Source organism: Lepidochelys olivacea (assembly GCF_965140295.1).
Source record: "Lepidochelys olivacea isolate rLepOli2 genome assembly, chromosome: 13".
NCBI classification, from domain to species: domain Eukaryota; kingdom Metazoa; phylum Chordata; order Testudines; family Cheloniidae; genus Lepidochelys; species Lepidochelys olivacea.
Window position 1 is genome coordinate 36,653,323 of NC_140423.1, and position 72,089 is coordinate 36,725,411.

Here is a 72,089-nt window from a genome sequence, read left to right on the forward strand (position 1 = left end):
GATCACTCTATATAAGGACATAAGAACGGCCATACTGGGTCAGACCAAAGGTCCATCAAGCCCAGTATCCTGTCCTTTGACAGTGGCCAATGGCAGGTGCCCCAAGGGAATGAACAGACAGGTTATCATCAAGTGATCCATGCCCTGTCACCCAATCCCAGCTTCTGGCAAACAGAGGCTAGGGACACCATTCCTGCCCATCCTGGCTAATAGCCATTGAAGGACCTATCTTCCATAATCTATCTAGCTCCCTTTTGAACCCCATTATAGTATTGGACTTCACAACACCCTCTGGCAAGGAGTTCCAGAGGTTGAGAGTGCGTTGCATGAAAAAATACTTTCTTGTGTTTGTTTTAAACCTGCTACCTATTAATTTCATTTGGTGGCCCCTTGTTCTTGTATTATGAGAAGGAGTAAATAACACTTCCTTATTTACTTTCTCTATACCACTCATGATTTTATAGACCTCTATCATATCCCCCCTTAGTCACCTCTTTTCCAGATGAAAAGTCCCAGTTTTATTAATCTCTCCTCATATGGAAGCCATTCTATACCCCTAATAATTTTTGTTGCCCTTTTCTGAACCTTTTCCAATTCCAATATATCTTTTTTGAGATGGGGTGACCACATCTGCATGCAGTATTCAAGGTGTGGGCGTACCATGGATTTATATAGAGGCAACATGATATTTTCTGTCTTATTATCTATCCCTTTCTTGATGATTCCCAACATTCTGTTCACTTTTTTTACTTTGGCTGCACATTGAGTGAATTATTTCAGAGAACTATCCACAATGACTCCAAGATCTCTCTCTTGAGTAGTGACAGCTAATTTAGACCCCATCATTATATGTGTATAGTTAGGATTATGTTGTCCAATGTGCATTATATGTTACTGCTCAGCCCTTGCCCTCAAAGGAATGCTGGACAACACCTTCAAAAGATGAGCATGGGAGATTAAATTCATAACTTTGCTAGACAGTAAAAATCATGGACAGAAAAGGTTACATTTTTTCCCTCTCTTCCTCCTCCCACCTCCCATGACTGGAGAAATGTTAACTGACCATTTCACTTTGAATGTCCCTGGAAATAGATGGTAACTCCTTATGCTAAACAGTGTGTTCCATCTTAGCTGCGACAATCTGAATACCTTTCCCAGACCTGAAGAAGAGTTCTGTGTGAACTCAAAACTTGTCTGTCTCACCAACAGTAGTTGTGTCAATTAGAGATATTACGTCACCCATCTCGTCTCTCTAATATCCTGGAACCAGCACAGCTACAACAATACCACATATCTAATCTATCTATCTATCTACCTATCTATCTATCTAACATTTTCCCTGCACACCTCCTTCTCTCTCAAACCAGACCTATTTTAATCTCTTATTAGTCCTCCCCTCTCTCCACTGATCTCTTTATCCCCTCTATTTCTCACTCATTCTTCCTCTTCACTGTGTACCAAACTTAAGTCTATTGGTTTATGTGACCGTTTAAACATATTTTTCCAGTAATACCTGATGACAGCACTGACCTTGTCTCTCAGCAATTTTGCTGCAGATTCAAATGAATGAGGGCTTGCTGAAGTTATTAAATTCATCCCACTATGTGAAAATTTCCACCAGACAAACATACATTTTCTCATGGGGGTATTTCATAAAGGAAGCTTCTTTGAATTCAAATAACCCTATAATTAACAGGGGAGGGAAGGTGTGTGTGGAAAATTATGGTCAATGTTAAAAATATTAGAGAGGAAGGGTGGGGGATAATTGAGAATCCAAATCCCTTTGGTGCCTAGAAATCTGAAATAGATAGATAGATAGTTTTTATACTGTGCTCATCACTGTAATACATGAGCACCTTCCAGTAGCGCATTCCAGTCTTCTTACACAGTAGCTTGAAAGCTTGTCTCTTTCGCCAACAGAATATGGTCCAATCAAAGATACTACCTCATCCACCTTGTATCTCTGAAATCCTGGGACCAACCCAGCTACAACAACACTGCAAACAACAAATACATAATGTACATGTATTGTGCCGTGGTCCTACATTTATACTGTTATATATACATACACCCATAGAATCATAGAAATGTAGGGCTAAAAGGAACCCTTGTCCCATACTTCCTGTGACATTCCCCTGGTGTTATCTGGACAGGTGAACTGCTAGGTCACTCCAGTCCTTGACTCTGGGAGTCAGCCTTACCCTGCTCTGCTGTGATAACCCCCACTCCTGGGCTGTTCACGCACAGCCTCTGGCATGTAAGCTGCTCCTTGAATTGTGCAACTAAATGGCACTAGCCAATATCTCCAGTCCCAGACACAACCCTAGGAACCTCCATCTTGCAGTGTCCAGTTATGCCTGCTGGACACTGCAAGCTTATATGAGTTCATCAATTTAACAAAGAAATTGATGCACCAGGCTTTTATCCCAAGGGTAATCTCTGACACGCTTCAAACCAAATGCACTGCTTCAGGTAGACTAAACAAACAAATTTATTAACTACAAAGATATATTTTAAGTGATATTAAGGGATAGGCGAAAAGTCAGAGTTAGTTACCAAAAGATATAAAATATAAGCACACAGTCTAAATTCTCAACCCTATTATACTGGGCAGCAACTAGACTAAGCAGTTTTTCTCACCCCACTAGATATCGCAGTCCTTAATATACAGGTTTGTTCCTTACACCTGGGCCAATTTCCTCTGTTGTCTTATCTTCTTCACAGTGTCTTAGCTGCTTGCAGTGAAGGTGGGGGCAGGGGAAGGGCCTCCTATGTGTTCACTCTGTCTGTTTTATACCCTCAATCCATGTGTTTGGGGAGCACAAGTCCAGGCATGCCTGTGGGGAATTGCTGAGTCTCTCCAAGCAAGGTTAAGCAATTCCCCTGGTGTGGCCTCATGCAGGTAAGTCATTGCATTGTAGCTCCCTGGCTGGACAATGGCTGTTGATGGGTTGGTTGACATCTGGGTACTGGTTACTTTCCTTGATGTTGCCTCTGGGGAGCTAATATCTTACTGATTCCCCAACTTACAGCATGTTTTAGTGATCACCATTCAACACAATTCTCATAACTTCATATGTATTAATAATACACATATATGGATAGAGAAATGACTTTAATCAGATCATAACCTTTCCTCTGATATCTTACAAGGCATGCTTTATATGTGAGATCACGATTATATGAAAATGAGTAATATGGGGGTTACAGTGTGACAGATTTCTGTTACCGATCTGCCTAAGGTCTCTGTTTATCAGGCTGAGGCTGCAGGGTCATTTGGGGCGGAGATACAGGAGTACACCAAGTGACCAAATTTTAATGCTTTATTAATAAAATAATAAAATAACACCAGTGAGTGCCAGCACTGCTCCCACGTCACTCAGAGGAAGAAAAAGGCATTAGTGCCCGAGCCCAAACCCACATTCATACTCACACATGCACCACCCAAGGCTGGCCAGGCCTGGGCATCACGTTAGCAGAATGTGGGGGAGGGGTTGGATGGGAGTTCTGTCCTGTACACAGGTCATCCAGGGGTCCACTGCAATTTCCAACTTGCTTCCACTCTTGGGAGGCTTTTTAAGCCCTGGGGGTCTCTTGGGGGCATCCCCTTCAGAGACCTTTGTTCCTCATGCTCGGTGTACCAGTCTAAACCGGCCTTTCATGGCTTCTTCAGCTTTCCCCAAAACACACTGTCTCCAGGGTCACAAAGGCAGACTATTGAGTCTCACTGGGTGGCCAACCTTCGCAAATGTGTAATCTCAGTCCTGCAACTTGTTTTGCTTTTGTTTTGCTTCTGCCTTTATTTCTCACAGCCAGCTGGGGCTGACATGCATTTTTTTGTGCTTGGCATGCAGAGCAAGGCAGACTGTGTCGATTCTTGACTTTGAACGCAGAGCAGCTTTCTCTTTATCTCTAGGCCAACCTGAATTTTCAAATTAACCCATTCCTTTCCCCCCTCGGCCTCCTGAGACCTGCAAATGAACCTTTCATTCCACTCTCATACCTTTAACCCTTCCCAGAACACTTTGTAATGCCTGCAACAGCGTTAGCAACATACAATACTGATCTGCTTCCCCAGGGGACTTGAGGGAGGGGGCCATTGGGGTGTGACAACAGTATGTTCCCCCAAGGTATAGTATGCAAAGCTTTTGACACGGTCTCCCACAGTATTCTTGTCAGCAAGTTAAGGAAGTATGGGCTGGATGAATGCACTATAAGGTGGGTAGAAAGCTGGCTAGATTGTCGGGCTCAACGGGTAGTGATCAATGGCTCCATGTCTAGTTGGCAGCCGGTATCAAGTGGAGTGCCCCAAGGGTCGGTCCTGGGGCTGGTTTTGTTCAATATCTTCATAAATGATCTGGAGGATGGGGTGGATTGCACTCTCAGCAAATTTGCGGAAGATACTAAACTGGGAGCAGTGGTAGATACGCTGGAGGGGAGGGATAGGATACAGAAGGACCTAGACAAATTGGAGGATTGGGCCAAAAGAAATCTGATGAGGTTCAATAAGGATAAGTGCAGGGTCCTGCACTTAGGACGGAAGAACCCAATGCACAGCTACAGACTAGGGACCGAATGGCTAGGCAGCAGTTCTGCGGAAAAGGACCTAGGGGTGACTGTAGACGAGAAGCTGGATATGAGTCAGCAGTGTGCCCTTGTTGCCAAGAAGGCCAATGGCATTTTGGGATGTATAAGTAGGGGCATAGCGAGCAGATCGAGGGACGTGATCGTTCCCCTCTATTCGACATTGGTGAGGCCTCATCTGGAGTATTGTGTCCAGTTTTGGGCCCCACACTTCAAGAAGGATGTGGATAAATTGGAGAGAGTCCAGCGGAGGGCAACAAAAATGATTAGGGGTCTAGAACACATGACTTATGAGGAGAGGCTGAGGGAGCTGGGATTGTTTAGTCTGCAGAAGAGAAGAATGAGGGGGGATTTGATAGCTGCTTTCAACTACCTGAAAGGGGGTTCCAAAGAGGATGGCTCTAGACTGTTCTCAATGGTAGCAGATGACAGAACGGGGAGTAATGGTCTCAAGTTGCAGTGGGGGAGGTTTAGATTGGCTATTAGGAAAAACTTTTTCACTAAGAGGGTGGTGAAACACTGGAATGCGTTACCTAGGGAGGTGGTAGAATCTCCTTCCTTAGAGGTTTTTAAGGTCAGGCTTGACAAAGCCCTGGCTGGGATGATTTAACTGGGAATTGGTCCTGCTTTGAGCAGGGGGTTGGACTAGATGACCTTCTGGGGTCCCTTCCAACCCTGATATTCTATGATTCTATGATTCATCTGGAGTACTGTGTCCAGTTTTGGGCCCCACACTACAAGAAGGATGTGGATAAATTGGAAAGTCCAGCGAAGGGCAACAAAAATGATTAGGAGTCTAGAACACATGACTTATGAGGAGAGGCTGAGGGAGCTGGGATTGTTTAGCCTGCAGAAGAGAAGAATGAGGGGGGATTTGATAGCTGCTTTCAACTACCTGAAAGGGGGTTCCAAAGAGGATGGCTCTAGACTGTTCTCAATGGTAGCAGATGACAGAACGAGGAGTAATGGTCTCAAGTTGCAGTGGGGGAGGTTTAGATTGGATATTAGGAAAAACTTTTTCACTAAGAGGATGGTGAAACACTGGAATGCGTTACCTAGTGAGGTGGTAGAATCTCCTTCCTTAGAGGTTTTTAAGGTCAGGCTTGACAAAGCCCTGGCTGGGATGATTTAACTGGGAATTGGTCCTGCTTCGAGCAGGGGGTTGGACTAGATGACCTTCAGGGGTCCCTTCCAACCCTGATATTCTATGATTCTATGATTCTATGTCACACTTCTCTCTCTACTGAGAATTGAATTCCTACCCAAGCTCATGTCCCAACTGAAAGGACTACTGAAATGTTTTCAGATCAGTGGAAATTGCCACGCAGTTAATATATGCACAACTGCTAAATGGCAAAACAACACTGATTGGTCATTACTACTACTACTACTATTAACATAATCATAATACCTAAATCTTATGCAGGAATTTTCATCAGCAAATCTCAAAACACTTCACAAACAAGGTCAATGTTATTATCCTCTTTCTCAGATTAATTTGTTGTAAAAGAAACTCCACTGTGGTCTTCTTGTATTCCTTCCCCTACACACCTATATAAACAGGATTTCCGCTGGATATTTGCATCAGTATAGTACACCATTACCTCTTCCATGCTGCCATCTTGTTTTCCCTTATCTCTGTGTTAAATTTAAAAATTGTCTCCATTAGTTGTGGTTAGGAAGTAAAACCATCCAGACATGAAGTAGATTCTGCCTTTCTGATTTTGCAGACAGCCTAGGGCAGGGAATCAAAGAGAAATGAAATTCAGTAGGAGTTGAGCACCGAATTTGCTTAAGCTGCTTTGAAAATTTCTGTATTGAGCAATAGCTCTTTAAGAGGTAAATTTCCCCATGCATTTCTATCAGGTTTTAGCTCAGATGCCCAGTAATGGCAATGATGATGCCAGCATCGACAATTGTTCCAAAGTATGGAAGACAAGAAAAATTGGATCCTAGTAAGAACATTTCCACAGCATTCTGTGAGCAATGTTTCATTTTGGAATCTCAAGGCTGGAAGTTGAAGCTAGACAAATTCAGACTGGAAAGAGGACATTAATTTTTAATAGTGAGAGTAATTAATAATTGGAACTATTTATTAATGGTCTTGGTAGAGTCTCCATCACAGGCAATTATAAAGCCAAGATTGGATGCTTTCCTAAAAGATCTGCTCTAGGATTTATTTTGGGTCAGTTCTCTGGCCTGTGATATACAGGAGGTCAGACTGGATGATCAGAATGGTCTCTTCTGGGCTTGGAATCTATGAATCTGTCAATTATTGTTGTTTTTATTTTGTTATGACAGTAGAACCTTAGTAACCGTAATCTTGGATCAGAGCTCCATTGTGCTAGGCACTATAATAACATAAGAAAAAGACAGTTGCTATCCTGGACAAATCTTCTTGAATGAAGTATAAGTATTTTAGCAGTTCACTGTGTTAAAAAATGCAAATGTGTGTGTACTATTGAGGGACTCTATGTAATTCCTTGGGAGAGGATGACCACAGATCCTCCAGGAACTAAGAACAATAGTGTGTGTGGGGGTTGGGGGGGCGGGGCAGAGAGGTGATTAGGCAAATTTGCTCAGGTTGTAACACCTCCAGAGAGCTACCACAGAAGCTGGTTCATACTGGATACTCCAGGGACTACCAGACCAAGAAAGGACTTTTAACTAAACAGTCTGAATTTAGGCCATCTTCCTGACCCAGCACTTGGGCAGGACCTCTGCTTCAAGTAGGACCCAATCCTTAGGGAAGAATTGGTAGGACTTTATTTCACTGAGGTCCCATAAGACTGACGGCCTGTTCAGAGCTGAAGCTGTGAGGAACATATGATGACAGGGCATAGCCCTGTATGGCCTTTGAGGGACTCGCCACCAACCGGAGCCTTGTTGGAGTTGGGGTGATTAAGCTCTGCTAAGCTGGTTAGCATGGGTGTAGGTTCTTTGGTGGTCTTTAATGTGTTTTCTCTGTAATGCTTTCACCTTAAGAATGAAAGGGCTTATTTAGAAAGAGATGTGTGGTAACTTCCGTGGGCAACTACACTGCGTACTATCTCTGAGGAGAGACGTGAAGCAGGCCTGCTTAGATGGGTTGTCTTTTGCTGGGGATATCACAGTATAGCCAGGGTCTGTGCAGCCTGGAAATACCCCAATCAGAAGGAAGAGAGACACAAACTTCCACCTTCAAGAGAGGTGATGGCTAAGGAGCCGGGAGCCTAGAATAGGTGTCCTTTCTGGGACAGGGGGAATACAGGTGCAGCTGAACTGTGACAATCGTAACCACAAAGGGTATCTTTATTTTAGGTAAAAAATGTAGGTTGTGTTAATGACCATACATAAGAGATAATACTTTCAATACCTTTATGTTCTCTCACAAACTGGGGGAAGCACACCAGTGGTCTGATGAAAGGCAATGTGAAGTGACAGCCATCATGGCTGATTTAACCACTCAGTTTGCAGGATGCAGATGGAGAAGTGAGCTCAGAAAATGGGTCCAATCTCATAACTCATTGCTTAGACTGGAAGCTCTCTGATACAGAGGCCATTATTTTGTTCTGTGCTTGTACAGCTCCTAGCGCCATGGGGGCTATTGGTCAATGACTGGGGCCCCTGCTTATCACTTAATATAGTGGTTTTCAGCCTTTTTCATTTGCAGACCCCTAAAAATTTTGAATGGGGGTGCGGACCCCTTTGGACATCTTAGACATAGACCCCTGAGGATCCACAGACCACAGGTTGAAATCTGCTGTTTTATGGTAACTACAACCTTTCATAGACCCCTCAGACATAGTCTGTGGACCTCTAGGTGTCCACGGACCAAAGGTTGAAAACCACTGCTGAAAGAAAGAAAGAAAGAAAGAAAGAAAGAAAGAAAGAAAGAAAGAAAGAAAGAAAGAAAGAAAGAAAGAAAGAAAGAAAGAAAGAAAGAAAGGTATTTTACTCATGTTGCTGAATGCATTGCCAGAAGCTGTAGATATGCCATGGTGATGGGAGTGGTATAAGTAGATAAGACCAAGATTGTCTTTCTTCCTGTGCTCCCCCGTTGATCTGTTTCTGTCCATCTCTTGTCTTAGTTTGTAAGTTCATTGGAGCAGGTGCTGTCTTTTTGTTCTGTTTCTATACAGTCCCTGGTTGGGGATCTGAGGCACAATGTGCGGGGCAATGGGAAGGGTAAAGGACTGTGAAGTCCTTGGTTACGTTATTTACAGACCATTATTTCAGTATGGCCATGTCATGAGAAGGGAAACATTATTACTCAGGAATGCCCACTAGATATTGATTAGCAGTATCTCATAAGAGGCTGCAACTTGGAGCAGCATCCCTGCGACATTTAAACTAGTGTTTCTTCATTATCTGAAGTATTTTCCCTCAGAAGATCATTAGACTTTAAAAAAAAGAGTTGAAATTTAAAAAGCCACATTGGACATTGTTAACAACAAAGCTTTGGAGACCCATAATCATTTAAATGGGAGGTAGGCTGAAATGGAAACTTATTAAAAAGTTTGAGGACATTGCAATAAAACACTTCTTTGAAAAGGGGAGGGAATAATAGAGCTTTATTTTACAGTAAAAAATACATGGGTATAATCTTGATATATGGGTATAATCTTATTATTCCGCAGAGGTTAGACCAACATTTTTATTAAGGTAATCATGGGATGGCTCTGGTCATGCTAAACATATCAGCTCCTGGACCACCAGTTTCTGGAGAAAATCCCATGATGGCCAAATGCAATGGCTATATAGAGAACATCAAAATATTTTAAATAAATGATTAGTCTGTGCATGCGTGTGCATGTGACGATCTGCCTTCAACTCGTAAAGAGAATCAGCACGACCTGTTAGCAGCATAGGATATGCCACGTAAGCAAGTCCTCTGCTGCTAAGAGCTAATGTTGATTCTCTTTGCTTGTGGAACAAAAGTAATTCAAGGATTTACAGATTGTGCTGACATCAAGGTCCTGTCCCAAGGACTCATTGAATTGAGAGGTGTCTGGTTCAAAATGGAGCCTCATGTAGCAGATGCCCATGTCTTTGAGAGCTCTGAAGCTAAGAAATGCACTGCAAATGTACTGCAAGCTAATGAGCTACCTGAATGAAGGAATAAATAAATATCAATAAGATCAAAGTTAAATTGGGGAAAATACATTTTGTCATTGTCGCCCTAAATCTTTCAGCCACTAGATGTCTCTGTCTAGAGTCTAGCAAGGCATGGGGCCTGGTAAACAACAGAGACAAAGCTGGAACTGGAGCTGATGCTGGGAAAGTCTGTTTGCAGAGTGTTCCTTGGATTAAATTGACCTTACGTTTAACTTACTATGTGTTGATTACACTGTGAAGCCCTGAGCACCTGATTTTTCAGGACTGACTCATGTTCATACAAAGCAATCGTCATGGACATCAGCAGCAGATGCCAGGTGTTCTCTGAGTGTGGGAGGCTGGCTGCATCAGGATCATTTTTGTCTTGTTTGCACGGAAAACAGAGCAGTAGCTCCCCAGACTCCAGCATTGCAAGTTCCCTTCAGACAAGGGAGACACCGCTATCTACTGTCAAAGGTACAAATACAAGCAGGCATTCTGCACTTTGTAAATAGAGCATCTTTCGCACAAGATTGCAGCACCTGCTCATCGCCTCAGGAATACACAAGTCTCTTTACTACCAGAGATAAAAACCTCAGCTGATATTGGCTTCAAGGTAATCATGATCCCTACCCTGACACTGCATTGATAAAACATGTTCTCGCTAAGAAATTTAGGGACATTAGCAATTTTAGTTCAGCGGTCTGTTATTGTTATTATCAATTTTTAAAGAGAAGTTATTGATGAAAAGTTCATGGTGGAGCCTGGAATAGAATTATAGATGTCTTCCTTTTTTAAAAAAATTGATTTGATTTGATGCCCAAGTCACACCTTATTTGGCCATTAAACAACATGCAATAGATAGCAAAAAGCTCAGTCCTCCAATACCCTCTGCTTTATTGAGCTGTTCTTACTTTTACTGAGGGAGTTCAGAAAAACCTTCCACCAGAACAAGAGCCTGAGGAATTCTGACTCCGTAGATCTGACTTCTCTGCACAGGTCTAAATAACTAAGCATTAAGAAATTGCAGCCTGAAAGAACTAACAACACCGGGCCAGATTTTTAAAGGCAATAGGCAGCCAGTGGGATTTTCAAAAGCATTTAGATGCCTATCACCCACTGATATAATTTTAAATACCTTTAAAAATCTGACTCATTAAGGTCTGTTCTACCCACAGAGTTGCATTGATTTAGTGCCAGGTGTGAATTAAAATTAATGTAGTTAAATTGGTGCAAAAACTCTGTTTGTATTGAGTAGGGAAAGTGGCTGGGTTTAACAGATATACGTTCTAGCCCTAACTCCTGAACACATGCCATGCCTGGGCTAAAATATGACAAGAGCAACTTTGAGCTAAATGTTTTAGCCTGCATCTACTCCAGGAAAAAAACAGTACATTTCAGTCAGGTTTGGCTAGCATGTGTTAGCTCAACAACAACCTAAACTCAACCAATTTTCCTTGACAAGATAGCCTGTGCACTACAGACACTCTTAACTCAATTTAAACCCTGTCTTATATCTATTTAGCTTGCGTTGGTACTTATAGATGCAAACCAAACCAATAACAGCTTTAAACAGAGAGACGTGTCCATACAGGGCTTAATTATGTCAGCTTTTAAATTAATTTCCATAAAACTTTAAGCAGGGAATCTCGAGTAGGAGTAGGGAAGTTATTTTAGCTCTGTATTTGGCATTGGTACGATGGCTCCTGGAATCCTGTGTCCAGTTCTGGTGCCCACAATTCAAGAAGGATGTTAATACATTGGAGACAGTTCAGAGAAGAACCACAAGAATGGTTAAAGGACTAGAAAACCTGCTTTATAGTGAGAGACCCAAAGAGTTTACTCTATTTAGCTTAACAAAGAGAAGGTCAAGAGGTGACTTGATTAAGGAGCAATGTGGGTAACAAATATTTGATAAAGGTCTCTATAATCTAGCAGCGAAAGGTCTAACATGATCCAATGGCTGGAAGTTAAAGATAGACAAATTTAGACTGGAAATTAAGACATATGTTTATAACTGTGAGAGTAATTAACCACTGGAAAATTTACCCAGGGTTGTGGTTGATTCTCCGTCACTGACAATTTTAAAATCAAGATTGGATGTTTTTTCTAAAAGCTCTGCTCTAGGAATTATTTGGGCAAAGTTCTCTGGCCTGTGTTATGCAGGAAGTCAGACTGGATGATCACAATGGTCACTTCTGGCCTTAAGCTCTAATGAAGAGTGTCACTAGCAAAGCATTTAAGCCCTTCACACGAAGAAAGTGCAGCCCAAACTTACATTTTTTTCTAGATCAAAGTCACAGTGTAACAAATCTGTACTATCTCTGCTGCTGTGATGTTATGGGTAGTATATCTCCTTCCCATTGTCCTCTTCATGTCTGTATCTTAGCAGCTGATGCTGATTTTGAAACAGTGGCTGACACTCCAGAGTTAAAATATTAAATGAGCCCAAATTTGCCAATGGCCTAAATCTTCTGGTGTGTGTGTGTGTGGGGGGGGGGGGAATAGCCATATTTATTCCTTCAGTGTAGAGTTGACACATCAGAAACTCTCCCTCAAATAAAGCTCAAGATGGTTGTAAGCATGTGGGGGAAACATTCTTTACTTGATTGTTTACCTAGGACATTACAAACACTTTCTCTGACTTCATTATTTAATATGTTGCAAAAAAACTAAACATCATTCTGGGATGTATTAGCAGGAGTGTTGTAAGCAAGACACAAGAAGTAATTTTTTCGCTCTACTCCATGCTGATTAGGCCTCAGCTGAAGTATTGTGTCCAGTTCTGGGAGCCACATTTCAGGAAGGATGTGAACAAACTGGAAAAAGTCCAGAGAAGAGCAGAAAAAATGATTAAAGGTCTAGAAAACATGACCAATGAGGGAAGATTGAAAAAATTGAGTTTGTTTAGCCTGGAGAAGAGAAGACTGAGAGGAGACATGATAACAGTTTTCAAGTACATAAACGGTTGTTACAAGAAGGAGGGAGAAAAATTGTTGTCCTTAACCTCTCAGGACAGGACAAGGAGCAATGGGCTTAGATTGCAGCAAGGGCAGTTTAGGTTGGACATTAGGAAAAACTTCCTAACTGTCAGGGTGGTTAAGCACTGGAATAAATTGCCCAGGGAGGTTGTGGAATCTCCATCATTGGAGATTTTTAAGAGCATGTTAGACAAATACCTGTCAGGGATGGTCTAGATTTATGGCTCTGTTTATGGCTATTAGCCTCTGTTTGCCAGAATCGGGGAATGAACGACAAGGTATGGATCACTTGATGATTACCTGTTCTGTTCATTCCCTCTGGGGCACCTGACATTGATCGCTATGGGAAGACAGGATACTGGGCTAGCTGGACCTTTGGTCTGACACAGTATGACTGTTCTTATGTATATAATACTTAATCCTGACATGAGTGTGAGGATTAGACTAGATGATCTTTCGAGGTTCCTTCCAGTCCTACCATTCTATAATTCTATGTTAAGATGATCTCTAGTGAGACTATGGATGGAATTAACTCTTTCCAGAAAGAACAGTGACATATTGACCAAGAAGTCATAGGCTGATATTAATTTCCAAGGAATGAATGGCTAAATCCCATAGATTACATAGAAAAGTTCATCCTAAATTTTTAAGATATCAAAAGTGCCTAAGTGATTTAGGAGCTCAAAAGCCATGAATAGTCATGGGAAAATTGGCACCCAACTCGCTTAGGTTCTTTTGAAAATCTTCTTATTATTGGGTATTATAGCAGAGGGGTACCTCTGCTGTACTTCAGGTTGAGAGTCACTTAGGGTCAGATTTTTAAAGGTATTTAGACACCTAATGTCTATTGATTTCAATAGGTCTTAGGAGTCTAAATACCTTTAAAAAAACCTGGTCCTTACTATTTAATATTCATTGCTTTTGTTCTTTCCCTAACCCATCATATTCCACTCACTGAGAGAAGTGGATATTCAGGCTTGAACTAGTATTGCCCTTCTCTAGTATGGCAGAATAAATGGGATATGATCAATAAATGGTCTGAGCTGCCATGTCTGTGCTTGGGCCACCAGCAAAATGGACTGCTGTTACACTGATTCATGATCTGATAAGATGGGGTGGTAATAAAGGTTTGTTTTCTTGACATGAGATAGCCAGCATTTGCCTCTGTGATTTGGATTCAAAAGATGAACTGGTAACAATGAGTGGTAGATGAGTTTTTGAACATTTATGGGATTAATTGCCGACACTTGACTCCTGTTTTAACTTTGTTCTTGTGATTATACTGCAGGGTTTTTTAAATTGTCTCTACGTTCACCCCATGGCAGACACAGGCTGGAGAAATAAAACGTCTATCACGGAGTTCGTCCTCCTGGGATTCGGGAAGGTCCCTGAACTACAGATCCTTCTCTTCCCTTTGTTCCTAATGATCTACATGGTGACAGTGGCTGGGAACATGCTCATTGTTGTGCTAGTTGTGGCTGATCAGCACCTTCACACCCCCATGTACTTCTTCCTGGGTAACTTGTCCGGCTTGGAGACTTGCTACAGCTCAGCCATCCTGCCCAGGATGCTGGCCAGTCTCTTGACTGGGGACAGGACCATTTCTGTCTCTACGTGTATTGCACAATTTTATTTCTTTGCTTCACTGGCAGCTACAGAATGTAGTCTCTTGTCTGCTATGTCTTATGACCGGTATTTAGCAGTATGCAAACCTTTGCACTATGCAGCCCTTATGAATGGCAGGCTCTGCCTCCAGCTAGCAGCCGGATCTTGGCTAAGCGGCTGTCTGGCCACTCTCATCATATCATCCTTGATGTCACAACTAACCTTCTGCGGCCCCAGTGAAATTGACCATTTCTTCTGTGACTTCACCCCAGTAATAAAACTGTCCTGCAGTGACACCAACCTGATCTTGGTGTTGGATTTGCTCCTCGCATCTCTTTGCACACTCTTCCCATTTCTTTTAACCCTGTTGTCTTATATTTACATCATCATCACCATCCTGAGAATCCCTTCCACTGGCTGCAGACAAAAGGCCTTTTCAACTTGCTCCTCACACCTCATCGTGGTGACAATGTTCTACGGGACTATCATTATTGTATACATGCTACCGAAATCCGACACATTGAGAGACCTGAACAAAATGTTCTCTGTCTTCTATTCTGTCCTGACCCCGCTGATCAACCCCCTCATCTACAGCCTGAGAAATAAGGAGGTGAAGGAGGCCCTGAGCAGATTGATCCATAAATGTGTGGCTTTCTCAAGAACTCAGGCATCCCTAGCCAGTACTTTTAGGCTGAAAACAAAACAAGATGACCTGAGCTGATTTACTGAGTTATAGGCACAAGATCTGTCAAAGTTCCTTCCCCACTCTGAACTCTAGGGTACAGATGTGGGGACCTGCATGAAAAACCCCTTAAGCTTATTTTTACCAACATAGGTTAAAACTTCCCCAAGGTACAAACTATGTTACCTTTTGCCCTTGGACTTTATTGCTGCCACCACTAATCGTCTAACAAATATATAACAGGGAAAGAGCCCTCTTGGAAACATCTTTCCCCCCAAAACCCTACACCCCCTTTCCTGGGGAAGGCTTGATAAAAATCCTCACCAATTTGCATAGGTGACCACAGACCCAAACCCTTGGATCTTAAGAACAAAGAAAAAGCAATCAGGTTCTTCAAAGAAGAATTTTAATTGAAGAAAAAGTAAAAGAATCACCTCTGTAAAATCAGGAGGTAAATACCTTACAGGGTAATCAGATTCAAAACATAGAGAATCCCTCTAGGCAAAACCTTAAGTTACAAAAAATACAAAAACAGGAATCTACATTCCATTCAGCACAGCTCATTTTATCAGCCATTTAAACAAAGCAGAATCTAACGCATATCTAGCTAGATTACTTACTAAGTTCTAAGACTCCATTCCTGTTTTGTTCCTGGCAAAAACAACACACAGACAGGGAGAGCCTTTGTTTCTCCCCCCTCCAGCTTTGAAAGTATCTTGTCTCCTCATTGGTCATTTTGGTCATGTGCCAGCGAGGTTATCCTAGCTTCTTAATGCTTTACAGGTGAGAGGGTTTTTCCTCTGGCCAGGAGGGATTTTAAAGGTGTTTACCCTTCCCTTTATATTTTTGACAAGGTCCATGAAATGAAGTCTTAGCCTTATTGACGTCAACGGTAAATACCCCTCTTGACTTCAGAGGGGCTGGATTTCACATTATTTCATCTCTATCTCAGCCAAATGAAAGATCAGTTACCAAAGTGATGATACACTGAGAATTTCTGACATGCATTCTCTTTTTGGCTGAGCAGGTTTGAATGCCTGCCCCCAGACCCCACACAAAATTTTCTTTTTGAAACAGAAATTTTATAATTTATTATTTTTCCAATATTTTCATGACACCCCAAAATTAAAGTGTGTATGTTTTCAGGTTTGGGATTTTATTTTTTTCAGCATTTGCTTTTTCTTTGCCTTCCACTTCCCCATTTTTCACCTCTTTTTCCCTAATTTCCAGTGATAACATGAAAAAAAAAAGTGGCAAAACACAAAACGTTTCAAATTCATGAAAAATCCCTTCTTTCTGAAAGCTGCAAAATGACACTTATTCCAAAACTTTCACCAGACATTCTTTACTATTTTTCAAAACAGTTTAAGTTTTAAGCCTTATATTTACAGTCTAATTGTATTTTCTTTTTCTTGGTAGTGGTGATAAATTGAGATAGTGAATCTCCTTGGTAGAAGAAGTTGTATAATTCTGAGAATGTTTCAAGCCAAGTTGATATAAAGGGATAGGTGCTAAGTCAGGGATGCTTAACAGCAAAGGATCATTTCTGTGCATTTTACCAGTCGTACTTTAATATTTCTCTATGTTAGCAGATTCTTAATAATAAATAAAAGTGATTAACACAACGGACTTTATTTTCATTAACCACGGACCTGCAAATCTTATCTTGTATGGCTAAATACATTTTGAAAATATTCCATGAAAAAATTCAAATGAAATGATGTATTTGGGATATTTTTCATGGACTTTTTTTCAATTTTTCAATTAAACAACAATGGCTTTTTCTTGTTTCCTTTCTCTTTTTTAAGTGGAAAAGGAAAAGGGAAGGATTAAAATAAACCAGAATTCCCGGATGGGAAGAAAAGCTGGCAAAAAATTGACCATGAAGAGATCTTCAAATGGCTACAGTTAAGTCTAATCAAAATTTCTACGGATTTTCCATGAAAAAATTTCAAATGAAATTATCTATTTGGGATATTTTTCATGGAATTTTTTTCAGTTTTTCAATTAAACAAAATTAGATTTTTCTTGTTTCCTTTCTTTTTTATTTTAACTGGAAAAGAAGGGAGGAATGGGGAAAGCAAGGGTAAGAAAAATCAGATTTTGTTCTAGTTTTTGAGAACAGCAGACCAAAATCAGCATTAATTTCCCTGAAAAAAAGAGAGGAAAGTAAAACATTGACCAAAATTGTCCACCAAAAATTGTTTAGGTAACACAAAAGCCATGTTTCACAGACACAAATATGTTTGGACTTTATGTAGGGACATAAGCAGGAGAAATCTCCCACACCCATGAACCTGAGCCTTTCACCATCTTTGCTGCATGCTCCCACCAAAGCATGACCCTTCATTGCATTCACCGATGGTAGATGCAAACAGCCAGTCTACACTCTTCACCAGCAGCCTTGATATCACTGTCATCTGGGCTAAGCCCAGCTGTAACCATCTCATGCAAGGCAAGAGAAGAAAGCTCACAGGGCCCAGGGTCGTGAGGAGGTTAGGCAACACAAAGATGCAGACTCAGATCACAGGTAAATTGGAGACAGTCCAGACCCAGCTGGGGTTTTGCTGGGACACTACCAGAGGTGCATACATAAAACCAAGGCCATTCCTGTGGCCAGGCATGTCAAACGGTCACCGAAAAGGGACTCAGCAGGCAATGCTGCCAGGCACAAGCTGCTTTGCTGAGTCCAGCTGCACAGAGCAATTCAAAGGGAGGGAGCTGGTACAATGAATGTCCCCAAAAATGGTTACCACAAGTGCAAAGCTGGTGAAGTTGGTTCTTAGTGCATGGTCTCCCAGTTCTTCCTGGGTGCTGTGGACAGCTCTACTGATCCATGCAGACCTCTCCTCTGGAGTGAGGCAAGGTGTGGCTAAAGGAAGTGGCGACCACCTCCCAATACGCAGAACTCTTGTGATGTCAAACACAGCAGTGCTGGCTCAGTCACTGGGGAATATCAGGGCATGGCTGGGGCAGAGAAACTGGCCACCAGTGAGAAGAATTGAAGGGCCTGAACATTGGAAATGGGATTATCCTAGGGGCCTATGAGAGTTTGGGTACCTAACTCCCTTAGACCCAATTGACTATCTCAGTCTTTCTGCCCACTGGGGGGTCACTCAGTGTAGCCTACATTTAGCCAGTACCCTTGGAAACAGACCCCACATTCATGGAAATGCACTGGATTGTGGGGAAACCCACTGCTCAAAGACCAAGAGCCTCTGCTGTTGTACCAGCTGTGATACCCACTATTGCTGTAATCGTGCTGTTGTACAATTTGCTTCCTGGTGGCTATCATTCAGAATAGAGCATACCCAGTGGAAGGAAAGACATGAGAAAGGCGCAGATGTGTTTTTTAAGACCACTGGTGGGCAGAGGCGTGTCAGGATTGGGAAAGGTGTGGCAGTGATGTACAATGGCCAGTGGAGAGCAGCCTAAATGGAAGGGCAAGAAAGAGGAAGCTACCTGCCAAATGATTATCAGAAAGGAGTTGCAAGAGACGTCTCTCTCGCACACACATATGGCATCTGCAAAGCAACATTCTACAGATGGAGGTGGAGGACCAGAAGCCATTTCAAGACCTTCTCCATGAGGTTGTGGAAATCACCCAATTCACCTAGGAATCTGTATTTGCGGCATTATGTTGTGGTATGTTCAATGGTTTGGCAGTTCTCACTGCAGTTGCACATAGGTGTGTCTTCAATTTTTCACTTGTGCATCAAGTAGCCACATCTTCTATGGTTTGTTTAGACACAGGTCAATGTGGTCCAAATTCTGCATGACAGGTTGAAACCAGGAGGGCAGCTTCTTGGGTCTGTAATTACGTGCTTCTTTGGAAGGGTAGATGAGGTCCAGACACTTTGCCATTCCCTGACCGTATACAGAAATGCGGGGTGGTCACGTGTGCTCCATAGTGGTTCTTGTGATTTCAGGCCTTGTTGGGGTATGTTATCCATTACCTGCCTGAGTTCTGGGTAGTCTTCGGCACTTTTAAGTTCTCAGGCTGTGGCTATATCTGGATGGATAGTTGAATGTTCACTGTTTGCTAATACAGGAAGAGGCAAGAAAGAGGAAGTTACAGTCAAATGGCCATCAGAGGAAAGTAAAAAGAGAAGTAAAGCTTTACAACAGAGACTAGAGGGCATCAGTGTAAGTGGCCAGGAAAGATGTGTACCTCCATGCTATGCATTGCCCTCTGGATAGTAGCATGTTAGGGGTGGGAACTGGGCTGTTATACTGTGCATTGACCAGGTGGCAGAAGGGAGCCAAGGGTAGGAAAGAGACCAATGTAGCAAAAAATAATCACTAGAGAGAGCAGAGGGTAAAGATGAATGCTGTTATGCTGCATAATCTACATTAGGTGGCAGCAGAGTGGAAGACATGAGAAAGAGTCAGCTATATTGAATATTGACCAATAGATTTCAGTAGAAGATAAAATAATAAGAAAGGGGCAATTATGTGGCAAAAGGTCCACTCGATGAGAAATGAGTAGCTATGTTCTGAAATGCCCACTAGATGGCCAAGGTTATTGAACATTAATAAAGGGATAGTGCACTGTAACAGCCCATCACCTGGGACAAGTGTCTTCCAAAAAATGTAAACTAGCATTTCATCATTATCTGAAATGTTTTCCCATTGGGATCATTATACTTAAATAAATAAATAAATAAATATAGCTTCAATAAGTCACACTGGGCATTGTTAGCAACAAAGCTTTGGAAGACCAAAATTAATCAACAGGGAGCTAGGATACAGGAGGGTCTTATTTAAAAAGCGTGAAGGCATCACCAGAGGACACAAATCTGTTCTTTGTAAATAGAGCGGGAGAAGTATATTTCCAAATATACTCCTCCCTTCAGAGATCATAGAATATCATAGACAATAGATCATAGAATATTAGGATTGGAAGAGACCTCAGAAGGTCATCTAGTCCAATCCCCTCTTCAAAGCAAGACCAACACCATCAGAGACACTAAAGAGAGATGGAGGTCTCTTTACTGAGAAAATCAAGTTCCTAAAGAAGGAGGATTGACAAGAATTTCAGCTCTGGAACCAGAGTGCGGGACACCAAACCCTAAGAAATAAGAGCTCATTGAGTCAAGCTTGAGCTATCCTGTGGTTACAGGTGAGCATCCAATCCCAGATTGCTATGACGTTTTGTTAGTATATAGGCTCGTTTGTCAACCTGAGATAGAATTTTGGGTTTAACTTTTTGATACTCTTATATCTTACACTAATATAGGTGAACAAAGGGATCCTTATTAATATGTGTAAACAATGAACACAGACTCTGTGTGTTGCATTTCCCACAACCCAATGGGGCTTTTAGTATAATGAGAAAATATAAGGGATAGAGCTAAAGTATTACAGGGTACGGGCGGAGTGTAATATATGAGCATACACCGGAAGGCTGCCTGACTCCTCTCTCAAGCCAAGGTCAAGCAACCAGTCAGGAGGGGCAAGGAGCCATTCTCCAAATCTAGAGGGGATCTGCTGGCAGGAGCTTTGTAGTGGATAAAAAGACAGCCTGTGATCAAAGGGTTGATCCGATCCTCAGTTGTATAAGCAGGAGAATCTCAAGTGGGAGAAGGAAGAATATAATCTGTATTTGACAGTGCTGCAACTGCTAATCATCCAGTTTTGGTGTCCACAATTCAAGAAGGATGCCGAGAAATTGGAGCGGGTTCGGAGGGAGCCAAGAGAATGATTAAGGATTAGAAAATTGGCCTTAGACCTACCTTACACTTAAAGTTTAGATTGACATAGATCATAGAATCATAGAATACCAGGGTTGGGAGGGACCTCAGGAGGTCATCTAGTCCAACCCCCTGCTCAAAGCAGGACCGATCCCCGACTAAATCATCCCAGCCAGGGCTTTGTCAAGCCTGACCTTAAAAACTTCTAGGGAAGGAGATTCCACCACCTCCCTAGGGAACCCATTCCAGTGTTTCACCACCCTCATAGTGAAAAAGTTTTTCCTAATATCCAACCTAAATCTCCCCCACTGCAACTTGAGACCATTACTCCTTGTTCTGTCATCTGCTACCACTGAGAACAGTCTAGAACCATCCTCTTTGGAACCCCCTTTCAGGTAGTTGAAAGCAGCTATCAAATCCCCCCTCAATCTTCTCTTCTGCAGACTAAACAATCCCAGTTCCCTCAGCCTCTCCTCATAAGTCATGTGTTCCAGTCCCCTAATAATTTTTGTTGCCCTCCCCTGGACTCTGTCCAATTTTTCCACATCCTTCTTGTAGTGTGGGGCCCGATACATTGCTCTGGGGTGCAAAACTCTTTCCCATTGCAGCAGGCTGCAGCTACAGTACAGGGTTAGCACGGCATAGCTACAGTGCCACAACTGTGCCTCTGTAGTCCCCGTTGTGTAGACAAGCTCATAGAGTGTGAGACTGCAGAAGCTCAATTGATTTAGCTTAACAGAGAAGGTGAAAGGGTCACAAGCTATAAGGACCTTGTAGCAGGGCAGTTGCCCTGCTCCTGAAAAAGGTAGGCTAATTGGGTGTCGCTGCAGCTGTGGCTGCTTCACCAATCAGACCACAGGTGGCCCTGATAAAAGGGCTGAGGGCGGAGTAGGGTCAGACTCTCGCTGTCTCTCTGGAGAGAGAAGAGCCTAGCTGTCTGAAGGAGCAAGGGTACCTGAGGCTGAGCATTGCTGGGGAAGGGCAAAGGAGCTGGGGAGCTCCAGCCTGGCAACTCCACAGGCTGAGGCCTTGGTTAAGGCCGAAGAAGGTATTGGGGCTGCAGAGGGGCAGCCCGGGGATAGGCAGAGGCAACTGGTCCAACCCCCTTGCCAATTATGAGTGGCCATTACAGCAGTTTGCACCATTGAGAGGGGACTAGATGACGACTGGCAGTAGCCACTGAGGCAAGGTAGGTTTAGAGGGTTTGGGTTCCCCTAGGAGGGGAGACCCAGCATGTGGGGAGGGTGGGCCCACAGAACCGCAGGGTAAGGGGCACTGGGGTCTGGGAGGGACATGGAGGCCTAAGGCAGGTGAGACCTGCAGAGGGCGGTTCGGGCTGCACAAGAGCTAATTCCCAAGACAACTAGCAGGAGGAGTTGCAGTGGTGAGTCCACGGCCTGCTACAGACCTCCATGGGGAACAGAAATTTAGCTGACAATCTAGCAGATCTTCTCTAGAAATTATCTAACAGACCAAGGTGTTACAAGATCCAATGACTGAAAGTGAAAGCTAGACAAATTCAGGCTGGAAAAAGGTATACATTTTTATGCAATTATGCAAAGGTAATTATCTATTGGTACAGCTGACCTAGGGCTGGGGTGGCTTCTCCATCACTGACAACTTTTAAATCAGGATTGGATGTTTCTTTAAAAGGTCTCCTCTAGTTCAAACATGAACTGATTCAGGGAAGTCCCAAGGCCTGTGTTATACAGCAGGACAGATGATCACAATGGTCCCTTTTCACCTTAGAATCTATGCATCTGTGAATAAGGGGGTAGCGAGGCATTGGCTGGCGTGTCAGACTGGCTGAGAGGCTGTGGTTGCAGGGGGCAACCTGTCTCATCTAGCCCCAGTGCTTGAAGGTGTTTCTGGGTTAAGTGAAACATGCTTAAACTGTCAAGGAAAGACTACATTTAATTAAGACAATATGCATCTTCTTCTAGCCTTAATTCCATCTAAATGGGCTGGGCTCTTTGAGTTCTTCTTCTCCATTCCAATCTCCCTTGAACCAGTTCCTTGGAAACTCATCTAATCAGATCCTTTTCTATGACATTCATCCATCTAGTTTTGGGTCTTCCAACCCATCTCTTGCCCTCCACTTGTAAGTTTGACACCCTATTTTTTCCCACATATTCTTCCAATCTTCTCTTCACACTCATTAACCATCTAAGGTGGGATTCCCTCAGCTTTTCTATAATAGGTACCACCTTCACACTTGTGATCATGGTCCACCCTTGTGACTCCAAGCATCCATCTTAATATTTTCATTTCTGCTGTATTTGAGATCTGCCCGGTCTTTTCTTCAGTCCCCATCATTCAGAGCCATACAAAAGCGTAGGACTTATTAATGTCTTGTATATCTTGTTTTTCAATTTGATAGGCATTCTCCTGTCACAGATTGCTCCACTCACTTCTCTCTATTTAGTCCATGACCATGTCTTTCCCATTCTGCTTATAAGTTCATTGTTTAGTTCATCATTATCCTGCACGATCAAAAGTAGGTACTTGAACTTCAGTACATTTGGTAATGGGTGGCTGGCTTATGTTGTGTTCTTACATGGTGGTATTGAATCTATAGCCCATATACTCTGTTTTACTTCTGCCGATTTTCACACTGTTCCTTAAAACAATATGCACCTAGGCTTTTATTGCTTGTATCGCTTTTCCCTCTTTGTCACATTTCTATGAACCAATCAGTCATAGTAGCCTGAGTCAATACAACTTCACGTTGATCGCAAGTTCCCAGAGAGGATTCCATAGCAGTGCCAAATCCAGCTAGGGCCACTGGAGGTAAACACCCGCTGGTGAAACAAGGGGTGCTGTAGCCTGGTGACCTAGTCTAAAATTGGATGGCCCACAGGGTTCCACTTTGAGAGGAGTTCCAGTGTAGGCCTGTCACTTGGAGAGAAGAGCATGGTCTGAGGCACAGAGCACCCCTGAGCCATACCATCATCCCATAGCAACACCAGGCAGTGTTTATAGCAGCCTTTAACAACGGGAGACTAGAGCTAAGCAAATAACTGATTTTCTGGTTCATTGGCAGGGCCAAAACAATCAGTAAAAATAAATCATTTTGGGTAGGATCATAGGACTGGAAGGCATCTCGAGAGGTCATCTAGTCCAGTCCCCTGCACTCATGGCAGGACTAAGTATTATCTAGACCATCCCTGACATGTTTGTCTAACCTTATCTTAAAAGTTTCCAATGATAGAGATTCCACAACCTCCCTGGGAAATTTATTCCAGTACATAACCACCCTAACAGTTAGGAAGTTTTCCCTAATGTTCAGCCTAAACCTCCCTTGCTGCAATGTAAGCCCATTGCTTCTTGTCCTATCCTCAGAGGATAAGAAGAACAATTTTTCTTCCTCCTTCTTGTAACAACCTTTTATGTACTTGAAAGTTGAAGCTGGTACATTTTGATGGGAAGTTTTGATTTCAACAACAACACATTTCACTGAAAAATTCCCAGCCATCTCTAGGACTATGGTGGCCAACTTGTTGGGTATCTAATTTGCTTAGCGTGCTATGAAAATCACAGCCTGAATATGTGATATATTTATGTTAGAGAGTGGATTGTCAGCTGTGGACTGTGTAGAATTTAATCACATTTTCAGCTTTTCCAACTCACACAATGAAAAGTGTTTTCAACCATTATTAGCATTGTCATAATACTAATACATTGTCCACTGGGAGATATTTGTATTTTAGAACTTGGTAATAATGTGAAATAACCATAGAGATAAACTGATAGATTCATAGATCTGAAGGACAGTAAGATATAGCCTCACCTAATCTGACCACCAAGCCTAGACTTGTGGTTTCAAACACTTCTCAGAAATGATCTCCCACATTTGGACAAAATTTGTCCTGGTTTAGTATGTCAGGAGATGAAATATGAGGCTACACAAACCAAATTCTGTCTGTGAGTCTAGATAGCCGTCCAGTACTCAGACCCTTGACCATCGTAATGAGTCCCTTGTCTGAGCTGAGAGAGGATGACAGGTTGTTAAACCTGCTGAGGAAAGCCTATCAATACTCTTTTTGTAAATTGAGTCAAAATGCAATCTCTATTATTGAACCATCAACTTCAGTGTCCCACCTGTATGGCACAATAGGATGGAGTAAAATGTAAATCTGTTTTGTCTGATCAAATTCAAGAGCTATTTCTGTCTTCTTTCTTTTTCCCCTAGACACATGCCATGGGTAACAGAGAATGGGGAAATGAAACAGCTGTCACACAGTTCATCTTCCTCGGGTTTGGGAATATTCCACAACTGCAGATCCTTCTCTTCCTGCTGTTCCTCATAATATACATTGTGACTATGGCAGGGAACATCCTCATCGTGGTGCTAGTTGTGGCTGATCAGCACCTTCACACCCCCATGTACTTCTTCCTGGGGAACTTGTCCTGCTTGGAAATCTGCTACGCCTCCACCATCCTGCCCAGGATGCTGGCTGGTCCCCTGACCATCTCTGTCAGTGGCTGTATTGCACAATTTTATTTTGCCAGTTTCTTTGCAGCTACCGAGTGCTACCTCCTAGCAGTGATGTCTTACGATCGGTATCTAGCGATATGCAAACCTCTGCACTATGCAACACTTATGAATGGCAGATTCTGCTGCCAGCTAGCAGCTGGGTCATGGATAAATGGATGTCTGGCTATTGCAATCATAACATGCCTTATGTTACAACTACATTTTTGTGGCCCCAATGAAATTGATCATTTCTTCTGTGAATCCACACAAATAATCAATCTCTGCTGTACTGACACCTACCTGATAGAGCTTGTCATTACAATCCTGGTTGTTCTATTCACCCTGCCTCCATTCGCATTAACAGTGGTGTCCTACGTTTGTATCATCTCCACTATCCTGACCATCCCTTCCACCACCGGCAGGCAAAAGACATTTTCCACCTGCTCCTCGCATCTCATTGTTGTGACAGTGTTCTACGGGACCCTAATGATTGTGTATCTGCTGCCCAAAACCAACACGCTGAGAGACCTCAACAAAGTGTTCTCTGTCTTCTACACAATCCTGACCCCTATGACCAATCCCTTCATATACAGCCTGAGGAACAAAAAGGTGATGGAGGCACTGAGAAAAATTGTCTGTAAATGTGCAGATTTTACAAGAATTCCCAACTGATTTTTTTTAAGACTGAAAGGTGATGAGCAGAGCTGATGCACTGTTTAATACTCAGGTTCTGGGCAGTGCTTATTTCTCGGTAGGTCTTTGGTAGTGTGAGCTTATAACATGTGAGGAGGAGCAAAGATTTTATAGTGTAATATCCTTCAATACTAGGATCTTTACATTCAGAATAAAACTGAACTGTGTTTTACTTACTGATCATGGGAAAGCATATTTTAGCTAATTCCCTGCACTCAACCAAAGTGAGAATATAAAGTAAAATAAGAGTTTAGTCTGGAATTCTCAAATGATTCTAAGGGAGTTATGAGGCATTGCTCAATAATATATGCTATGAAAATCACAGACTTATTTGCACCTCTCTGTCACCTCCTGGCTACCAACCCAACTTTCCTTAATCTAGGTCAAAAGGACGGTTGGTTACTGAGGTAGGGAAGTATTTCAAATTTACTATCCCAATTTACAGCAGAACAGTTGCCACAGAAAAACTGTGGTTGAGCCAGTAATTGTAATCAGATCCCCAGTGCTCATGACCAATGACTTATATACTAGACAGTTCTTCCACCTTCCATGATTATGCCACCCAGAACTTATTCTTTGAACTCCTATGCCTTCTACTGCACAAAATATACTGAACTTGCAAACAGAAGGTAAGGATTAAAAATAGGTTTTTATTCAGAAGTTAGGAATTGTAGAAAAGTGATAAGGGAAGCAAATGGACACGAGAAGAAATCTCTGGCCAGCAGAGATAAGAACAATAAGAAGGATTTTTTGAATATGTCAGGAACAAAAATAATTCTGACAATGATATGTGTTCATTACTGGATGGAAATGGTAGAATTATCAATAATTATGCAGAAAAGGCAGACGTTCAATAAATATTTCTGTTCTGTATTTGGGAAAAAGCTGATGATATGGTCTCATCATATGGGATTATACAGCTCTTTCCATTCCGCTAGTATCTCTGGAGGATGTTAAAGAGACACTACTAAAGTTAGACATTTGTATACCAGCAGGTCCTGATAACTTGAATCCAAAAATTTTAAAAGAGCTGGGTAATTTTCAATAAGTCTTGGAGCACTGGGGAAATTCCAAAGGTCTGGAAGAAAGCTAACATCCTGCAGATTTTTAAAAAGGGTAAATGGGACTTCAGTAATTGTAGGCCTGTTGGCCTGAGATTGATCCTGGGGAAGACAACGAAGTGACTGATATGGGACTGGATTAATAAAGAATTAACCGAGGCTATTGTAATTAATGCCAATCAACATGTCTTATGGAAAATAGATCCTGTCAAACTAACTTAATATCTCTTTTTTAATAAGATTACAAATTTGGTTGATAAAGGCAATAGTGTTGATGTAATATACATAGATTTCTGTAAGGCATTTGACTGTTGTCGCACAACATTTTGATTAAGAAACTAGAATGATATAAAATTAACATGGCATATATTGAATGGATTAAAAACTGTCAATGGATAAGTCTCAAATTGTAATTGTAAATGGGGAATTACCGTTGTGTGGGTTTGTTTCTGCAGTGGTTCTGCAGGGATAGGGTCTTGGCCTTACACTATTTAACTATCAATAACCTGGAAGAAAACTTAAAATCATCACTAATAAAGTTTGCAGATGATCCAAAAATTCGGGGAGTGGTAAATAATGAAGAGAACAGGTCACTGATTCAGATCAAACTGGATTGCTTGGTAAAGTGAACACAAGCAAACGATATATGTTTTAATGTGGCTAAAAGCAAATGTATCCATCTAGGAACAAAGAATGCAGGCCATACTTACAGGATGGGGGATTCTATCCTGAGAAGCAGTGATTCTGAAAAAGATTTTGGGGGTCATGGTGGATAATCAACTGGACTTTAGCTCCCAGTAGCATGCTGTGGCCAAAAGAGCTATAGCGATCCTGGGATGAATAAACAGGGAAATCTCGAGTAGGAGCAAAGAAGTTATTTTATCTCTAAATTTGGCACTGGTGCAACCTACTACTGGAATCCTGTGTCCAGTTCTGGTGCTCAGTATTCAAGAAATATGATGATAAACTGCACAGGGCTCAGAGACACGTCATTATAATAAAAAAATTAGAAAACATGACATAATGCTAGACTTAAGGAGCTTAATCTATTTAACTTAACAAAGAGACGATTAAGGGATGACTTGATCACATTCTATAAGTATCTACATGGGGAACAAATATGTAATAATGGGCTCTTCAGTCTAGCAGAGAAAGGTCTAACATGAACCAATGGCTGGAATATATTTTTAACAGTGAGAGAAATTAACCATTGGAACAATTTACCAACTTTGTGGTGGATTCTCCATCACTGACAACTCAAGTTTGGATGTTTTTGTAGAATATCTACTATAAGAATTATGTTGGGGAAATTCTATGGCCTGTGTGATACAGGAGACCAGACTAGATGATCACAATGGTCCCTGCTGGCCTGGAATATATGAATCTATTCACTGTAATAGCCACTGGATGGCAAAAAGGCAACTGATGACAAAATGACCATATAATGCCTACCAGATGGCAGCAGAGGAGAAAGGATGTGGAAAAGGTTGTTATGCTGTGTAATGGGCACTAGGGGATGAGGAGTGGGAAGGGGGCGGCTATACTGTATAATGGGCACTAGGAGCAGCAGAGGGTGGGGGCGGGGAAGGGGCGGCTGTACTGTATAATGGGCACTAGGGGGCAGCAGAGGGTGGGGTGGGGAAGGGGCGGCTATACTGTATAATGGGCACTAGGGGGCAGCAGAGGGTGGGGGCGGGGAAGGGGCAGCTATACTGTATAATGGGCACCAGGGGACAGCAGAGGGTGGGGGTGGGGAAAGGGCGGCTATACTGTATAATGAGCACTAGGAGCAGCAGAGGGTGAGGGTGGGGAAGGGGCGGCTATACTGTATAATGGGCACCATGGGGCAGCAGAGGGTGGGGGTGGGGAAGGGTGGCTTATTGTATCAGCTCCCTCTCTTTGAGCTGCTCAGTGCAACTGGAATCAACAGAACATCTTGTGCCCGGCAGCATCACCTCCTGAGTCCCTTCTCGATGACCATTTGGCTAATTCCATTTGGTGGTGGTACCAGGTTGAGGGGAATCAAGATGGAACCTAAATTTGATCAGCTGAATCACCAAAGTTTGGTGGTAATCTCCAAAGATACAGTAGGTGTCCCAACAAGGGAGGAGTACGTGGAATCCATTCCAAGAGGTAAAAAGAAAAGGAGTACTTGTGGCACCTTAGAGACTAACCAATTTATTTGAGCATAAGCTTTCGTGAGCTACAGCTCACTTCATCGGATGCATACCGTGGAAACTGCAGCAGACTTTATATATACACAGAGAATATGAAACAATACCTCCTCCCACCCCACTGTCCTGCTGGTAATAGCTTATCTAAAGTGATCACCAGGTGGGCCATTTCCAGCACAAATCCAGGTTTTCTCACCCTCCACCCCCCCACACACAAATTCACTCTCCTGCTGGTGATAGCCCATCCAAAGTGACAACTCTTTACACAATGTGCATGACAATCAAGTTGGGCTATTTTCTGCACAAATCCAGGTTTTCTCACATCCCCCCCACCCCCATACACACACAAACTCACTCTCCTGCTGGTAATAGCTCATCCAAACTGACCACTCTCCAAGTTTAAATCCAAGTTAAACCAGAACATCTGGGGGGGGGGGGTAGGAAAAAAACAAGAGGACACAGGCTACCTTGCATAATGACTTAGCCACTCCCAGTCTCTATTTAAGCCTAAATTAATAGTATCCAATTTGCAAATGAATTCCAATTCAGCAGTTTCTCGCTGGAGTCTGGATTTGAAGTTTTTTTGTTTTAAGATAGCGACCTTCATGTCTGTGATTGCGTGACCAGAGAGATTGAAGTGTTCTCCGACTGGTTTATGAATGTTATAATTCTTGACATCTGATTTGTGTCCATTTATTCTTTTACGTAGAGACTGTCCAGTTTGACCAATGTACATGGCAGAGGGGCATTGTTGTCACATGAAGGCATATATCACATTGGTGGATGTGCAGGTGAACGAGCCTCTGATAGTGTGGCTGATGTTATTAGGCCCTGTGATGGTGTCTCCTGAATAGATATGTGGACACAGTTGGCAACAGGCTTTGTTGCAAGGATAAGTTCCTGGGTTAGTGGTTCTGTTGTGTGGTATGTGGTTGTTGGTGAGTATTTGCTTCAGGTTGCGGGGCTGTCTGTAGGCAAGGACTGGCCTGTCTCCCAAGATTTGTGAGAGTGCTGGGTCATCCTTTAGGATAGGTTGTAGATCCTTAATAATGCGTTGGAGGGGTTTTAGTTGGGGGCTGAAGGTGACGGCTAGTGGCGTTCTGTTATTTTCTTTGTTAGGCCTGTCCTGTAGTAGGTAACTTCTGGGAACTCTTCTGGCTCTATCAATCTGTTTCTTTACTTCTGCAGGTGGGTATTGTAGTTGTAAGAAAGCTTGACAGAGATCCTGTAGGTGTTTGTCTCTGTCTGAGGGGTTGGAGCAAATGCGGTTGTATCGCAGAGCTTGGCTGTAGACGATGGATCGTGTGGTGTGGTCCGGGTGAAAGCTGGAGGCATGCAGGTAGGAATAGCGGTCAGTAGGTTTCCGGTATAGGGTGGTGTTTATGTGACCATTGTTTATTAGCACTGTAGTGTCCAGGAAGTGGATCTCTTGTGTGGACTGGACCAGGCTGAGGTTGGTGGTGGGATGGAAATTGTTGAAATCATGGTGGAATTCCTCAAGGGCTTCTTTTCCATGGGTCCAGATGATGAAGATGTCATCAATATAGCGCAAGTAGAGTAGGGGCTTTAGGGGACGAGAGCTGAGGAAGCGTTGTTCTAAATCAGACATAAAAATGTTGGCATACTGTGGGGCCATGCGGGTACCCATGCTATCACCAGCAGGAGAGTGAATTTGTGTGGGGGGTGGAGGGTGAGAAAACCTGGATTTGTGCTGGAAATGGCCCACCTGATGATCACTTTAGATAAGCTATTACCAGCAGGACAGTGGGGTGGGAGGAGGTATTGTTTCATATTCTCTGTGTATATATAAAGTCTGCTGCAGTTTCCACGGTATGCATCCGATGAAGTGAGCTGTAGCTCACGAAAGCTTATGCTCAAATAAATTGGTTAGTCTCTAAGGTGCCACAAGTACTCCTTTTCTTTTTGCGAATACAGACTAACACGGCTGTTACTCTGAAACCATTCCAAGAGGTGTTATTATTAAATACAGAACAAAATTGAAATGCTGATAGTCTCTTGTATGTATACATTGTTCACTACTCCCATAATAAACAAAACTGATGATGCTAAATTAAACTAATTTGGTGGGAATCATCTTAGGATAGTTTAAAATAATAATTAGTGCTGGTCAACAGTTTTTGGAAGGAATGTTCTTTCCTCCCGGAACATGGTGTTTAATGGAAATCTGAACTTTCCATGGGAAAATGTCGATTTCCATAAAATTTTACTTTGGAAAAAAATGTAATGAAGTATTTTGATAAACAGTATGTTCAGATATTATCAAAATGGCACATTTGAAGCTTTCATTTTGAAGTGATTTTTCTTTTTGGGACTTATTCTAATGCTGAAGTCATGAACAGGACATGTACTTTGCATTATTGGCAGCAGCAAGGACTGGCCACCTCACAGCTGAGTGCCTTACCGCCAGACTGTGAGATATACTATTATACACCTCCATCAATCTCTGCTCTTGAAGATCATAGAATCATAGAATATCAGGGTTGGAAGGGACCTCAGGAGGTCATCTAGTCCAACCCCCTGCTTAAAGCAGGACCAATCCCCCATTAAATCATCCCAGCCAGGGCTTTGTCAAGCCTGACCTTAAAAACTTCTAAGGAAGGAGATTCTACCACCTCCCTAGGTAACGCATTCCAGTATTTCACCACCCTCCTAGTGAAAAAGTTTTTCCTAATATCCAACCTAAATCTCCCCTACTGCAACTTGAGACCATTACTCCTTGTCCTGTTCTCTTCTACCACTGAGAATAGTCTAGAACCATCCTTTCTGGAACCACCTCTCAGGTAGTTGAAAGCAGCTATTAAATCCCCCCTCATTCTTCTCTTCTGCAGACTAAACAATCCCAGTTCCCTCAGCCTCTCCTCATAAGTCATGTGTTCCAGACCCCTAATCATTTTTATTGCCCTTCGCTGGACTCTCTCCAATTTATCCACATCCTTCTTGTAGTGTGGGGCCCAAAACTGGACACAGTACTCCAGATGAGGCCTCACCAACGTCAAATAGAGGGGGATGATCACGTCCCTCGATCTGCTCGCTATGCCCCTACTTATACGTCCCAAAATGCCATTGGCCTTCTTGGCAACAAGGGCACACTGCTGACTCATATCCAGCTTCTCGTCCACTGTCACCCCTAGGTCCTTTTCCGCAGAACTGCTGCCTAGCCATTCGGTCCCTAGTCTGTAGCTGTGCATTGGGTTCTTCCGTCCCAAGTGCAGACACTGAAGTCCAGGGTCCGTATCCTGCTGCTTACCGTTCTTCGCTGTGTCAGGATCCTGAACTCAACCAACTCATGGTCACTGCCTCCCAGATTCCCATCCACTTTTGCTTCCCCCACTAATTCTTCCCGGTTTGTGAGCAGCAGTTCAAGAAAAGCTCCCCCCCTAGTTGGCTCCTCTAGCACTTGCACCAGGAAATTGTTCCCTATGCTTTCCAAAAACTTCCTGGATTGTCTATGCACCGCTGTACTGCTCTCCCAGCAGATATCAGGAAAATTAAAGTCACCCATGAGAACCAGGGTGTGTGATCTAGTAGCTTCTGCGAGCTACTAGATGTTCCACTTTGAATTGAATAAGTAGAGAGAATGGACTAGAGAGAGAGAGACACACAGAGAGTGTGTAGGTCAGCATATGGGGACCCTGCGGGCGCAGCAGGGAGTGGGGTCAGCAGCCACGACCCCGTGTGCAGGCCCCGGAGTGGAACCCCTGGGGCATGGCCAGCAGCTGGGACCCCACATGCCTCGCCGACAGCCGGGACCCCACATAAAACCTGGGGGTGCTGCAGCACCCCCCACACCTGTACTTCCCACACCTATGCATAATATTCCAGCTGTGGTTTCTCCAGAACCATAGTGATATTGTCCCCTTTGTGATCTGGGACCAATGGTTCTGGGACTGAGGAACCCCTGACTGAATAGATACCTAGGGATGTGGAATAATGATAAAACAACCCTAATCTAAACTAATTTTAATGAATAGACCAAAAAAAAACACTTAATGGAAGATATGTTACATGAAATTGTGTGACACTTCTCTGAAGGCTTTCTTTAACACTTCTATGTGTATTTATTCCACACAAATAATACGGTACTCTCTAAATGCTAATGGCCCAAATGTAAGGTCAACAGGCAAAGAAACACAATAGAGTATGACTTTGACAATTTGAAAACAATGAGCCATTCATAACATGAAAATTATACTTCTCATCATTTATAATAGCATAAGGGAGCCTTTCTAGGATGGCCACATTTTGCATGTTTCAATTTAATAATGATTCGTTATTGTCAAATAGGCTCAAATTAAAGTATTTAATCAAAGATTATCAATCAGAGATTAGCACAGTGCTATACAGAAAAGAGCGTTGGGCCTGTTGGTGTCTCTCTCGCCTCTGTAACTAGTGGGATGCCATCATTTCGCACTACCCAGCCCAATTTTCAGGCCCTCTGTCTTTTATACAGCATGAGATGAAGAAACTCCTTTTTGGAGGGAAAAACCTTTTCCCGTGTTTAATTTTACCCTGTGTTCTGTTTTTCTAATTGCTGATGGAATTTCTTTTATGGTTCTCAGTTTAGCTGACCAGTGAGTGAAAAGGAATCGCTAACCCGGTCATAATTACAAACAGCTGTGACAACCCACGGTTTTCAATGAGTTAAAACATCTTTCAGTGGATCATTATTTCCTCCATGACAGAACCCACCTGCAATAATAAATATCCCTCATCAATCACCCAGTTTTCTTTATAACATACTTTTGTAAACACTTGCATTAGTTTAGAGATCTTTTCACTTGATGATTACCTGTTCTGTTCATTCCCTATGAAGCACCTGGCATTGGCCACTATCGGAAGACAGGATATTGGGCTAGATGGACCTGTGGTCTAACCCAGTATGGCTGTTCTTATGATCTGGACACCTGGTCTATATTAGCAAAATCAGGATAAAAAGCAAGGTTAAAGATTACACATATTCCATTACAGTAGTGAGTTGTTTTTCCTTCACCCATTAGTGCCAATTCAATGATGTGGTGGTTGTCCACCAGGACCAGAGCTATGCTATCCCTGGTGGTCACCTAGGCCATCTCAAATGAAGATGCAGGGTTGGGGTGCAGGTGTTGAGGACTTCTTGGTGGGGTCTATCTAATTCTGCACCAGTGACCAGTGGAGCAGAGCTGACCAGGTGCAAGGCAAGGACCAGAGAGCAGGCTACATTATAGAAAAGGGAAGCACTGCTAATCCTTCAGAAGAATTCAAGATGTGTTAGTGGGCACCTCCTGTAGAACTGTTCCTCCAATATTTTCTAACTTGGCTGGGAATTGGAAGCCACAACTACTCTCAGGCACATCCAGAAGTTCCGGGTGAACTTCTGTGTATTAATTAAGTGCTCCCTGTAATCCAGTGCATACCAAAGTCTGGAGCACATTTCAGTTTATTAATTAAGCACCTCCCTAATCTCCCATGAATCCCAAAGACTTTGAGTACATTTTAATGTATTAATTAAACCCCCTTCCAACCCTCCAGAATCATTATTTTCCCCATATGGAGCAGTCTCTATTTTTTCCAGCACAGACTGTCCTTCAAGACCTGTATGACCTGCTTGTTCATCAGCGAGTAGATGAAGGGGTTGAGCACGGGAGTGATGACCGTGTTGAGGATGGCCACCCCTTTGGTGATGTCCAGTCCATCAAGCTGCTTCGGACGGACATACATGAAGATGCAGCTGCCTTAGAAGACGCTCAGGACGATAATGTGTGAGGAGCAGGTGGAGAAGGCCTTACATCACTCTTTGGCTGAGGGGATACAGATGATGGTAGCGACAATGTAGGAATAGGGGACCGCGGTGATGGCAAGAGACCCCAGCAGGACAACAGGTGCTACCAGAAAGTCCATCGACTCCACCAGGTGTGTGTTGGTACAGGAGAGGCTGACAAGGGGCCCCAGGTCACAGAAGAAATGGTTGAGGATTTTGGAGCCACAGAAGGAGAGCCAGGAGATCATCACGATGAGGCCAATGATGAAGAAGAAGCCACCAAACCAGGAAGAAAGTACCATGAGGGTGCAGACCCTGCCGCTCATGATGGCCATGTAGTGCAGCGGGTAGTAGATGGCCACGTAGCAGTCCACAGACATGGCTGCCAAGAGGAGGAACTCAGAGACTCCCAGGGAGAGGTAGAAGAAGGCCTGGGTGATGCAGCCGGCAAAGGAGATGGTCTTGTCCTCTGAGAGAAAATTGACTAGCATCTTGGGGACGATGATGCTGGTGAAGCAGATCTCAAGGAAGGAGAAGCTCCTGGGGAAGAAGTTCATGGGGGTGCGGAGGCGGTGGTCAGCCCAGGTGATGGCGATGATCACCACATTCCCAGCAGGCACCAGGGGGTAAATCATCAGGTGCACCAGGAAGAGCAGGAAGCCCAGGTGATGCTGGTGAGGGAACCCCAGCAGGACAAATTCTCTCACGGAGCTCTGGTTGGCCAGCATCATACCTTGTTGCCTTCCAGGAAAGAAGGGAGAGAGAGCCATCAACATCAGCTGGACTAAACTTTGAGATAATACACATGGGGAGAGGGGCTGGAATATGGGCCCCGGACACTGTGAGACTTTGAAATCTCTGTGACGCAGTTTCTCCTCAATCTAAAAAAATGGGATAATGTAATTTACTTCCAGTTGTGAGGTATGGGGGGGGAGCAATATGGACCAATGAGGGGTTGTGTCACTACTTACCCTGCCACCTAGGTGCCTCACAATGCTTTGCTGCTGTAGCTCCCAGCCTGGGATGCTCACAACCAGCCGACCAGTATGCAGGTCACAACATGAGTGTCTGTGCTTAGACAGCCCTGGTTCAGCAGCTCTGATCCTGCAGCCTGTCTACAGCCCCACTCCGGCTTCCACCAGCCATGGTTACACCCAGCAAGGTGACCCCAGGCCTGAATTTTCCCAAAACCATGTGCCCTGAAGTTCCCAGCCCTCTCCTGGGCCATTTGAAGAAATAATAAGGTGTATTTGTTTCACTAAAGACACAAAAGCACATCACAGCTTATTAACATAACTGGGGTAAATGCACCCTTCTATTTAAGCATAGCACGGAATTGGCTTATAGAAACAGTGAAACAAGTTCATTAAAAAAAAAGATGGGATTTTAAGTGAATTCAAGAAGAAGAGGTAAAGTTAGAAAGGGTTACCAGGAAATAAAAGTGAAAACATGCATCCAAAAGTCTAAAACTTAATCTAGCAAGGTACAGACTGTGTTCAATATGGTTTCTCTCACCAATCATTCTTCTTCCCAGCCATGGCTGACATTCCCTCAGCCAGGACCTTCCAAAGACATACAATGAGAATGTCTGTAAGATGATGAGTTAATATTTAGATTTTTTCCTTAATTTTAAAAGAGTGGATATTTCCACAGGAATGACCAGGTCAGGTTCCATCATCTGGTATAATAATAATGTACCATTGCTGTTGGATAGATAGATAGATAGATAGATACTGGATTTTCTGAAAGTTCTGGGGACCTCACCTCTGGAAATCAAGCACTTTTAAGGTATTTGAAGTTGGGATCCCCAAATCACTAGTCCCTCATGAATATCTTAGCCCAGTTTGGTTTCTAGGACCATGGGCCAGTCTCACTGGTATATTCTGACTGCTCCACTCTAGTAATGGAAATTAAGTGTTTGAATTGATTTAAGTGTTTTCTGGCTACTTTATGTCAGCAGATCAGCCAGAACTCAACATCCTGATTTCTGGAACGTGTCAAAATATTTGCTTGGTTTTGAAACTCCCCAATTCCAGATTGAAACACCCTTGCAGCCCCTCTCTCCGTGATGGGCTGCGTGAAAACCTCAGATCTGTGTCTCTTTGGGGAGGACAGAACAAGTTTAATATTGAAACATGGCAGCTAGTTTGTCTCAACAATCCCCACTCAACTCCATGTCTCAGTGCAACCTTGGAGACACTGCTGTCCCTCCATGTTAAGGGGCTGAATTAAAATCTCCAATCTGAATTCTGGGGAAACTGGGATCTGGATTTTGCCTCCTGGGTCCATCTCTACTGAAAAGCAAAGTGAGAAGATTACATTAAAACATTCAGATCTTCTTCTTCTTCTTCCTCTCTCTCTTCCTCTTCTTCTCCTGATGGTCTGTGTTCACTCAAATCACCGGTAGAATACCTGAGCACAGAACGGAGATGTTAGAAATGGTCAGATTTTTTTTAGGTCTTACTAAATATATTAAAGAATGAAAACCCAGAGTTCAGGTTGCTTTGAATCTTTGGGGCTTATGTTATTTCTACTTTGTGATTATTCAGATAGCAGTTCAGTGTATCATCGTTGGGAAGAAAGTCTTGAAAAGGTGTAAACAATATAGTGGCCTCTGCCTGAGTTTGCAGAGAGCCTGAACTGATCGCTTCCAGATGGTGACATTTTGGTTTTTAATTTTTTAAAAAGCAGGAGGGAGCATGGGAAATCATGCTCCTTCAGTTATACCACATGCTCATTTCTCTCTTCTTACTAGCGTTCCATCATGCTGATGCATGGCTTTTGTCTTTTTCAACTTTATTTTTTAATTGAAGCACATATGTAAATATGGGTTCTCTATAGTAAGATTTCCCTCTGTGCTTTAAATAAAATGTCACTGTAAACCCCCTCAGTTGAGGATTTTTATATTCTACCCTGCCATCTAAAACTTCCTTTACAGTTCACAAGCAGAAAAATGTTTGTTTGATTGCGTTGTGTTTTTTTTTGTAGGTGTCACTTTAAAATTAAGCTAATGCTATTATTTGAAAGAATAGGGTAATGGATATTAAACATTTTTTTAGCTAAATCTTTACAAAATATTGTTTCGATTGTAAAGACTAGTCTTTTTGTTATGTTACAGGATTTTTCATCTCAGTCAAAAAAGACCAATACTGTTTTTTTAATTCATGTTCAACTTTTAAAAGTTTGTTTGTTAAAACTTGATTTGGTTTAACAGCATTTAGGTTTTTTTAAAGTTAGGGGGGGAAAAGTGGGGGGAAAGTAGCCTGCACATGTCTTGTAAAAATGTTATCAACTGTTTTATGGAAGCTGGTTTCTCTTTTAAATTAACCTGTGTGTGTTTTGCATGAAGTGTGTAATTCTAAAGCTTTCTTTAGTGTTTACAGTGAATACATTTTTAGAGCTGTTTTCCTTTAGGCAAAACTTTAAAAATCAAGCTAACACTAACTTTTTAAAGTCTGGCAAATTTCTACTTAAACTTTTGTTAGGTACCATGTTTGGCTTTCATTCCTTTGTTTCCAGAGAGGCAATTATGAAATAGGCCAGCAGTCTATAGCCACGCCTCATAGCACACTATGACTGGTTCAGGGAGGTGCAATTCTACCACATGTCTAAACAATAGCTTCTGATTGGCCCAGGCAAGAGGTGTGGTTTGTCCAAGGCTGACTGTGCTGGAATTACCGGCACCTGCCTTAACAGGTTGGGGAACTTGATAGGGCCAGCAGTGAAGGGGGACACGCTAATGGATACAAGGTAGCTCCTCCCCCTGGCAGTCTCTGGCACTCATTGTCCAGCTAGGGACAAGGGTGCAGATTGGCCAGCATTCCCCAGCTCCAAGGATTTAACCCAGTGTGTGGGCCACCTGGACCCTCTTAGTGTTGTTCCAGCAGCCCCACCCTATCCATCCTGAACTAGGAATGGGAACCTGGCTGGGCAGATGCTGTGGGTCTAGTCCATTGCCCATTTGGAGGTCAGAAAGGTATTTTTTCTTCCATTTGGTGGAGGACCAGGGAGTTTTCTGCCTTCCTCGCAGCTAGGGTGACAAGATGGCAAGTGTGAAAAATAGGGAAAGGGGGTGGGGGGTAATAGGGACCTATATACGACAAAGCCCCGAATATCAGGACTGTCCATATAAAAGTAGGACATCTGGTCACCCTACTCAGAGCCCCTTCAAACCACAGTGGGTTAAGTGGGAATGTGCTTAGTGCCCACCCGAGTTACCTGGGGAGAGTTGTTTCTTCATTGCAACTTGCCACCGGGTTCCAGCACGGTTCAGAGAATAAAATGAACGGTTCCCAGAGGTAACAGACCTGGGATTTTGGGTCTTGAGCTCATGGAATAGGGGGAGAGATTTTATAGGCTTTGCAAGCCGAGGTCCACAACCTTCTGCACCCTCTGTCCCCCTCATGCTAGGATTCAGAGAGAGGTGAATCCTGAGCAGTAGACTGTGGAGACCCCACCCAGCTTTATGGGTTTGATGGGAAGAAACCTAGTAATCCTTCCACTGGAACCAGTTCAATACCTGGCATAAGAGAACATCCATGGCTCTGTCTTCATTTTGCCACCCTGTCCACATCGATTGACTAGTAGCAGCCGAAGGGGTAAGGCGATTTTTCACTTCTTTCTGCTGCTCGGGCAGTGACACCTTCCTTCCTTTCCTGTTGTTTTCAAAAGCCCACTGCAGCCCCTCTGGCCTTATTTTCTCTTTCTGTAATAGGATGAATAGTTCTTGCTTTTCTTGGCTGTTTTACAGCCGCTTCCCTTTGAGTCTTATTTAACCCCCCACACACTTTGTTGTCTCTAAAAACGTATGTTCTGCTACTAATATTTTGTGCCTTTATTTCAAAAAACACACAGTGATTTTTTAGACTCAATTTCAAAATAATCTAAACATTTTTTGTCTCAAAATACATATTCTATTAGTAATATTTCCCTCAAAAAATGTGGATTTGTTTAAACTGAAACTTTTCACAGGAAAAGGGTTCCCTGATTTCACTTGGGGGTCTGTGCAGTACCCAGCAAAATGGGGGCCCTGAGCTAGATTGGGGTCTCCGCAGCACCCAAATGATTCCACAGTCCACAGGTCTCCTCCCAGCAAACACAAAGACATATAACTAGGGCTATCAAGCAATTAAAAAATTAATCACAATTAATTGTGTTGTTAAACAACAATAGAATACCATTTATTTTAAATATTTTGGATGCTTACTACATTTTCAAATATATTAATTTCAATTACAACAGTGCTCACTTTATATTTATTTTTTATTATAAATATTTGCACTGTAAAAAACAAAAACAAAATTATTTTTCAATTCACCTCATACAAGCACTGTAGTGCAATCTCTTTATCATGAAAGTTGAACTTACAATTGTAGAATTATGTACGAAAAACCTGTATTCAAAAATAAAACAGTGTAAAACTTTAGAGTCTACAAGACCACTCAGTCCCACTTCTTGGTCAGGCAATCACTCAGACAAACAGAGAAGAGAAACAGGTGGCCAGTGGCCTTTGTGACTGGGAAATCTACAAATCTATTAATATGTAACACACAGTTTTTCCATTTGTATGGATCCTAGCACAGGGGCCATTACAACCTGAGCTAAAAGACTCTTAATCTAGGCTGTAGCTGTCTCATCGATGTCTAGATGATCACGTCACCACCGGGGGGTGACAGAGCTCCAGACTGGGTGGGTGTGGCATACAAGTATAGGCCAGTGTACATGAAAGAGAAACTGGAGAATTTGAAAAAAGAAAAGGAGAACTTGTGGCACTCCTTTTCTTTTTGTGAATACAGACTAACACGGCTGTTACTCTGAAACCTGGAGAATTTGACATTTTCCAACAACTCAGGTTCATTTTGAAATGGAAGCTAACTGTCATAGAAAAAAGGTTAAAAAATTAAAAGGGTCAAAATTGAAACAAGACATTTTGAAATGATTGATACATTTTAATTGACCAGAAACAATAATTTCCCCCAGATTTTTGGTTGCTAAAATATTTCAAGATTTCATCTGATTCAGGATGGGAAAATTTGATGAAATCTCTAAGATATTCATGGCACAGGGAAAACCAATTCTTACCTATCTCTGCCCTTTGGGGCCATAAGAGTACTGCCTAGCTCTTGTGTAGTGCTTTCCATCCATAGATCTCAAAGCACTTTACAAAGGAGGTCAGTAGCATTATCCCCATTGTGCACATGAAGAACCAGAGGCACAGATCTTGTCCAAGGTCACCCAGCAGGCCAGTAGCAGAGCTGGGATTAGAACCCAGGTGTCTTGCAGCCGAGTGTTCTACCCATTATGCCACACTGCCTCCCACACTCCAGCAGTTAAGTTAACTCTCCCTGGCCAGTATAACTGAGACCGGGGCTGGGCTCAGAGTAGTCCAACCCACCTGCTCAAGGCATTGTAATCAGCTTCTGCTAATTCCATGAATTTGAACACTCATGTTGTTCCTTGAGTGAGATCATCTAGGTCAAAGTAAACCAGCGAGAAAGTGTTGAGTTTCAGAGTACCTTTATTTTAAATGCCTTGCACTTAAAAATATGAAAGTAAATTCTAAAGCAAATCTAGTGCACGTGAAAAACAGCTGAGACACATTTGCGGGGTAAGCCTTGTATTTAAACTATTTAGCAGTTGCAGCCATCTTGAGTGGATTATTAGCAGTCTTCCTGAACACAAATCACTGGGGTTAACTCAAACTTCTAGCTACCTTTTAAAAACTTACTCAGCCATTGGAAGACATTTTAATGATGAGTGGTCACCATATGGCCATTGTTTAACTAGATATGGACAGAATGTAACATCATCAGAGTTTTAATCATCCTTAATTTTAATTTCTTTTTGTTTTCAATATCTGCTCTTATGAGATTGAGAGAAGCAAGTTACTATGAAGTTGTGTTTTAGTATTTCCCTTATAGATTACACAACTATTAGAAATCAGTTTGACAATTGACAAAGATTCCAAGAAACCGAAGGTCAGCGTTATTTACGATTCAGTGACCAGAAGCGTTTGGTTAAAAGAAAACAACGAAAAGTACTTTTTTTCCACACAGGGAGAATTGGCAGCAATATTGGGAACGGTTCTGAATCAACTGTGTAAGATAGGACCACACCCTGCAGACATCACAGGGGGCAAAGATAACGCTTTATACATGTACATGGACATCGTGGAACATCAGTTAGTGGGGGGTTACTACATGCCACTGTTGTGCTGTGTTCCCATCCCGGGCAGCAACAATGAATTTATTACCATCACGTATGACAAACCGCATTACGTCCCTGTGAGTAAGCAGCACATTGGTACCATCACTACTGAAATAAAGACAGACCACAATGAACACATTTCATTTAGTTTCAGGAAGGGTGATGGTTAAACTGCATTTGCGCCCCAGGAAAGTTGACCATTATAACATTAATTTTGTGGCCTTATCTGTGGATGGCGAACAGAGGCCGGCTAAAGCTCTACAACCCGATTTTGAGACTGAAAACTGAGTGAGGGAGCACATGCAGCTCATGCAGGAGACTGAGAAAGGTGTAAAAGACTGAGCACTCTTGGTTGACTGTGGTAAATTTGCCTAGGGTTACATGATGCATGCCTTCGATCTGACCTCAGACCAGGAGTGCGCCAATCATTATTCTCTGATTAAAACTGGAAACATGAGAGCAGAGATTCGGTTTGTAACAGCTCTGCCCTCTGTAGTCAACATGATCGTGTATGGGGTTTTTGATAACGTGCTCGAAGTGAACCATAGAAGGAACATCCTGTTTGACTATATGTGATTATTAACACTGTGCAGTTCAAGAGTAGCAACCGTGTTAATCGGTCATTTGCAAAAAGAAAGGGAGAACTTGTAGCACCTTAGAGACTAACAAATTTATCTGAGCATAAACTTTCGTGAGAATTTCAGAGTAGCAGCCGTGTTAGTCTGTATTCGCAAAAAGAAAAGGAGGACTTGTGGCACCTTAGAGACTAACCAATTTATTTGAGCATAAGCTTTCGTGAGCTACAGCTCACTTCCTCAGATGCATATCGTGGAAACTGCAGCAGACTTTATATATACACAGAGAATATGAAACAATACCTCCTCCCACCCCACTGTCCTGCTGGTAATAGCTTATCTAAAGTGATCATCAGGTGGGCCATTTCCAGCACAAATCCAGGTTTTCTCACCCTCCACCCCCCCACACACAAATTCACTCTCCTGCTGGTGATAGCCCATCCAAAGTGACAACTCTTTACACAATATGCATGACAATCAAGTTGGGCTATTTCCTGCACAAATCCAGGTTTTCTCACATCCCCCCCACCCCCATACACACACAAACTCACTCTCCTGCTGGTAATAGCTCATCCAAACTGACCACTCTTCAAGTTTAAATCCAAGTTAAACCAGAACATCTGGGGGGGGGTAGGAAAAAACAAGAGGAAACAGGCTACCTTGCATAATGACTTAGCCACTCCCAGTCTCTATTTAAGCCTAAATTAATAGTATCCAATTTGCAAATGAATTCCAATTCAGCAGTTTCTCGCTGGAGTCTGGATTTGAAGTTTTTTTGTTTTAAGATAGCGACCTTCATGTCTGTGATTGCGTGACCAGAGAGATTGAAGTGTTCTCCGACTGGTTTATGAATGTTATCCGATGAAGTGAGCTGTAGCTCACAAAAGCTTATGCTCAGATAAATTGGTTTGTCTCTAAGGTGCCACAAGTCCTCCTTTTCTTTTTGTGCAGTTAAAGTATATTTTATCAAAGGATGCTTCTTTTTTAGATGTTTTTCCTAGCGACTTGCTCCTGAAGGGCTTTGTGTCCGGAAGACCTTAGGGGCTTATTGTTAACATGCGCCCCCATGACTTGCCCGGGGAACACTGACTGGCCCTCTGCTTACCAAAGCAGGGACCGGACGAGTTCTTTGACTCCTATGGATTTCCCACAGACAGCAACTTTTCCCCTAAACCTAATATGACTTTTTAAACCCGTAATTCTAATAATGTTGTGTTTCACCAGAGACAACTGCAGGACCCTCCAGCTGTAACCTGCAGTTATCATTCTATATCTTTTTAAAGAAATGCAGGAGGGGTTTACCTTTTGATCAGATTTTAAAATTGTACACCAATGATTTACCAGAAACTGACCACGTGGTGCTGCAGTTTGTAAAAAAGGAAAAGTCAGGTGCGTCCAGATTTGTCCCAAACATGTTTAAACGCGTTCAGACATTGATTTTTCTTTAGGTCTTTTATTTTACACCATTATCAAATCAAGCCTTCGGGTTTTATCAGGTACATTTTTAAAAGGGGTGTTGCTACTTATGGTCTTGGCAGGCTCCAGACCTGTTTTTAGATTTTCTAAAAGCTCTTTATTGATAACATGCCTGACAGTGGACGTAGGCACATTCAGCTCTGCCAAGGCTTTCATAAAAACATTCCACCCTTTAGGAGTCCTTTTGTTAGCGAAAGAATAAGAGCCGGTCACCCCCTGACTAAATTGAGCATATGAGACCCTGCAACTGCTACCCCCGGCACACAAAACTTCCATTATTGGACCAAGAAGAAATATCTTTACGCTGTCTGAGTTCATTTAACAATGTTTCAGCTTTTTTCTTATAGCAAGGATTTACCCCCTCCATTACCTCCTGAATGACAAAGTCCAATGAGCCCTGCTCGACTTCAGAAGGTTGAATTTCCTCTTGCTCTTGCTCTTGCTCGGGGAGAAAGAGACTTGTTTTAGTCTTTTCTGCTTCACGCAGCTTGGCCAATACCAGGTATCTTTGCAGGATCCTCTCATAAAGTTTAGCCTTTTTATAGTCGAATAAACGAGATCTTTGAAGAATTTCTTTAATCTCTTAATCCAATTGGTGAGTGTGACAGGTTCAGTCACAGAGACACCCTTGGGACTATCACCTGATGTGCTGAGATTACCTCTGAGCCTGTTTCCCCCGCCAATTTGGGACTCCAGAACCCTGCCTTGTTGAGCCAGACATGCCAGGGTCTGAAGCATGTCCCCCAAAGCTGCAGACTTTAACCAAAAAACTGCTCAGTGGGTCACCTATCTCCAGCACCCAGACATCCAGCTCCCAATGGGATCCAAACCCAAATAAATTTGTTTTACTCTGTAAAAAGTTTATACAGGGTAAACTCATAAATTGTCTGCCCTCTATAACACTGAAAGAGAGATATGCACAGCTGTTTTCTCCCCCAGGTATTAATCTCTTACTCTGGGTTTATTAAGTAGAAAAAGTAGGATTTAAGTGGTTTCAAGTAATAACAGACAGAACAAAGTAAGTTACCAAGTAAAATAAAACAAGACATGCAAGTCTAAGCCTAATACATTAAGAAAATGTTTACAGGTGTCAAAGTTTGACTCAGACTCACAATTTATCAGACCACTCTGTTTTATTAGCAAAGCTGCTCTGCTAATACATTTAGAAGTGAGCCCCCAGAGTGGGGCTTGTGTCTTTTAATTTATACAGTTTTTTGGAGAACAAGTTACAGAGAAGTTACAAACAAAAGAAGAAAAAGATTTTAGTCACCACCCTTCGAGATCCCTGAGACCAGTCACGTATCTTCAATTACCTGCCACCCTTAACAATCTCCTTTAACAGCTTCCAGTTAACTTAACTAATTGCCCTTCACATCTTCCATTCTGATGCCTGCTTCTTAGATGTGCTGGCTCTATCTTAATTGCTTCTCCATTCAAAAGCTAACTGTCCCTACGTGTGCTCCCTCAGATACTTTATGCCCTCTCATATACAATGTATCCAGCATGTCCCCTTATACAACGTTATATTTATACAATGTTATACTTCCATACAGGTAAAATCTTACCCTCAGAGTTGTTCCAATAAGCTTCTTTCACAGACTAGACTACTTCCTAGTCTGGGCCCAATCCTTTCCCTGGTATAGTTCTTGTTAGCTCCAGCTCAGGTGGTAACTCAGGCAATTTCTCATGACTGGCAGCCCCCTTTGTTCTGTTCCACACCCATATATCTTTGGCACAAGGCGGGAATCCTTTGTCTCTCTCTGGGTTCCCATCCCTCCTTCTAAATGGAAAAGCACCAGGTTAAACATGGATTCCAGTTCAGGTGACATGATCAAATGTCACTGTAAGACTTTATTACCTACTATACAGGAAGTCTTACAAGTAAACAGAGCCATTTACAACCAATTTTCCTGGTTAATGGGAGCCATCAAGATTCCAAGCCACCATTAATGGCCCACACTTTGCATACTTACAATAGGACCTCAGAGTTATATTTCATATTTCTAATTTCAGATAAAAGAATGGTACATTTATACAAATAGGATGACCACACTCAGTAGATTATAAACTTTGTAATGATACCTTACAAGAGACCTTTTGCACAAAGCATATTTCAGTTACATTATATTCACACTCATTAGCACATTTCCATGAAGCATGTGGAGTGCAACATCACAGCGAGTCGCTGTGGTTCAGATATTTTCTTCACCACTAGCGTTGTGTTTCATTTTATTCTAACTGATGGCCAGGAACGAGGTACAATTTTTAGGGTGTTCCATTATCTATTAATTAAAAAGCCTGACAGTAGAGGGAGTGCAAAGCTTAACAAACCTCAACAAAGGACCAATAAAGCCCCCAGAGTATTTTACAGCTTTTTTCTTTTGAGGGACAGCCTTTTATCATGTAACTTTTTAATAATTTTAATAATACCCCATTTTCTTTTTAGTGTGCTTATTTGTCAGGGTTTCAGAGGAAAGTTTTCTTTTAAAGTGTTGAGTGCTTTTCTGAGATAACCGCTACCAGGTCATCAGAGTCTGAGCAGAGAATAGCTTTTCTTTGCTGTGGTTTGGCTTTGATGAGGAGTCTTAAAAAAGCCAAGTTTCTCTGAATGCGACTAGACATGCTTGTCAGCTGGATTCTCTTTTTTAAAATGGTGGTTTGGTAAAAATAACTATTTTTATGAATTTTTTAAGGTATATACACAGGGCCAGTCTGGGGGCAGGAAAGGCCTGTTCTTAACCTGTAGGCTTCAGGCACTGAAGCATTTAAATCCACCAGCAGGTACCCATAGAGATTTTTGGTAGCATCCTCAAAAGCCTCCAAAAAGAATTGTGTTTTACCAAGGTACATTTGCCAGACCAAAGTGGTGATTTGCAGTTTATCACTTTAAAAAAAAATCATATACTTAGTATTTAAATTAATCGTTCAGCTTTTTTCCCCCTGACAAAACATGTTTTGCACAATGTACATAATACTTAGGTTCCTGTAGTGTACATATTTTGTAAAGGCTTTCTCGATTTCACTGCTTTCAGAAGCAGATTCCATCAGGACATCTATAATAACCATATTCACTTTATTACTCAGAAATAAACATTCATCATTAAAAGTATCAGGTAAATCTTCCAAAAACGTAATGCATGGAAATTTTTGCAACAATTCTTTATACAATGGCTGCCAACAGCTATAACACCACACAATATTTTCAGGCATGCAGAATAACAGCTTATTGCCATTTTCTAACAATTGCTTTATAAAAAACGATTTTCCAAAATTTGAAGGACCACAAAGCAAACAGGAAAAAGGATGAACAAACTGAACCGTGGCTTTGCATAATAATCAATACCTGTACGGCAAGGTTTTAAAGTCCACCTCGAGGGATCTTTTTTCATAAACAACTTTCTGGGTTTTTTCACAGTTCATGTCTCTATCAACCAGTGCTTTTTTACCCTCACAATCCCTAGATGCTGTACCACAGTCTCTTTTGGGCCCTCTCCCGTGGGGTAATCCCAGACGAGGTCTTTTAAACTCTCAAAATTATTTTTTTTCTATTTTCTGAGTTGAGCATGATCTCTTTCACTTTCATACAGGTCTTACCACTCGACAGGCTGAACGTGTATGTTTTAGGTCCAGCAGACACAAACTCCACGATGTGTTCCTCTGGTGGTATTTCACTGGTCAGAAACCCTAAATAATCCCCTAGGGGCAGGTTCCACGCCCCTTCTTTCCTCACAAAAATCACAGAATCTGTATCATGGTAAAGACACTGCTCCTGTAAACGATCTAACAGATGGTAGAGCTCTAGTCTGGCATAAGCGGTGGTAAAGTACGCTATAAACATGTTAGTGTTGCGGGAATGGATGCAGCATTCTTTTGCATACTTCCAAGACACCATGGCCTCTCATCATCACTAAACTTGCACAATGGCATGTCGTAATAAGGTACAAAGCCTTACTTGAAGAGCTTGCTGGGGTCTGTCACTACACTGGTGTTAGTCAAATTTGTTCACTGACCGAATTTTCCCCACAAGGAATTTAAAAACAACTTTGAGATCTGTCTTTTTGCAGGGTTTTCCTTGAACTTGTTTAGATACAGACACATGCCTTCTCTTTCACGGTACTCTTTCAAGTACTGGTTATTTTTTTTCAACTTTTCCTTACACCAGTGAGGGAACTCCAAGGCCTCTTGTTTCTGTCTCATGTACATTTTAATGTAGTTTGAAAACAAGATATCTGAAGAGGAGTTAAAGTTCCAGACTTCGTAAATCTATGCAATCCTGTACCCTTTGTCTAAAGCCTCCACCAGCTGTATCGTGCACCAGGTTCCTGTGTGTGCAGGGATCCTTTTGTTTCTGCACAAAGGACACAAAGGGAAACATTTGTTTACCGCTGTTACGAATTACACCCGGTAGGACACGCACACAAGTGCTACGAATTACACCTGGTAGGACACGCACACAAGTGCTACGAATTACACCTGATAGGACACGCACACAAGTGCTGCGAATTATACCTGATAGGACACGCACACCAGTGCTGCGAATTATACCTGATAGGTCACGCACAGTTCGAATCTAGGCTGAGGCACAGAAACAAAGTCCACAACTGCAGAGTTCCCAAAAGACACTAAGTTTATTATGCTCGAGCGTGGTGCCCCCCTGCTAGCCGGGAGGGGACCCTGAATGCAAATTATGCAAAGGTTATATATCTTTTAGCAAAGCATGTTGCCCTCGTGCATCGGAAACCTTAGCCAATAAACAAACCCTTGTCTTATCTACCACCTATCCCTGCTTGGTGCATTCCTCGTGCTATACCAGTATGTTAATTACACAGCATGGTCCTAAAGCTATGCATCGGTAACTTTTATTATCAGGATGGGAGGCCTCACATCAAGGCCAAGAGACAGGGAGTTAGAGACTGACAAAAACCAGATACTGGGAGTCAAGGCAGGCTGGAGACAAGGAGGAGGATTTTCACAGGGATTCGATATCTAAGGATTACTCCTCCTGGTGTATGATGTGCTGGCATTTAAACAATGGTGGGCCCCAAACGAAAATGGAGTCACATGTGCTAACTTTTCCTTAACAGTCCTTCCTTTTTTTTTTGTACGTCAGTAAGCTATATCGGGACTGAGTAACCGCGCTGCAGGGTTAGCAACTGCCGACAGCACATACTGCAGCATTGTAGGCATACAAAAAATAACGCAAAAACAATAACAATCAAAAAAAGTAAATACAAAATACGCCGTCCCCAAGTCCCCACATCCGGTAGTCATGAGGTGAGCCAGTCCCAGACCTCCTGGAATCCGGCTTTGGTAGTGTCGTGGCTGATGTGGTGGAATAGGGCTGCCTGTTGCTTGAGGATGTGGATGTCAGTTTGCACCCTATGATGCTGATTTACAAATACGCAACAGCTTGAATTGACCAGAGCACAAACCCCACCCTGATTTGCAAGGAGATAATCCAGGGCTAGGCGGTTTTGCAATGTAGTTTGGGATAGCTGGGTGACTTCAATTTGAAGGGCAGAGAGAGCATCTGCAGTAGCATTTGCCATTAGTTCCAAAGCAGCTGAAATGTTAACTATAGCTTTTTCCAGCTCGCTTACTCCCAACCATGGCAAAAACCAACGCACAAAGGAGTGAAAGCCTTTGGGCCGATAAGAAAGGGGGTTTAAAGGAATACTTCGTCGGTCCCTCCATACTAGATTGCAGATCTCTCCCCGGGTCAGGTTCTGGTGTACTGTCACGGCGGGTATTATAGCCCCTAAGGTACATGTACCACACCATCCTGCTGGGAGAACCTTATAGGCTGTGTGATTGCATAACCAATACCAGCCAGACCCCTCAGGGACCGGCCACGGGGTCCTGGAGTAGGTAGAGGGGCCTCCCGCACCAGAGCTGATTTGGGTGGTGTCCTTGCACCCTACAAAATTCCCTACAAAAACTGTATTTTCTATGCCCTTACGTCGTGACACACATAAAGCATAATTACCCTGGGCCACCATATCAATAGACCATATTTGGATTGTAACATTCCAATTAAATGTAGTGTTTGCCCATAGCTTGGTTTGGAGCGTTCGATTAAGGGGGATAGGTACCCCTACCAACGGGACCCCCTGACCTAAATATGTGGGGGTATGAATACAAATCCAACACTGCGTTCGATTTACACCCTGTTTGATAGCACGGGTTAAATTTAAAAAGCTATTGCCCTCCCATCCTTGTACTGGACTTGGGAATAGGGAGAGGATCCCCCAGGCAAACCATACCAATGTCGACATCCTCCCCTGTACCATACAAAAAACACTACCCCCAATGTAAGTCCAATAAACAGGAACACAAAAAGTCCTGGTGGGCTGTGAAGGTCCCAGTAGCTGGAAAGCTCAGTCCATGGGTTGGTTGTAGTGTTCATTCGTGAAGTGGCTCGTCTGCTGGCTCGCCAGGGTCAGGTGGGGGTTCTGTTGCCAACTTGACGTAGCTATGGTGAATCCAGGAACCTTTACCTGCAACTTTTAAAGCAGAATAAGTACATAACAGAACCTGGTACGGCCCCTCCCACCGGGGTTCCAGGGGGTCGGTGTGGGGGATCTTTTTTACCATTACCCAATCCCCTGGCTTAAAGGAATGAACTTGTAACCCTAAGGGTGCGGTTTGAAACAACTGAGCTTCAGACTGGTTGTCAGTCAGCTCCTTTTGCAGTCTAGCAACATATCTGGCCAAAGTTTCATCTCCATCCAAGAGGCTAGCATGTACAGGAACATAAGTTCCCGGGACCAAAGCTGGTCTCCCAAACAGTACCTCAAACGGGGACAGGCCTAGGGGCATGCGTGGCGTTCGTCTTATATGCCATAAAACTATAGGCAAGGCCTCTGGCCACTTAAGTCCAGTTTCCTTACAAAACTTTGCTACCATTGTCTTTATTGTTCGGTTCATGCGCTCCACCTGACCTGCAGACTGGGGGTGATACGGGGTGTGTAATTGTCGAATAATCCCCAAGCACCAGTACAGTTCCTCCAAAATCTTTGCAGTAAAGTGTGAGCCCCGATCTGAATCAATGACTTCAGGGACACCAAACCTGGGTACAATGTCTTTCATTAAGAACTTGACCACAGATCTTGCATCTGCCTTTCTGGTTGGTATTGCTTCAGGCCATCCGGAAAGTTGGTCCACTATAACAAGGAGGTGGTGAAACCCTGAGCATTTAGGCATTTCTGCGTAGTCCATCTGCAAGCGCTGAAACAGGAAGTTTGCCCAGGGTCTCCCCCCTTTTGAGTTGGCATCGAGCCGAGTCTTAGCAGAGAAGGCCAGGCAAGTAGGGCAGGAGCCAAGAACTCGCTTTACCGCGGGATAAACATGCAGTGCTGCCCAGAACTTTAGTATGGCAGCCACCGTGCCCTGAATACCAGCGTGACCCAGGGAATGAAAATAATGAGCAGCTGCGAGTAGATAACGACGGGGGAGAATAGGTTTGTTCCCGATCCGCCAAACCTTATCGGAGCCCTTAGATCCCTCCCAGCGTTTCCAGTCATGCAGCTCCTCCAAGGATACGTCAGCATACAGCAGTGTCCAGTCAGCAGGTGGGAAGGACACATCCAGGGGGAGGGAAGCCGAAACCAGAAGGGGCTGTAGAGCTGCAGCCTTTGCGGCTGAATCAGCTAATGCATTGCCCTGAGATACAACACTGTTAGACTGCCTGTGCGCATAACAATGAACCACCGCCACCTGACGAGGGGCCTGAATAGCTTCCAAAAGGGCAGAGATTAGAGGGCCATTAGCGATTTTTGTGCCTGAGGAGGTTAAAAATCCTCGTTGCTTCCAGAGCTGGCCTGTAGCATGACAAACCCCAAAAGCATACTTAGAGTCTGTATAAATGGTAACAGTTTTTCCTGAAGACAATAAGCATGCCCTGGTAAGCGCGTGTAACTCTGCACCCTGGGCGCTGAAGGAAGGTGGTAGGGGGGCAGCCTCGATAACGTCTGCCTGAGAGGTAACCGAATAGCCCGAGACCCGGTGGCCATTTAAATAGTACGAGGACCCATCTGTGAAAAGAAGTAAATCGGGCTCTACTAAAGGGGAGTCCGCTAAATCCGGGTGGGGCTTACCATTCTGCGCGACGACATCCATGCATACATGGTGAGGGGTACCGTCCTCTGGGAGGGGTAGCATTGTGGCTGGATTGAGGATGTTACAGCGGCGTAAAGTAACGTTGTCAGCGGCCAACAGGATTAGTTCATATTTATGAGCCCGCTGTGGAGACAATGCCTGTGTAGAATGCTGTTTTAAAAGAATTTCAACCTCATGAGGGACCCAGACAGTCAGAGGGTGCCCCAAAACAATAGGTCGTGACCGTTCAACCATGACAGCAGCAGCAGCAATAGACCGTACACAGGAGACAGAGCCCTGAATCACAGGGTCCAGTTGTACTGAATAATAGGCTACGGGGCGTGGGCGACCCCCCAGGTATTGCAAAAGGACGCCGCTAGCCACTCCCTGCCGTTCATGAGTGAAAAGAGAAAATGGTTTACCGTAATCCGGGAATCCCAAGGTGGGCGCAGAGATCAGAGCCTTTTTGACGGATTTAAAAGCATTTTCCATTTCCGGGGTCCAGGAGACAGGATCGAGGGTCAGTGCTGTAGTAGCTTGAACTAACGGTTTTACCAATTCTCCGAAAGCCACAACCCAGGGTCGACAGACCCCGCAGCCCCCAGGAAAGCCCGTAACTGCTTTTTTGTAGTCGGACGTGGGTCATCCTGGATTGCCCGCACCCTATCAGGGGATAGTAAGCGCTCCCCAGGTCTAATTACAAAACCCAAATAAATTACCTGATCTAGGCACAGCTGCAACTTGGATGGGGAAGCACGATGACCCTTATTAGCTAATGCAGTAAGCAAAACAACAGAGTCAATTAAACATGCGTTATAATCTGAGGCAGCGATTAGCAAATCATCCACATACTGAACCAGGACAGACGAACTAGGCAAAACAATGTCTTTTAAATCCTCGGTGAGAATCCGGGAAAAAATAGTAGGGGATCCTGAGAACCCCTGGGGAAGACGCGTCCATGTTAGCTGCTGACCCTTCCAGGTAAATGCGAATAAATATTGAGTATCAGGGTGCAAAGGAATACTGAAAAATGCTGCACACAAATCTATGACAGTAAAGCAAGTGGCTGACTGAGGAATTAGTGTTAGAATAGTGCTCGGATCAGGGACAACTGGATGGGGGGCTATAACATAACCATTTATAGCCCGAAGATCCTGAACAAATCGATAGACTGGACGCCCGTCTGGTCCCGGTTTAGGCTTCCTTACTGGAAGAATGGGAGTATTACAGGGCGAACTGCAAGGGACTAGAACCCCCTGAGTTAAATAACTGTCAATAAGGAGTGAGATGCCTTCTTCCGCCTCCCTCGGCAAGGGGTATTGTTTTACGGACGGAGGCGGTCCTCCCCCTGTTTTCAGACTCACTGGAACTGCTGATTTAAGAAGACCCACATCAGTAGGATTTGTGCTCCACAAAGCGTGGGGAACACTGGACAATTCAGAGGGCACACCAGGAATAGGGGTAACCGATGTCATAAGAGAAGCAACCGCCGAGTCCGGGACGGACATGCGGAGCCCCTCGGGGGCGCAATATATATGTGCCCCCAATTTGCCCAGCACATCCCGCCCGAGGAGGTTTGCGGGGCCCTCCGGCATTACAACGAATCTATGTGATAGCTTTAAAGAACCAAGCTCGATAGGGACAGGGTAGGATAAAGGGGCTGGGCAGGGATTACCTTCTATACCCTGCACCCAAACCTTGGTATCGGACAGAGAGCCCGGAACAAAAGTTAAAGTGGAGAGAGTGGCCCCAGTATCTACTAGAAAAGGCACAAGGTGTTCCCCAACCTTTAAATAAATTTGTGACTGTAATCCCAAGTCCCATTCCAACTCTCCCAAAGTTCCCAAAACCTCCGCCTCTAGTCACTGGGGGTTAACAAGGTTCTGGGGGGCGTTAGGGGGAAAAGAAGGATTAGCCTCTACCTGGCTCTTCCAAGGAGCCCCTCGGGGAAGCAGGGGACACTCCCTCCTCCAGTGCCCTGGTTGTTTACAATAATTACAATTCCCCTCCCTCATTCTATCCCAACCTCCCCCTCCTCCTGTCCCCCGTCCATGCCCCCTTCCCCTCATCTCTCCGCGCCCTCGCCAGTGCTGGTTTCCCGAAGGAGCCTGCAAGGCAGCAGCTAACATACTTACTTCCTCCTTCTTCTGTTTACGTTTTTCCCGTGCTTTTTCCTCGTCCCTGCCGTTAAACACAAAGGTGGCCAGGCGGACAACCTCCTGGAGGGGTTTTCCTGGCCAATCGGGCACATGCTTAGAAAAATATTTTTTTATATCTGATGCTGCCTGATCAACATAAAAGGAGACCATCATAGGACGGTTTTCCTCTGCCTCAGGGTTTATACCGCCCCCATATACACAAACTTGCTTGGACAACCGGGCCAAAAAGGCGGGGGGTGCTCAGTAAGCTCTTGCCGACATTCACGGATTTTAGACCAGTTAGCCGTTTTACTACCAGCTTTACGTACAGCTTCTAAAAGGCCGTTTCTACCCGCCTTTAAAAGGCCCATCGGAGTAGGCACGTTAGGATTCCAATTGGGATCAGTCAGGGGCCAAGAAGCCTGGGTACTATCCTCCCCTGCTCAGCGCCTATTAGCATCCAGAATGGAATATTTTTTGTCAGGGGTAAAAAGTGTGTCCAGGATTACCTGGACATCTCCCCATGTAGGATTAAATGCGGTAAATACAGACCGAATGGTTTGCAGAACCTTCTCTGGATCGTCACGCAGGCGAGGCATCTGCTGTTGCCATGTTACTAAATCGCCTGGGCCAAAAGGGCGGTGAACATAGGGAAAAGCAAACCGTTCACTTCCGTCCGTATTATGAGTAACAAGGGGTTGCTGAATGGGGGAGCTTGCAGAGTAACCGGTGGGTCAATGGTGGGCCCGCACGGGCAGGGGGGTGGCGAGCAAGGAGATGATAGGCATAAGTCAGAAAGCCGAGGGTAAGCCGGGGGAGGGGCAGAAACAGGCCGGGGAGGAGAAGAAACAGGCATAGCACAGAGCGGGGCTGAAGACCCCTGAGATAGATAGGAAAAGGAGGAGGAAAGAGGACATCCTTTCGCACGCGCATAAGCCCAGTTGTCCCATACATACCAATAATCCATCTGGGCTGGAGTTTTGTCCTCCAGCCTCCTTCTAAGCACTGTTAATGTATCCCCAGCAAAGGACCCATCCGGTGGCCATTCAACAGATGTTTGAGTTGTTAGTGCTGGCCACTCAACCTTACATAAAATAACAGCTTTCTTCCTGCCTAACCCATGGGTGCCAGAGATATTCCCCCAATTCTCAAGAATTTCAGCTAAAGGGGTCCCCTTACTTACACTCTGCCCAGAACCCATAATGGGCTACCAAAAGAACACAAAATGTGCCACCTTATCGCCTAAGCGACGGCTCACACCCCCCCCTCCTCGGAGTTCTCAAAGGTGAACTCACCCTGTGCCGGCTGGAGCTGTCCGAGAGGAGGAGTGTAGTCTCGCTTGTTGGGGTGAGCCTAGCGTCCCTTCGTGGTCGCCAAAACTGTTACGAATTACACCCGGTAGGACACGCACACAAGTGCTACGAATTACACCCGGTAGGACACGCACACAAGTGCTACGAATTACACCCGGTAGGACACGCACACAAGTGCTACGAATTACACCTGGTAGGACACGCACACAAGTGCTACGAATTACACCCGGTAGGACACGCACACAAGTGCTGCGAATTATACCTGATAGGACACGCACACCAGTGCTGCGAATTATACCTGATAGGTCACGCACAGTTCGAATCTAGGCTGAGGCACAGAAACAAAGTCCACAACTGCAGAGTTCCCAAAAGACACTAAGTTTATTACGCTCGAGCGTGGTGCCCCCTGCTAGCCAGGAGGGGACCCTGAATGCAAATTATACAAAGGTTATATACCTTTTAGCAAAGCATGTTGCCCTCGTGCATCGGAAACCTTAGCCAATAAACAAACCCTTGTCTTATCTACCACCTATCCCTCCTTGGTGCATTCCTCGTGCTATACCAGTATGTTAATTACACAGCATGGTCCTAAAGCTATGCATCAGTAACTTTTATTATCAGGATGGGAGGCCTCACATCAAGGCCAAGAGACAGGGAGTTCGAGACTGACAAAAACCAGATACTGGGAGTCAAGGCAGGCTGGAGACAAGGAGGAGAATTTTCACAGGGATTCGATATCTAAGGATTACTCCTCCTGGTGTATCGTGTGCTGGCATTTAAACAATGGTGGGCCCCAAACCAAAATGGAGTCACATGTGCTAACTTTTCCTTAACACCGCCAACCCTCTACGGTAAAACAGGGAAATAGAGGCCTGTCGGAGGGTACACTTTAACTTTGGCAATGCAAAGTACCTTCTGATATCCCCAAAATCTTCATACACGATAACGGGGTGCCCCACTGAGTATAGTCTTGTTTACACAAGGGTAAAGGCTGGTGAAATAATAGTAATAAATCTCCTCCCCAGTCTGTGACTTGTAATACAAACAGATGGCGTTCGTTCTACCTCCATAAAGAGCATCGCTAGGAACCAAAGGCTGTGGCAGGTTTTTTCTCATAAAAAACCCCCCAACCGGTTATGGTTAACTAACACAGTCTTCCATTCATATTCCCATACGGTCCTTATGCAACAGATTGTAATAGTTATCACAATAGCAAATAAGACAGCTGTGAAAAAAACAACCATTAAATTCAAAGACCGTAGGTTTACTGTCTATGATGGCATAACCATCCAAAAAATAGGACCCCGCTTTACAGTCCCCACCCAGCAAAGTGTGTTGGATAGAAATGTTCTCTGTGTGGGCTATGTACAACAGCCATTGAATGGCCGGTGTGGAATATCTCTTCTGCTGCTTATGGTAATTGTAGGGCGACCAGACAGCAAATGTGAAAAATCGTGACAGAGGTTGCGGGGTAATTGGAGCCTGTCAAGGTTCCTTCCCCACTCTGAACTCTAGGGTACAGATGTGGGGACCTGCATGAAAGACCCCCCTACGCTTATTCTTACCAGCTTAGGTTAAAAACTTCCTCAAGGTACAAACTTTGCCTTGTCCTTGAACCCTATGCTGCCACCACCAAGCGTCTTAAACAAAGAACAGGGAAAGAGCCCACTTGGAGACGTCTTCCCCCCAAAATATCCCCCCAAGCCCTACACCCCCTTTCCTGGGGAAGGCTTGATAAAAATCCTCACCAATTTGCATGGGTGAACACAGACCCAAACCCTTGGATCTTAAGAACAATGAAAAAGCAATCGGGATCTTCAAAGAAGAATTTTAATTAAAGGAAAGGTGAAATAATCACCTCTGTAAAATCAGGATGGTAAAAACTTTACAGGGTAATCAGATTCAAAACATAGAGAATCCCTCTAGGCAAAACCTTAAGTTACAAAAAGACACAAAAACAGGAATCTACATTCCATTCAGCACAGCTATTTTACCAGCCATTAAACAAAAGAAAATCTAACGCATTTCTAGCTAGATTGCTTACTAACTTTTTACAGCAGTTCTGAAGAGCATTCCTGATCTGTTACTGGCAAAAGCAACACACAGACAGCCCAACCCTTTGTTCTCCCCCGCCCCCTCCAGCTTTGAAAGTATCTTGTCTCCTCATTGGTCATTTTGGTCAGGTGCCAGTGAGGTTATCCTAGCTTCTTAATTCTTTACAGGTGAAAGGGTTTTGCCTCTGGCCAGGAGGGATTTTATAGTGCTGTATACAGAAAGGTGGTTACCCTTCCCTTTATATTTATGACAGAGCCTATATAAGAAAAACACCCAAAAATCAGGACTGTCCCTATAAAATCAGGACATCTGGTCACCCTAGGTAATTGTCCAGTGGCAGAAGGGCTATGGTTCGCAATTTTAAATAATTATCTGTACATGACCATGCAAATTGAGGCTAATATAAGGTACTGAAAGGGGTCTGTACACTTAGTTACCACCTCCTTGTTATCCTGTCCTGGGTTTTTAACATTTTGGGTTTTTTGTAATTTTCATGACTTCTTTTCTGAACCGGTCACAAGCCTCTTGGAAAATTTCAACATCTTTCGTAGAATCATAGAATCATAGAATATCAGGGTTGGAAGGGACCTCAGGAGGTCATCTAGTCCAACCCCCTGCTCAAAGCAGGACCAATCCCCAATTAAATCATCCCAGCCAGGGCTTTGTCAAGCCTGACCTTAAAAACTTCTAAGGAAGGAGATTCTACCACCTCCCTAGGCAACGCATTCCAGTGTTTCACCACCCTCCTAGTGAAAAAGTTTTTCCTAATATCCAACCTAAACCTCCCCCACTGCAACTTGAGACCATTACTCCTTGTCCTGTCCTCTTCTACCACTGAGAATAGTCTAGAACCATCCTCTCTGGAACCACCTCTGGTTCTGGTAATACCAGCACAGTCCTTTTTGGAGATTGAATTAGTTTTGGCAGTTGTGTTGGTAACAGTTCAGAAATTCCTTTTTTTCTTCAGGCATCATGTATTCTACTCCAAAGTACTCTACCCTGGGCATAGGACCCACATAGTTCTGATTTTCAGCTGTGTTAAAAAATGTGGAAAATACCCCTTCACTCCCTCACACCCCATAGCTTTGAGTAACTTGCTGCATTTCATGGGAAGAAAATTTAAAGAATCTATAAATCTGATGTCTAAGTCCACCACCATTACACACATTCGTTTTCTGACTTGCATTACGGGGCTAACAGACATTTTTTTCTTTAATCAATTGTCTACAGATAAAATAACAACTGTAACCTTTAGCATTATGAGCGATAAAAGTGTATCCTTTAAAATGTTTGTCTACAAAGGTTGAAATAAACTCTCTCATGCATTTTTCCCCCTTAAATTCCCAGCTGGTTTCTTTATCTAAATGCAAGGCAAAAACATAATTTGGCACATGTACCCCCATTTCTTGTATGCATTCAAAATCATAAAACACATAATCCTTCCCCTCTTCTGGAGTCCAGATATTACACGTGTAACACTCGTGACCATCTATGCTGTCTGTCTTCTGATAACACTGGGGACACTTTCTGCTTTTACACCATTGATTTTTAACATCGTAGAAGCCACACTTATTGCAAAGACTTCTAGTTTTACATTCGACTTTACCATCTGCTTCCAGAACTCTGTGTCTTCCTAAACAGGCCTTGGACCTGCAAAATAGCTTACAGCTGGGGCAGCTTTTTTTCCCCCAGGCACTTCAAGGCACTCGGCGCTATTACACGTACAACAGTGGTTTTTACAGGCGTGCTGATGTTTGCGGCTGTACGTGGCGTGATAGTAGTTGCAGAAATGTCACACAATAAAACCAAATAAAATAAAACAATAAAACCAAAGTGTAAAAAATACTGCAAACTAACCTAGTTTTTAAGCCTGTATAAGAAAAAATGTGTACAATACCTTCAATAAAACACAAATTTTAAAAAAGCAACACATACTGTTTTATTTCAAAAAAACATAGAGTGATTTTTCAGACTCTATTTCAAAACAATCTAAACGCATACACAAAAAATGTGGATTTGTTGAAACTGAAACTTTTCACAGGAAAGGGTTCCCTGTTCTCAGCTGGGGGGTCTGTGCAGTGCCCAGCACAATGGGGGCCCAGATCTCGGTCAGGGTCTGTGCAGCGCCCAGCTAAAAGGGGGCCCTGATCTTGATTGGGGTCTGCACAGCACCTGAATGATTCCAGAGTCCACGGGTATCCCCGCAGCAACTAGGCACACACAAATACATACAACACATTGATACAAAGGGCTATGAATATTTTGTGGGCCTATGTTGTCCCATAATAGAACAGTCTTTGAAGTTTTCATGGATTGGTTCGCCCCTGCAGATAACATTCAAAACAATAAATACAATAATAGGCCTGTGTTCGTCATATCTGTCACAGTCCACTCCCATGGGCCTGGTGTTCCCAGGAAGGGTGTATCTGGAATAAATTGAGAGGAACATGTAGGGAAAGTGAATTTTGATCTCGTCACTGAGTATTCATGGCAGAACACTGCTTCTCGGAGCTACACTCATCCAATCAGAGAAGAGAAACAGATGGCCAGTGGCCTATGCAACTGGGAAATCTACAAATCTATTAATATGTAACACACAGTCTTTCCATCTGTCTGGATCCTAGCACAGGGGCCATTACAACCTGAGCTAAAAGACTCTTAACCTAGGTGGTAGCTGTCTGATTGATGTCTAGGTGGTCACGCCACCACCAGGGGGTGACAGAGCCCCACACTGTGTGGGTGTGGCATACAAATATAGACCAGTGGACATGACAGACAAACAGGAATTTGACATTTTGGGCAACTCAGGTTCATTTCTAAATGGAAGCTAACTATAATAGAAAAAAGGTTAAAAAATTAAAAGGGTCAAAATTGAAACAAGACATTTTGAAATGATTGATATATTTCAATTGACCAGAAACAATAATTTCCCCCAGATTTTTGGTTGCTGAAAAATTTCAAGATTTCATCTGATTCAGGATGGGAAAATTTGGTGAAATCTCTAAGATATTCATGGCACAGGGAAAACCAATTCTTACCTAACTCTGCCTTTTGGGACCATGATAAAGATACTACCTAGCTCTTGTGTAGTGCTTTCCATCCATAGGTCTCAAAGGAGGTCAGTAGAATTATCCCCATTGTGTATATGGGGAAACTGAGGCACAGAGCGATGCAGCAACTTGCCCAAGGTCATTCAGCTATCCATTAGGCCACACTGCCTCTCACACTCCAGCAGCGTAAGTTAACTCCCCCTGGCCAGTATAGTTGATGTGAGGGCTCGGCTCAGAGTAGTCCAACCCACCTGCTCAAGGCATTGTAATCAGCTTTCGTTTATTCCATGAATTTGACTGTGTGTGTTGTTCCTTGAGTGAGATCATTCAAGCCAAACCAAACCAGCGACACAAGTGTTGAGTTTCAGAGTGCCTTTATTTTTAAATGACTTGCACATAAAAATATGAAAGTAAATGCTAAAGCAAATCTAGTGCATATGAAAAACAGCTGAGCCATGTTTGCTAGGTAAGCCTTGTATTTAAACTATTTAACAGCTGCAGCAGTCTTGAGCAGATTATTGGCAGTCTCTCAGATTTTCTTCCTGAACACAAATCACTGTGGGTACCTCAAACTTCTATCTACATTTCAAAAACTTACTTGGCCATTGGAAGATATTTTAATGATGGTTTCAGAGTAACAGTCTGTATTCGCAAAAAGAAAAGGAGGACTTGTGGCACAGGTGCCACAAGTACTCCTTTTCATTTTAATGATGAGTGGTCACCCTATAGCCGTTGTTTAACTAGATATGGACAGAGTTTTAATCATCCTTAATTTTAATTTCTCTTTGTTTTCCATTTCTGCTGTTCTGAAATTGAGAGAAGCAGGTTATGAGGTTATGTTGCAGCTTTTCCCTTATAAATTACACGACTATTAGAAATCAGAAATCTGTAGTTCCTTGAGATGAAAGTTTTGAGACCTCTTGAGGTGAAAGGTTGGCAATCCTCTTAGACGAAGGTATTGAGACCTCTTGAAGTGGAAAATTGGAGAACCCTTGAGGTGAAGGGTTGGAGATCTCTTATGGTGAAGAACTGGAGACCTTGTGAAATGAAGGACTGGAGTTCTCACGTTTCAGAGTAGCAGCCGTGTTAGTCTGTATTCGCAGTTCTCACATCTGAGTTGTAAGACTTACACATTTGAACCCTGTGTCATGTTTTTACACATACTTCAGGAAATCTCATCCAGCAGAGGTGTAGTGCTGCTACGGATCTGGCACTTTGCACTCAGAGCTCTCTCCCCCTCCCCACCCCCTCGGCATCCAGACACCATTCTCATGGGAGGGGAAGAGGGACCTAAAGAGCCCAACTGTTCAAGGCGGCTCCACTGCCATTTCCTCCTCCCCTCCTGTGAACAACAGGATAGGACAGCTCTTCCATCTTGCCCTCCCTGGAGCATCAGCCTGGCAGAGGAAGGTGAGGAGCCCCTAGAGCCACCCTCCGCAGCCCGGAATGGGGAGGGGAACCCACTACAGCCCCCCCAGCCTGGGAGAGGAAGCCAAGAACTGCACGGGGAGGCTGAGGAGCAGAACTGCTGGGGATGCATGTCCTTCCTTATTTTCCACTTTGGTTTTTGTGCAATTAGTAGATTGCAGTTGCTGTGTAGTCATGGTTTGGCGTTGTTACTGGTATATTAATCAGTTACCAGTCTTTCTGTGCTGTCATATTAAAATACAGAAAAACTCACACCCTTGGACAACTTGAGATTTCTCATATCTCTTGAGGTGATGGAGTGGATGTCCCTTGATGTGAAGGACTGGAGGTCCCTTGAGGTAACAGACTGGAGGTCCCTTGAGGTGAAATACTGACCATTACTATTTCTCCTTGGTCAGCTGAGCCTTCTCTTGAATTGTTACAAACCCTATCTATCATATCAGTTATCTTTTTTTTGTCAATAGATTCCAATATTGTTTCCGGGTCAGCTAAGTATTCATCATTTAAGCGTTGCCAGATAGCCTTTTTCTTCTGTTTTAAAATATGGTCATAAACTTCTTGCTCTAGTAGTTTCTTGGTTTCTTTATCCACTTTTATTGTTATGTTTTCTCTGTAGCCCTTCTTGCAGCAGCACGTGCATGCCACACCGATACTGACAACAGCAACCATGATAACGAGTCCAACAATCTTTGAAAAAAATCAATATGTTAAAACCTGTTATTTGCATTAGACGTTTTTATAACTCTTTTATATCCCACCAGAAGGGTCTAGAGGACAAATCCTTTTATTTATATTTAGCTACAATGATCATCATGGAGTTGAGGCCAGAAGGGACCATTAGGTTTGGCTTCCTTGTCTGCATAAACAGGGGAATCTCAAATAGGAGTAGAGAGGTTATTATACCTCTGTATGTGGCACTAGTGTGACCACTCCTGTTATCTTATGTCCAGTTCTTGTGCCCACAATTCAAGACAAATTTTGATAAATTGGAGAGGTTTTAGAGAAGAGCCATAAAAATGATTAAGGGATTGGAAAACATGCCTTATAGTGAGAGACCCAAGAAGCTCACTCTATTTAGCTTACCAAAGAGAAGATTAAGGAGTGACTTGATCACATTTGTAAGTACCTACCTGGGGAACAAATATTTCGTAATGGGCTCTTCAATCTAGCAGGCAAAAACCTAACAAAATCCAAAGGCCGGAAATAGAAGACAGAGAAATTCAGACTGGAAATAAGGCATTTTAACTCCCCTGGAATATGCAAACAGGAGCTAACAAAGAGGGCCCACCTAGCTCCTCAAAAAGGTGCCTGAATACATTTAACAATCTCTTTACAGAGTTGTTGTAGCTGAATTGGTTCCAGGATATAAGAGAGAAAAGGTGGGTGGGGGAATATCTTTTATTGGACCAAGATCTGCTAATGAAAGAGACAAGCTTTCGAGCTACACAGATCCGAAGAAGAGCTCTGTGTAAACTTGAAAGCTTGTCTCTCTCACCAACAGATGTTGATCAAATAAAAGACTTTACCTCTCCCACCTTGTCTCTTTGAGAATCTGGACCTACATTCCTTCAAGGACTCAAACAACTGGGATTGCCCCAGGAAATGAAAAACATTTATTTATTGAGACATTTCCCATCCATACAGGAAAAGGAAACTAGTGAAAAAGAATTCAGTACATTTTGTGACACCAGTGAAACGAATTCAGATAATTGCACTCGTTGTCTAGCTTCCACCTCTTAGACATGTTTTTTGTAATGAGTAATCTTATGTATATTGTTTATTCTTTGCCTGAGTTCTACAATCAAGGATGGACGTCCCTTTAGAAAGCTGAAGAAATAATGAAACCTCGGCTCACATTGTGTAGCAACTGGTGGCAGACCTGGCTTCCTCTATTTTTTAATAGAAGCTATCTTTCCTGCACAATATAAAACACAAGTGGCAAAATGCTAGAGCAACTCAAGAAAACCGGCTGAATGAAAGCAACATTTCATCTCTCAAGGCAGGTGAATATTACCTGGGAAACATGATGACCTGTGATATTGCCCGTGGCGCAGCCAATATATCTTCCATCCAGAAGAAGTATCACTATCCACAACAGAGCAGGAAAAACAGCCTTTAAACAACTGCCCCAGCAGCTATTAAACTCGTACTTGTCTGAAGACTGAGTTTTGCATTTTTTGACACAGTAGTAGAATTTGTTTTTTCTGTCAGAAGGACGTAGACACACTGGCTGGAAAATTATGCCTAATATAAAAACTGTCACAGCTGGCAGAATGAAATAGAAGATGCAGTAAAAATATCTCAGTGTCAGCTCTTCTGGGCATTGAAACTCAGATTCCATTATCTTTTCAAGCACGACCAAAATGAGTGAATATAACGATGTTGATATAAGAGTAAAATATTTTTTCCATATTTCAGTGAACTTACTGCCAATTGCCATTTTCACCTCTGATGAGATTTTCCCTAGCTCAAAGGACATAGTGAAGTCTGAAGACTGAGTGAGTACATTCAGATATGTGAACGATTACGAACCTTGAGTAAGAATGAAAGTGAAAATAGTGCTTTCTCAAAATAGCTCATGCTCAGCTGTTCCACTGTGATATCGCCTTAGATACACAATTGTTGGTTTGTGTATTGACGAACATCATAGCTTCAATTTCCAAAGCACTCAGATTACAAACAATTCAACGAGGGGATCTGAAATCTAATTCCAGTTCTTCACGACAGTTTATTCCTAGCATCTCAGCGGAGATCATTTTTTCTGCAATAAACAGATAATTCCTTTATAGGTGTAAAATATGAGGTTTCTGAAACTTACATTAAATCAATCAGGAGAGCATTGTGTCTCTAAAGAAAGAAGATAACCTTAGCTAAAAGCCCATTATGGTTGAGTGGTGGATTGAATGCAGCAATAGAAAAAATGCAATATATAACAAATGTAAAAAAGAGAAGTAAGTACAATCATAGAATCATAGAACCATAGAATATCAGGATTGGACAGGACCTCAGGAGGTCATCTAGTCCAAACCCCTGCTCAAAGCAGGACCAATCCCCAACTAAATCATCCCAGCCAGGGCTTTGTCAAGCCTGACCTTAAAAACTTCTGAGGAAGGAGAGTCCACCACCTCCCTAGGGAACCCATTCCAGTGTTTCACAACCCTCCTAGTGAAAAAGGTTTCAGAGTAGCAGCCGTGTTAGTCTGTATTCACAAAAAGAAAAGGAGTACTTGTGGCACCTTAGAGACTAACCAATTTATTATGCTCAAATAATTTGGTTAGTCTCGAAGGTGCCACAAGTACTCCTTTTCTTCTAGTGAAAAAGGTTTTCCTAATATCCAACCTAAACCTCCCCCTTTGCACCTTGAGACCATTACGCCTTGTTCTGTCATCTGCTACCACTGAGAGACGTCTAGATCCATCCTCTTTGGAACCCCTTTTCAGGTAGTTGAAAGCAGCTATCAAATCCCCCCTCTTTCTTCTCTTCCACAGACTAAACAATCCCAGTTCCCTCAGCCTCTCCACATAAGTCGTGTGTTCCAGTCCCCTAATCATTTTTGTTGCCCTCCGCTGGACTCTTTCCAATTTTTCCACATCCTTCTTGTAGTGTGGGGCCCAAAACTGGACACAATACTCCACATGAGGCCTCACCAATGTTGAATAGAGGGGAACGATCATATCCCTCGATCTGCTGGCAATGCCCCTACTTATACAGCCCAAAATGCCATTGGCCTTCGTGGCAACAAGGGCACACTGTTGACTCATATCCAGCTTCTCGCCCACTGTAACCCCGAGGTCCTTTTCTGCAGAACTGCTGCCTAGCCATTCGGTCCCTAGTCTGTAGTGGTGCATGTGATTCTTCTGTCCTAAGTGCAGGACCCTGCACTTGTCCTTGTTGAACCACATCAGATTTCTTTTGGCCCAATCCTCCAATTTGTCTAGGTCCCTCTGGATCCCATCCCTACCCTCCAGCGTATCTACCTCTCCTCCCAGTTCAGTGTCATCTGCAAACTTGCTGAGGGTGCAATCCACAACATCCTCCAGATCCTTTATGAAGATATTGAACAAAACCGGTCCAAGGACCGACCCTTGGGGCACTCCACTTGATACCGGCTGCCAACTAGACATGGAGCCATTGATCACTACCCACTGAGCCTGACAATCTAGCCAACTTTCTATCCACCTTATAGTCCATTTATCCAGCCCATACTTCTTTAACTTGCTGGCAAGAATACTGTGGGAGACCGTGTCAAAAGCTTTGCTAAAGTCAAGGAATAACACGTCCACTGCATTCCCCTCATCCACAGGGCCAGTTATCTCATCATAGAAGGCAATTAGATTAGTCAGGCATGACCTGCCCTTGGTGAATCCATGCTGACTGTTCCTGATCACTTTCCTCTCCTCTAAGTGCTTCAGAATTCATTCCTTGAGGACGTGCTCCATGATTTTTCCAGGGACTGAAGTGAGGCTGACTGGCCTGTCGTTCCCAGGATCCTCCTTCTTCCCTTTTTTAAAGATTGGCACTACATTAGCCTTTTTCCAGTCGTCCGGGACTTCCCCTGAATGCCATGAGTTTTCAAAGATAATGGCCAATGGCTCTGCAATCACATCCGCCAACTCCTTTAGCACTCTCGGATGCGGCGCATCTGGCCTCATGGATGGATTGTCCCTGTAACCTAAATAAGGATCCTTTAAAATACAGCCAGCACTCCTGGACTCCTTTCCCCCTCATGTTATTCTCCCAGGGGATCCTGCCCATCAGTTCCCTGAGGGAGTCAAAGTCTGCTTTTCTGAAGTCCAGGGTCCGTATTCTGCTGCTCTCCTTTCTTCCCTGTGTCAGGATCCTGAACTCGACCATCTCATGGTCACTGCCTCCCAGGTTCCCATCCACTTTAGCTTCCCCTACTAATTCTTCCCAGTTTGTGAGCAGCAGGTCAAGAAGAGCTCTGCCCCTAGTTGGTTCCTCCAGCACTTGCACCAGGAAATTGTGCAAATTTTGGGGGGGAGGGATAGCTCAGTGATTTGAGCATTGGCCTGCTAAACCCAGGGTTGTGAGTTCAATCCTTGAAGGGGCCATTTAGGAATCTGGGGCAAAAATTGGGGATTGGTCCTGCTTTGAGCAGGGGGTTGGACTAGATGACCTCCTGAGGTCCCTTCCAACCCTGATATTCTATGATTGTCCCCTACACTTTCCAAAAACTTCCTGTATTGTCTGTGCACCGCTGTATTGCTCTCCCAGCAGATATCAGGGTGATTGAAGTCTCCCATGAAAACCAGGGCTTCTAACTTCTGTGAGTTGCTGGAAGAAAGCCTCATCCCCCTGATCCAGTGGTCTATCGCAGACTCCCACCATGACATCACCCTTGTTGCTCACACTTCTAAACTTAATCCAGAGACTCTCAGGTTTTTCTGCAGTTTCATGCTTGAGCTCTGAGCAGTCATACTGCTCTCTTACATACAATGCAACTCCCCCACGTTATCTGCCCTGCCTGTCCTTCCTGAACAGTTTATATCCATCCGTGACAGTACTTCAGTCATGTGAGTTATCCCACCAAGTCTCTGTTATTCCAATCACATCATAATTCCTTGACTGTGCCAGGACTTCCAGTTCTCCCTGCTTGTTTCCCAGGCTTCTTGCATTTGTGTATTGGCACTTGATTAGGTGGATCCCATCTCTGCCTAGCACTCCTCCTTCTTGGAACACCATCCCATGGTCAAAGAACCCAAAGCCTTCTCTCTGACACCACCTGCATAGCCATTCATTGACTTCCATGATTCGACAGTCTCTACCCAGGCCTTTTCCTTCCACAGGGAGGATGGACGAGAATCAATATAATTTAAAAATTATGATGTGTAGAACACTGATAAGGAAAGCTAAAGACATCAGGGAAAACTACACAGATGGCAGGGCTAGAGAAAATAAGGACTTTTTAAAATATATTAGGAACAGAAAAAATCCTAGCAAATATTTCTGTTCTGAATTTGGAAAGAAGTAGGATAATGTTTTTTGTGAGGATGCTGAACTACTTTCCAGTTCTTTAGAAATGAAGGGTGATGCTAAACAATATCTAATAGTCATAAACATTTTTAAATCAGCAGGCTTGGATAACTTGCACCCAAGAGTCCTAAAAGAGTTGGCTAAGGAGGTCTCTGGCTCAATTATGTTAATTTTTAATAAATCTTGGAATCCAAGTGAAATTCCAGAAGACTAGAACACTACTAATACTGTGCCAATATTCAAAAATGGAAAGTGAAATGACCTAGTTAAATAGACTGGTTAGCCTAACATTGATCCCTGGAAAAGATATACAGCAATTGATAAAGAATTATTGACGTGATCGGAATAACAGAGACTTGGTGGGATAACTCATATGACTGGAGTACTGTCATGGATGGTTATAAACTGTTCAGGAAGGACAGGCAGGGCAGAAAAGGTGGGGGAGTAGCACTGTATGTAAGGGAGCAGTATGACTGCTCAGAGCTCCGGTACGAAACTGCAGAAAAACCTGAGTGTCTCTGGATTAAGTTTAGAAGTGTGTGCAACAAGAGTGATGTAGTGGTGGGAGTCTGCTATAGACCACCGGACCAGGGGGATGAGGTGGATGAGGCTTTCTTCCGGCAGCTCACGGAAGCTACTAGATCGCATGCCCTGATTCTCATGGGTGACTTTAATTTTCCTGATATCTGCTGGGAGAGCAATACAGCGGTGCATAGACAATCCAGGAAGTTTTTGGAAAGCGTAGGGGACAATTTCCTGGCGCAAGTGCTAGAGGAGCCAACTAGGGGGGGCGCTTTTCTTGACCTGCTGCTCACAAACCGGGTAGAATTAGTGGGGGAAGCAAAAGTGGATGGGAATCTGGGAGGCAGTCACCATGAGTTGGTTGAGTTCAGGATCCTGACGCAGGGAACAAAGGTAAGCAGCAGGATACGGACCCTGGACTTCAGGAAAGCAGACTTCGACTCCCTCAGGGAACGGATGGCCAGGATCCCCTGGGGGACTAACTTGAAGGGGAAAGGAGTCCAGGAGAGCTGGCTGTATTTCAAGGAATCCCTGTTGAGGTTACAGGGACAAACCATCCCAATGAGTCGAAAGAATAGTAAATATGGCAGGCGACCAGCTTGGCTTAATGGTGAAATCCTAGCAGATCTTAAACATAAAAAAGAAGCTTACAAGAAGTGGAAGGTTGGACATATGACCAGGGAAGAGTATAAAAATATTGCTCGGGCATGTAGGAATGTTATCAGGAGGGCCAAATCGCACCTGGAGCTGCAGCTAGCCAGAGATGTCAAGAGTAACAAGAAGGGTTTCTTCAGGTATGTTGGCAACAAGAAGAAAGCCAAGGAATGTGTGGGCCCCTTACTGAATGAGGGAGGCAACCTAGTGACAGAGGATGTGGAAAAAGCTAATGTACTCAATGCTTTTTTTGCCTCTGTTTTCACTAACAAGGTCAGCTCCCAGACTGTTGCGCTGGGCATCACAAAATGCGGAAGAGATGGCCAGCCCTCTGTGGAGATAGAGGCGGTTAGGGACTATTTAGAAAAGCTGGACGTGCACAAGTCCATGGGGCCGGACGAGTTGCATCCGAGAGTGCTGAAGGAATTGGCGGCTGTGATTGCAGAGCCACTGGCCATTATCTTTGAAAACTCGTGGCGAACCGGGGAAGTCCCGGATGACTGGAAAAAGGCTAATGTAGTGCCAATCTTTAAAAAAGGGAAGAAGGAAGATCCTGGGAACTACAGGCCAGTCAGCCTCACCTCAGTCCCTGGAAAAATCATGGAGCAGGTCCTCAAAGAATCAATCCTGAAGCACTTGCATGAGAGGAAAGTGATCAGGAACAGCCAGCATGGATTCACCAAGGGAAGGTCATGCCTGACTAATCTAATCGCCTTTTATGATGAGATTACTGGTTCTGTGGATGAAGGGAAAACAGTGGATGTATTGTTTCTTGACTTTAGCAAAGCTTTTGACACGGTCTCCCATAGTATTCTTGTCAGCAAGTTAAGGAAGAATGGGCTGGATGAATGCACTATAAGGTGGGTAGAAAGCTGGCTAAATTGTCGGGCTCAACGGGTAGTGATCAATGGCTCCATGTCTAGTTGGCAGCCGGTATCAAGTGGAGTGCCCCAAGGGTCGGTCCTGGGGCCGGTTTTATTCAATATCTTCATAAATGATCTGGAGGATGGTGTGGATTGCACTCTCAGCAAATTTGCGGATGATACTAAACTGGGAGGAGTGGTAGATACGCTGGAGGGGAGGGATAGGATACAGAAGGACCTAGACCAATTGGAAGATTGGGCCAAAAGGAATCTGATGAGGTTCAATAAGGATAAGTGCAGGGTCCTGCACTTAGGACGGAAGAACCCAATGCACAGCTACAGACTAGGGACCGAATGGCTAGGCAGCAGTTCTGCAGAAAAGGACCTAGGGGTGACAGTGGACGAGAAGCTGGATATGAGTCAGCAGTGTGCCCTTGTTGCCAAGAAGGCCAATGGCATTTTGGGATGTATAAGTAGGGGCATAGCGAGCAGATCGAGGGACGTGATCATTCCCCTCTATTCGACATTGGTGAGGCCTCATCTGGAGTACTGTGTCCAGTTTTGGGCCCCACACTTCAAGAAGGATGTGGATAAATTGGAGAGAGTCCAGCGAAGGGCAACAAAAATGATTAGGGGACTGGAACACATGAGTTATGAGGAGAGGCTGAGGGAGCTGGGATTGTTTAGCCTGCAGAAGAGAAGAATGAGGGGGGATTTGATAGCTGCTTTCAACTACCTGAAAGGGGGTTCCAAAGAGGATGGCTCTAGACTGTTCTCAATGGTAGCAGATGACAGAACGAGGAGTAATGGTCTCAAGTTGCAGTGGGGGAGGTTTAGATTGGATATTAGGAAAAACTTTTTCACTAAGAGGGTGGTGAAACACTGGAATGCGTTACCTAGGGAGGTGGTAGAATCTCCTTCCTTAGAGGTTTTTAAGGTCAGGCTTGACAAAGCCCTGGCTGGGATGATTTAACTGGGGATTGGTCCTGCTTTGAGCAGGGGGTTGGACTAGATGACCTTCTGGGGTCCCTTCCAACCCTGATATTCTATGATTCTATGATTCTATGAATTAAATGACTGGAATATAATTAGTGGCAGTGAAGAATTGTTTTATGAAAATAGGTCTCTTTGATCTAACAATTCAAATTCAAATAAGGCACCCATTTCCAGTGGATAACCACTGGATAACTCTTAAGGGAAATGGTGAACTTTGCATTTCATGCAGCTTCCAATCCACACTGCCTTTCTGGGACATGCTTTAACCAAACACAAATCATGGGGCTCAGTACAGGGTAACTGGGTGAAATCTTCTCTCCTGCCTCCCAGGAAAATACCCTAACCATTGGGCTAGTTTGGGGCTGTTCCCGTAGAACGGTTTCGGTTGTTTCAGCTAGTTTCAGTAGTTCCAGTAGCAGCTGTTCCATTTGTATAAATAATTAAATAGGTAGCCAGGCAGTAACTGACTGTACAGACCAGCGATTAGGGCAGTCCCCTGTGAGGTGACAGCCCCATGGCCAAGTCCCTGCCGTGACAGCTGGTTAATTATTATAGTGGAACAGATACAAGAGAAGAGATGTAGAGGCCACCGCCCCAGCATGCCACCATTGACTTGGCTGCTTTGCGCGGGTCTTCCAGGCAGCAGCGGCAGAAGAAAAATCAGTTGGAAAACAATCGGAAGCTGATCCAATGACAGGATGGGGGCTGCTCGGGGCTGGGAGTCAAACACTGCACTTTACGCTGGCTTGGTTTCCACCTGAGAGCATCCCTTTAAAGGTTCAAATGGCCTACTTTGTTCTAAGGTCAGCTGGCAAATGTTATAAACAATGATAAAGAGAAAAGGCATTCCTGAGATTGTCAGCCCTTTGACGAGGGACTATGTCTGTGCTCTGTGTTTGTGCAACACCCAGCACAATGAGTTCCTAGCCCGGGACAGG

General features: G+C 43.5%; 3 protein-coding genes across 3 annotated transcripts; 2 read left to right on the forward strand and 1 right to left on the reverse strand.

Moving 5' to 3' along the window:
• Positions 1–13,959: 13,959 nt before the first annotated feature.
• On the forward strand, positions 13,960–14,967 carry LOC311529908 (olfactory receptor 6N1-like; the record flags this gene model as incomplete). Its single annotated transcript, XM_084646212.1, has 1 exon — positions 13,960–14,967. One exon carries the CDS (start codon positions 13,960–13,962, stop codon positions 14,965–14,967), a length of 1,008 nt encoding a protein of 335 aa, XP_084502338.1.
• Positions 14,968–24,822: 9,855 nt separating this feature from the next.
• LOC311529909 (olfactory receptor 10A7-like) lies at positions 24,823–34,789 on the forward strand (the record flags this gene model as incomplete). Its single annotated transcript, XM_084646213.1, has 2 exons — positions 24,823–25,735; positions 34,599–34,789. The coding sequence occupies 2 exons, from the start codon at positions 24,823–24,825 to the stop codon at positions 34,787–34,789; spliced, it is 1,104 nt and encodes a 367-aa protein (XP_084502339.1).
• LOC311529770 (olfactory receptor 6M1-like) lies at positions 34,684–35,515 on the reverse strand (the record flags this gene model as incomplete). Its single annotated transcript, XM_084645971.1, has 1 exon — positions 34,684–35,515. The coding sequence occupies one exon, from the start codon at positions 35,513–35,515 to the stop codon at positions 34,814–34,816; it is 702 nt and encodes a 233-aa protein (XP_084502097.1). The 3' UTR covers positions 34,684–34,813.
• Between the last annotated feature and the right edge of the window lie 36,574 nt (positions 35,516–72,089).